The following is a 71,928-nucleotide window of genomic DNA, read 5'->3' as shown; positions in this document are numbered from 1 at the left end:
TACGTTGACTTATGTTATTCATACAATACCTACTCACAAATAAACATCAAAAACAAAGCCGGCTGCAATGAATTTCTGTGCAAAACAGCTTTTACTACAAACACTTCCACACAAGAACATTGTAATCACACAAGAACATTTTGATAGAAAGCAAAAAATATTTAAAGTAGATAAAATTAGAATAGATAAAATGGAAATGTCTACATACTATTACTACTGTAAACTTTGCAAATAGGACATCAGCCCCTTCAAGTCAATGAACAATAACAAAGTGGGCTGCAATGAATGTCTGTGACAGCTGACAATGACAGAGGCACGCAGGGTTTTTTTCCACTGGAGTACTCACGTGAAGGATGCGTGCACAACTAATAACTAATATCATCAAGCTATAAAGGGTTTGCCTGCGCTGGGTGCGCCTCTCCCCCTATAACTGTTCTGTCTCGCGGAGGAGCTCATTTGTGTGCATCTGTGTGAAACACGCATAGGAAAAAAGAACGACAGAAAGAACGGCTCCCCTCCAGCCGCAACTCGGCTCCCATCGTTCATGTTTATGAGTCGTTCAAAAGAATCGGTTCGTTCGCGAACGTCACAACTCTAGTAAATTTCATCAGGTGTGTGATTTCACATAGAGCAGCTGTTACTACACAGAACCGTTGTTAACTGAAAAGATGCGCAAATAAACGCTGAAAATGAACGTGGATTTGCGCATCTTCTCAGTTAACAATGGCTCTGTGCAGGCGCGGAGTTTGCGGGGGGGCAGGGGGAGCATTGCCCCCCCTGGTGGCTGAAACGGGAAAGTAACTGAAGTAGTTCAGCCCAGTGACACGAGATGGGCATGCAAGTGGAGATGTGTGAAATCAGTGAAAAGTCACTACTCTGCGATTATGGAGTGTTTGAGAGAAATTAGTGAAGAGGGAGAGAAGTGGTCATGTGTAGAGAATTGTGTGACTGTTCATTTTTCCCTCTTAAAATGTTTTATATGTTTCATGAAGTAGGCTACAACAAAATGCGAAATAACTTGTTTTTAATCACTCTCATTGCCACAATGTGTTTCAAAAGTGGAGAGTATTGTGTGACTGTTCATTTTTCCCCTCTCAAAATGTTTTAAATGTTTCATGAATTACAACAAAATGCGAAATAACTTGTTTTTTAATCACTCTCATTGCCACAGTGTGTTTTGAAAAAAGGAAAGAAAAATGTTAAAAATCTTTTCGTTTTGGTTGAAGATAATATTTTAACAGTGCAAAAGTGGTCCACATTTCATTGATTAATTGTGTTCGAACGAAGATGCGATGCGAAGTCAAGTGGCTGCTTATGCGAAGTAGCCTACCTGTTTACAAATATGATTGTATTGTTGTAGTGTTTTTTTTTGGGTTAAAAATAAATATGTGTTTATTTAGCATGTTTGTTTTGTCCATATGTGCTAGTGCTGAGTTCCCCAATTGATAGGCCATGCAAGTCCCAGCTGCTACAATGATTTTTTTTTTGCCCCCCCTGGCTCGAATGTCAAACTCCGCCTATGGCTCTGTGTAGTAACAGCTGCTCTATGTGAAATCACGCACCTGATGGAATTTACCGCTGATTAGAGAACCGGCTTTACTGACGAGATGCGCATAACGATCGGCCGATCGTGATCGACGCAGCCCTAGTTAAAATCTGATCATATCTATCAGTAAAAATATTTACCCTGTTTGCCTGTCATGTCTTGCCTTAATTCTTAAAGGATTAGTTCACCGAAAAATGAAAATTATGTCATTAATGACTCACCCTCATGTCGTTTCAAACCCGTAAGACCTCCGTTCATCTTCGGAACACAGTTTAAGATATTTTAGATTAAGTCCGAGCGCTTTCTGTCCCTCCATTGAAACTGTGTGTACGGTATAATGTCCAGAAAGGTAATAAAAACATTTTTTTGAATTCTTTGAAGCATTGAAAATACATTTTGGTCCAAAAATAGCAAAGACTACGACTTTATTTAGCATTGTCTTCTGCTTTGTTTTGAACTCGCTCACAACAGACACAGAAGAGAAGACAATGCTAAATAAAGAAATAGTTTTTGCTATTTTTGGACCAAATTTTTTTTTCGATGCTTCAAAAAATTCTAACTGACCCTCTGATGTCACATGGACTACTTTGAAGATGTTTTTCTTACCTTTCTGGACATGGACAGTATACCGTTCACACAGTTTCAATGGAGGGACAGAAAGCTCTCGGACTAAATCTAAAATATCTTAAACTGTGTTCGAAGATAAATGGAGGTCTTACGGGTTTGGAACGACATGAGGGTGAGTCATTAATACATAATTTTCATTTTTGGGTGAACCATCCCTTTAACCCCACTATTTGTAAGGGTAAGATTTATTACATATTGAATTCTTAAACCTGTTATGATCATTCTGGCACATCACATTTCTCAAAAAAACTAAAAATCATCCAGTAAAAATATCTGAACTTTAACTTGAAATGGCAGCAAAACAGCAGAATATATTGTTGATATATTCTAAATATATAATAATGAATAAATTTATTGGGTGCTATAAAGTATATGCTTAAAACAAGAAAAAATATTAAATTCAGTGGTGTAAGACAACTGCAAAATATTCTATAAAACCATTTTGCAGTGTATTAAAAGTCACACCAAGCATTGAGCCAGTTGTTCTTCCTGATATCCAGGTGCGGAGGAGAGTAACAGCTGATGAGGTGGATATTAAAGATCTCGAGGCGGCCGTGAGGGGAGAAGGTGTGGAGTCACCCAGGCAGGAAATTGCTCGTCTGCGACGACAGGTGGAACCGGAACACTATGACCTGGACCTCAACAAAGAGGTTAGAAGTCACATGGCAGCACAGCACAATGAACAACAGTTTTTGTTGTACATTGTCCAGTTGTTTAATAATGGCTGATGTGAAAGATATGCAAGGACATTTGTGTCATTGTTTCTCTAGTTTTCCAAGCCGGATAAAGTCCTGATCCCTGAGCGATACTTGGACATTGAGCCCAGTACACCACTCAGCCCAGAAGAGCTGCAGGAGAAACAGAAGAAAGTTGAAAGAATCAAGACACTGATTGCCAAATCAAAGTATGATGCACATCATGCCTTCATCCACTGCACACTGAGTACCCTTTATTTAGTTTTTGTTCTGTCCGTCCAAACCCTTTGTTGTTATGCAAGAAACCATACCATACTTACTGAACAACTTTGGGACTGTCAAACTTCTAAAATGAGGTTGAGCTGTCAAAATACAAGTATAAGAAAACACCATAAAAGTCCAAAAGTTTACGTTTGTGTTCTTTGGAAAACAGGTTTGGTTTGGAACAACACTCAATAAACCTTGGCAAAATTTGCTCTTAGGTGAAATCAATACATGAAGAAATGACTTTAAATACGTCTGAGGTTATATATTTTTTGTTTTATTGAATATTAATATCTTTCTTTCTCCAGCCTGCAAAATGTGGTGCCGGTGTTGGACGGGCCAGTGGAGGGAACCAGTAACCCAGATCAGCAGCTTCAGGAGCAGGAGAAACGCATTGAGATTTCCTGTGCTCTGGCTGCCGAGGCCTCCCGCCGTAGCCGGCTGCTCTCCGGTGAGGAAGCCTGCCGCCCTGAGGAGCCTGGGCGAGCTGTGACCCCAACTGTCTGACCACTGTCTGACCCTCATACCCTTTCAATGTCACATGCTCCTCAATGTCCTCAATGCACACTTCACCACACTTCAGTGCTGAGGTTGCACTTTAATTAGAGTTGTTTTTTGACTTAGTTGAACTGTTAGATTTGTTATTAAATGATTATATTAATCTTTTTATTACAATATGTTTAAGAATTCACAACACATTTATAAAGCTTTTAGATAACATCTTGATGTGTCACCTCGGTACTTAAGCACACTGTCTAGTTCCATCTAGATTCACTGGGGATCTGCTCTAGAGTGAGATTTTACTCCGTTTAATGACTTTGAATATATTCAGGTTTGTTATCACTAAATTTTAAACATCAGAACATATATAAATTGACAAAGGCAGAGAGGACAAACACCAGTATATATAGAGATTTTAAAAAGTACAGTATATATATTTTTTTATTCATCATGCCTTTGATCTCAGTTTCTAGATTAAGATTTATGGACAACCAAAATGCTAAATAAATAGATAAATAAATAAATCATGCAAATTTTAAAATCATGCATTGGACTTTCCTTCATATATTTCTTTCATTTCATTCCATATTTTTGATAGTCAAAAATCCAATTAGCAAGGATTAAATTTGCCTTGTGGCTCTGTGAGAGGACAGTATACAATATATAACTACCTGTCTGTCCCACACTTCTTATTTCATTTGCTTCATGGCATATTTTTTCTTTTTACATTTTTTCCCCCCATAATTTCACTGCATTGCAGCCCAGTGCATCCCCAGTCCCCCTGCCTCCCAAACCAGCCTGGTCCCTCCCCCTTCTGCTGACTACTCTGACTCCTCCCACACCATGAAGGTGTGAAGGTGAGTGCCGCCCACTGCACAACAATCCCCGCCTCTTCCTTTCTCTTCCTGTTCCTTACACAAATTCTCTTTCTGGTCCTGCTCATTACTGCCCTTGCTTTATTTTACTTATAGTAGGGCAAGAAATAAAATGACAGATCATTGATGCTTTTACAGCACCCTGTTTAAAAAAAATTATAATTCTTGATCTTAAATAACTGCATATTTGTGGCTATTCTACAAACAGCTCTTGGAAATGTGATGACTGGCTTTTATTCTGTGTAATTCTTAACAAAGAGACTAAACAGACAAACATAAACAGAACATCTGCTATCAGCTCATGGCAAAAAAATTCAGCAATGATCAAAACCATGTGACAAGAATTTTAAAAAGGCAATGCTGGTGTTAGAAACTACACATTTGGATCATGTTGATCATATCGTAGTGGACCTTCACAAACACTAAATTTCTCTTGTGGTTCATAAACAGTTCATTAAAGACTATTTCCACCTGCTACAGTATATTCACACAGAAACCAGATGCATCTATTTTGCCAATAACTGTTGTAAAATGTGTTCACCTTATTAACTGTGGAGTCAGAAGCATACTTGACATAAGTGTACAAACACAGTTGCAAATGTTTAGCAGTTCGCATTGCAAAAGTGCAACCATTTTTGTTTTTTTGTTCTTTTCCCCTGAGTTCTTGAGTTGAAAAGACTCACATAGGTAATAAAGTGTGCCATTAAGCCAGATAATATTATTCAGGTTGCTATTTTTATAAACATCTTAAGGTTAACTATATAGGCTATATTTTCTAGTTATTTCAAGCTCTGAAATATTTAAGCGGGTAGCAATTATGAATGCTTTGTGTTCTTAATACACCCTTTTGCCAGACTCATACTGATGTGGCCTTTCAGCACACCACTACCCAGAAGTCTGTGTGGCCATGTTCAGACCACATGACTGAGAGTGCCATCTGGGACAAAGTCATTCTTTTTTTTGTTCCTTCTCTATGACAGAAAAAATTTCCATATAAGAAAATAATTCGCACTCATGTGTAATAAAGCGTCACCTTGATGGTGGCACATTTTCCATTATCAATCGCAGTCTGATACATTAGGCATTTTCTTCACCCAGAAATTAACATGCTGTAATTAGTAACTCACCCCCCTTGACACTCTGACCTCGTATGACTTTCTTCTGTGGATTACAAAATGATCAATATAATCTGTCGGGTTCAATATTGTTTCAGACACATTCACTCACTTCATTTGGACTAAAAGAGTTGAAACCTTCTTTATATATATATATATATATATATATATATATATATATATATATATATATATATATATATTGTGTGTGTGTGTGTTATACAGAAAAAAGTAATTCATATAAGTTTGGAACGACATGTCATAAGTAAATGGTGAATTTTTTTAAGATTCTGTCATTAATTACTCCCCCTCATGTCATTCCAAACCTAAGACCTTCGTTCATCTTCAGAACACAGATTAAGATATTTTTATTAAATCTGAGAGCTTTCTGACCCTTCATAGTGTAGACAGTGACATTACTGACACGTTCAAGGCCCAGAAAGGAATTAAGGAAATTTGTTAAAATTGTCCATGTGACATCAGTAATTTTATGAAGCTACGAGAGTACTTTCTGAGCCCAAAGAAAACAAAAATAACTTTAACAATTTATTTTTATCCCTAGTAGCATGAAGCATGTGTGTGCTGCTGCTAACACAGGCGTTCTGACGCAGAACCCGGATGTGCTGTGCCTTGTTTACAAGAACGCGTGTCGAAGACTGACAAAATTGTTGAATTAAATTGTTACATTTGTTTTCTTTGCGCACAAAAAGTATCCTCGTAGCTTCATGAAATTAAGGTCTAACCACTAATGTCACATTATTTTATACTATTTTAGACTATTTTAGCAAAGTCCTTACTACCTTTGTGGGCCTTGAACGTGATTGTTTCAGTGCTGTCTATGCAGGGTCAGAAAGCTCTTGGATATCCTCAAAATTTGCTTAATTTGTATTCTGAGGTTTGGAATGACATGAGGGTAAGTAATTAATGACAGAATTTTCATTTTTGTGTGAACTATCCCTTTAAACATTTCTAGATGCATTCACATACTTGCATAGTGTGGACCTTATAATAATTTTTTGTGTGTTAAAAAAAAAAAGAAATATGACAGTCTGATGATACATTTGTTCTCCTCTTCTCTTTGTTCTTCTCCCGTTTTCCCAGTTCAAGCTCTCGCAGCTGTCAAATTTGACAATGAACCCTTCTGAGTGTCCAGCTGACAAAGAAAAGTTTGAAAAAAAACACTGAACATCAAGAACATATGTTTTCCTCCACCAAACATTGTATTTCTTCGATTATTTACACAACACCATGCAGAGAAATATTTCTAAATGTTTGGATGTTTGCAGAGGGCTGTTCACGAGCGAGGTTATCTCCCTCCACATCTCCCCGCAATCCTCATTCGGAGTGTGTAACCCACACCAGAACTATGTAATTCAATTTATCATCTGTTTTGACTTGGTTTTCGGAGGATGGCAGTCATATTACAAAAGCTACAAACTAGCCAGGAAGTGGACGATGTTAACAGATTCATATCTACTCTCGGTCACATTACTGACTGGAGTTTATACAACAGATCCATACTACAAATGCTAGGTACAGCTGCTCAGGGCGGATTCTGCAGACACAAGCACGTTTGTGACTGGAAAGAGCGTGACGGAGATCGAGATGCGACCAGAGGAAAATAGCCATGCTTGAGGAAGTTGAAGAAAAAAACAGATCAAGGACTACAGCAAAGTTGTCAAAGCTCAGTTTATCTGTAAGTCATCAGAAAGAAAGATTCGGAACCGCTGGTACGATAACTATCTGTGTTCAGAACACAAGCCGCAATCCACCCCTGAGGATTTACGAATGGAACTCAGTAGGAATCTGGAACAATCGATGAATCCGTTGTTGTCTTGATCCGAAGGATGTTGTTGATGCAAGACGACTTGGCATTGGGCACTTCCCCCTCCATCTTCTTTAAGGCCAGACTCACTGTGACTCCTCCTGGCCTCCTCTTTTCCCACAATCCTCTCCAGTTTCACGATAGGGCTTGAGAACCCTTTTCCCGTCAATGTTGCAGTCTCTCAAACCATTGTCAGGCCTTTAAAGTACCGTGTGTATCTACAAAGATTAAGAAAGCATATATATTGATATGACTATTACTCTAATCTTTGCATCAAAGCCATGTGGACTCATCATAGTGCTTTTACTGCTAGGACAGTAGTCACCAAATAATGGTACCTAAATACTTGTGAGCGTGTGTGTTAGATTAATATGACGAGAAAGCCGAAACCATTGGAAGTGTCCTTAGAGTTGTAAGTCTGCTTGTTGAAACAATGCGTGTTCATGCGAGGCCAGCAACTTGCATTACAGCCTGTATATACTGACGTTAAATTATGTAACCTGTTGCCCCAACAGAATATCAAAGCCCTTATTTGTGGATCGCTGTCCCATTTGGATATTCATTTGGCTGTTTCTTTTCTGCTGTGGCACAGTTTTTGTGTAAATATAGATTGACATGGAATTAAATGGAACAATATTTTGGATTATTTTTCTATCACTGGTAATTACCTCTGTAATCAAGCAGCTTGATTATAATGTATCGTAAAGTAAAGAACAATTTGCCAAACCATATAAATCTCCTGGTTTGTACTTTGAGGTGATCTTTCCCCTAAACCTCTAAAATGCCATGCAAGTTGTTAGCCCATACTGTGCTTTCTGCTTGTCTTTGAATTTTGTTTTAATTTTTAAAAAATTTTTTACGTGAAATTAGTCTGTTTTTGGTCTACTTCTTGACTAAACATTGTCCACAGCTTGTGTACGATCTGTTTTGTTAGAATCAGTTTGACGAAACTCATTTATTTCTTTAGTCGAGAAAAGTCACAGAAATCACGCTGTACCCCTGAATCAAGCTAAAACACCGTATGAGATCTGGAAAAATGAATAACGTTCCACAGAAGTAGATTAGCCATCATCACTTTTAAGCAAATACAGCCCAGACGGGAAAGACAGAGATCTATTTTTATCATTTTTCAGAAAGAGAAAAACATGATCAACGCAACGCATATTTTTCTATGTATAATGAGGTTTAATTGGTTACATTTGTAAAATGATTCAAGAGAGTTTTGATCTGATATATTATGGAGATACTGATCGAGGCTGATATATTTTTAATTTATTGACCGAAACTTTGCAGCATCCTTTTGAAGGCCTTGTTTAATAGTCATTTTTATGTGTTATTTTGTACATAATTCGACAAAATGGTCAAAGTTGCAGTTGGACAGTCAAAGCAGAGATGTCTAATATTTGATTAAAAAATTAATAAATAAATTAAAAAAAAAAATGTAGCATATAAAGTGGGATTAACTAGTAAATCAAAATAAGCACATTGGTCTGTGTAAATATTTTTAAATCAAAACACTGTACGTCTTCATATTTACTGTAACTAATGCTATTTTAAAGAAAAAAAATGGTATTGCTTGAGCTATGCAAATCAAACAGAATAATACTTAATGTGCTTGCTTTAGAAAGTACCCTCATGCAATAAAGTGAATGTATTTAAAACCTTATTTTGTAATTAAAACTCTTTCTGTGTTCGTATCACTTTTTTCAGTACAGTTTGTACATTAGTAATTGTATTCTGACACGGTGTTCTCTCACTTCAGGTGAATGTGCTGTGAATGATAAACAAGCAAAATATCTATAATGCAATTGTTATTTATGTGTTATTCGCAGGGTCCAAAAAGCAATCTTTTTCAGGCTTTAACAGAGGACAGCTTTTAGATATGAGACACACTTTACTCCTAAAACTGATGGTTTTCTTTTATATGTCATTGCAAATGTGCAAATCCCAGAGGTAGACAAGGTTACTCTGTATTAAGTTGCAACAGAAGCTCTTTTCAGCAGCTTGTGAGGTAAACTAAATTAATTACAGCAAAATTAGGCATGTTTATTAGAAAAGTTTGACGCCTTAATCTTGTTTTGGCAGTTGGAATAATCCGCTATCAAAAACCCATAGTGTTGAGCCAGAAGTCAGTCAGTTAAACATTCCAACACGTTTTCACAGAAATCCCAACTAGATATTTATGACCACAATTGTTATTTTGCCATTGTCTCTTCTAAAAAGAAATCAGGCTTTGTGATGAATATTTGCTTTATTTATTTTACATATGTATTTAATTTGGGGATGAGACTTTACTGGAAAGCGACTATAAATTCAATGTTTTTTGACAATAACAGCACAGGCACAAAGTGAAAGCCAAGAAAATGTGTCAGCGGTATGGAAAATGGTGCTAATAAATATCTAACACTGTATATTTGTGATACACACTCTAATTGAAAGTATTAAGACTTTATGTTGTGAAGAAGAGTTGGCTGTTTATTTAGACAGTTCACTTTGTTGCATTTGTTAAACACCGGATGGAATGATGAAGAATGGGAAAAGGTATTTGTGTCATGGAAAATAAAGAGATTGTTAGAGATTGTTTTAATGGATAGCTGGATAGGAATGGGTTTTGGTTGAGGTAAAAAAAAAAAAGTTGGTATTGGTAGTGAGCTACATCATATGCTCATTTAAGGTCTCTTCATCAAGTAAATACATTTGTGGACATAAATTGATTTCAGCTTTTGTATATTTATTACTACAATAATTACAGTATAATTACATAATTCCTTCAAGATTCTCTACTCTTGATGACAGAGACACAAGGTGGCAGCAGTTGTGTTTTCATGAAATAAAAGAGAGCAAATCTATGGTGTGTGATACAAAATGAACACAGGTTTGGTTTCAGCTACAGACTGATATAAAGCATTGCCATGGGAAAAAGTATATTAGAAAAATATTTGAACTCTGAATGCTGTGGAAGCATTGTGAAAGAAAGGGCATTGTGTGATATAAACATAGAAATGTAAGACATTAACTTAGGAATTGTGAGTTTACACCTCGTTATTGTGAGTTCATAACTGCCAATTCTACGAAGAAAAATACAAATACAAAATCTGAATTGTGAAATAAAAAGTCCCCAAAAATGAATGCAAGATTTAAAAGTCAGAAATACATTTAAGATTATAAGAGAGCGCGAGTGGCAGAACACTCAGTAAAAAGGAAGAATTGTGAGATGCAAGTTATAAACTTGCAATTACAATTACAATTGCAATATAAACTCTCAGTTATGAGAATTAGGTCTGAATTGTGAGACATAAACTTACAATTGTAAGAAAAAATATTGAAATTATATTTTTTATTATTATTTTTAATTCTGTGATGGGAACAATTTTTCTTAGAATGCTGCTCTTGACCAATCAGGACCAAGTATTCCAACAAACCATATACTAACTTTGTTTACAATTATTTGTCATGCTAATAATGCACATTACATTAAGGTGATTAAAGTGCAGGGGGATATTAACAAGCTGTGAAAGGGTGTTGTTTAGGGTGGCAAGCTGTGGCATGTGAGGTAAGGAAATGAGGGCAGAGGAGTGAGTGGACACATGCTTCTGTGCATGAGTGATTGAACTGTGATAGAGTCTAGATGAGATAAAGTATCATCAGGCAGAAAGTTCTCTCTCATCAGTCTAATAGGTTTGGTTAATGTTCACCCTACAGTAGGGTTCAAAAGTCAAGCATTTGTGTGCAAGACACAAACCAGTAAAAACCAAGAAATTAAAACTGGGAGATCTGAGACAACAGAGCGGAAACCATGATCACAATCACAGAGTTTCAAAGTGAGTGTCTTTCTTTCACTTGAATATTCGAGCACTGTATGAGTTACAGTTCTGTACAGTTATAACTCAACTAAGAGACACTGCTATGTTCATCTTCACATGTAATGTAAATTGTTACTGCTTAATTAAATTAAAATGATGTAAATCAGTACATGAAGACATTTTGGTTTGCAGTGATTAGAAGATTTTCAAAAGATGCTCTATTTAAAAAAAAAAATCAGCTTTATTGACTAACTGGGAATATAGCTGTAATCTATTTTGACTTGGATTCCAGAAATCGGTGTGGGTCTGTCAGGATTTGGCATGTTCTTTGTACTGTTTGGGATAATGCTGTACTTTGACTCGGTCCTGTTGGCATTTGGAAACGTAAGTGCTGTACTTACGTTACAGACATGACGCAAGAAACTATGTAGATCTTTGGTCATGAGAACGCTTTCTTAAAGGGATAGTTTATCAGAAACTGAAAATTCTGTCATCCTGTTCAGTCTTAAAGGAGCATTGCGTAGGTTCTGAAATTTCTAACCCTTACTGACACCAGTGGCCGTTAGAGGAACTGCAGCCAGTCTCATGCTCATTCTCAGTGCGCACGCTCTTTTTTTTTTTTACTTACGAGGAGTGTCCGTGGGTGTCTGAATTGTGCTGGAGGCTGGTCGCTTCTTTCCATCCGCAGAGTCCATTTGAAAACACTATTGCCGCTGCTTACTATAATGGCTGGCGTGCCGTACGGTTGTAAGCCCAAGTAGACGAGAACGCGCATGACGTCACATTTTGTGAATTTTCGCGCCAATTCGGGCCCGACTCCTCCACACACAATTGAGCCTAAAGGCTGATAGAGACAACCGTGGTGGACAGTCGAAGTGTCATTCTTTTTTTTACATCATGGTTGGCTCTTACATGTACAAATGAAAACTCTATCTTAAAGATTTTTTTAAGTAAAAACCTCCACATAGCTCCTTTAAGTCACTGTTATCAAATATTTTAAGTTTTGAGAGTAAGAGCAAAAGGCATTTTACATTGGAAAAAAAGTGTATTTTTTTGGGTGAACAATTCCAACATTATAGTTTGGGTCTGTCTGTTTGTGTGTGTGTGTGTGTGTGTGTGTTATGTTACAAGAATGTGTTACATTGATCAAAAGTGACAGTAAAGACATTTACGTTGTTAAAAACATATATAAGTAAATGCAGTTATTTGAACTTGAAATAAATATTTTGAAAATAATAATAATAATAACAACAGTTTCATCACCATATCAGTATTTTTATTTTTTTATAATCTTTCACAGTATTTGAGTTTTTACTAAAATGAATGCAGCCTTGGAGGGCATAAAAGTTGTTGTTTTTCCCCCGTTTTTTTTTTTTCTTCATTCATTAAAAAAATAAATACAAATTTTAAAAAATGTTCCTCTGCTATCAGATTCTGTTTCTGTCTGGTTTGGCCTTCATCATTGGCTTGAGGAGGACGGCCCACTTCTTTTTCCAGAGACAGAAGCTCAGAAGCTCCGCCTTCTTTTTAGGAGGCGTGGCTTTAGTTCTACTAAGATGGCCTCGTATTGGGATGCTAGTGGAGACCTATGGCTTTGTGCTTCTATTTAAGTAAGTAAATAGTTGAGTCATATCCTGTCCTAATGTGCGAGGCAGACGCCTCCAAGATGATACTTCAAACCAACCAAGATGCATTTTTCCTAACTAATTGTGGAACCTTTATTTTTCTATACATGCTTTTTTCTCTGCTTGAATAGACATTGTTTTTAAATAGTTTCTTTCCTAAATTAGCAAATAACAAAATTCTGTATTGTTTGTAGGTCATTCTTTCCAATGGCTTTTGGATTTCTCGCAACAGTCTTAAACATTCCTTTTTTAACTATGGTATGGAAAAAGCTGCTTTACAATTCTTGGATCAAAACTTGATTTAATCTAACTACCAATTAAATTTAAGTGCAACCTATGCAATTAAACAGTCAAGGAGTGGCTAAATACTCTCTGATGTTTATATTCTCTCTCTCTCAGATTTTAAACAAGTTATCTGGAAGTAGTTCCTCAATGGTGTAAGAGCAGATGCTGGAAATCTGGAGGTGCTTTTGCAGTGAACTGTGCACATTTTAGTTGTTGTTTTTTAAGTATATGATGGAGAGATGTCAGTTTATTTTATTTTTAATATTTTAGCCTATTTACACTAGTTATACTTTATAATATGTTGAATAAACTGACCAAACATGCCCAATGTTCTACTCAAGAATATTTTAGCATTCTTTTATTTAAATACATATCTAAAAAAAAATCTGAATTTGAAGTGCACAAGACAAATGCAAGTAGATTTCTCTTGACGTGAACACAAACAAAAAGTAAAATGTCCTGTGATCTCTAAAAGCTTGTTGATGTGCCCTCAGCCCATCAAGTTATGAATACATATTTTAGAGCTTGCAGTGCTTTTCCAATCATCTTATTTCTATTTGATCTGTCTGCTCCCCCCAACTTCAATGAACTACCCTCAAATAGAAAAAGATATATATATATATATATATATATATATATATATATGCATTCTCTTGTCATTAGGGTTTGGAGGGTGAAGAGGGTTTGAATCATATATTTACATTTGTACATTTGACAGATAATTTATCAAAGTGATTTACAGTGCATTGACGTAAAAACCAAGAGGATCTGAATCTGATCCAAGTCCTCTAGAGTTTTTTATTTATTTATTTTTTTTCATGCAATATGCACATTTTGATTCTGCAAATTTCAGCTGAATTGTTGAGTGGTTCTTTATTACCTTGTATGTTGCTATCTTATTATTGTTACATAGAACGGTAGTATTTTGGTTACAAAGTACAAAAAAAATTTTTTGTTATATTTTACTCTAAAATATTTTCTTATATTATAAATACATTATAAATTCATTTTTTCTAAATTAAATAACCATTTTATTATAAAATATTTGTATTATAATATTATTATTCAATTTTATATTTTTGAACAGCATAGCATAGGAGCAGTTGTGAAAGGCCGATTTCTGATGCTTTTGATAACTCTTTGAAGTGTGTATCTGTGTGTGTTATAGTTTGTGTCTATGTGTGTGCTTGAGCTAATGAACTGAGTTTGAAAAGATACACAAATGTCTTCAGAACGTGTGATCTCATTAAAAGTACCCATGATTTAAACACACACACACACACACACACACACACACACACACAAAACGTGTATTGGTTTCTAATTGCTAATTGTTTTCTTACAGAAACATATTTTTCCTATTCTTTGTGAAATCATGGAATAGTTCATAAGCTTTAGCAAAATGCTGTAATTATAACTGTGAAGACACATTTTTCTAGTAATGAATCAAAATGTTTTGTCAGACAACTGAACAAGAAGACTTTATTAGATAACATTTAAATGGTAAGGTGAAAATGTTATGTAATATGAATCATAATCTTTTTTTTTCGTGGCTGTGTGCTTCCGGTTCATACTTGCTGAAGGCAAACCTAACATGGTTTTAAAAAAAATAGTTCTCAGGCTTATTGACCTTTTAGCATGGTAAACTCTCGCACTTACAACCAAAATGAACTGTTCACCATTGAAATATACTGTATGATTTTACAGATTCTTCTGTGTTTTAAAATTGATTTAAAAAAATAGAGCTGGTTCGAAATTTCATATAACATTCAGAACGTGGCTTTCAAAAAAGTTGCTGTATCTTCAGTGTTATACCTTATTTAAGACTGGTGACGTTTAACCACAACTTTCCACCGACTGTAGATAATCACTGAGCATTTCCGTGGTTGTGCCTTTAAGGGGAGACTTGATCAGCACTTTGATAAAAATATTAAAGATCATTATAAGAAGGGATTCGAAAATCGAACTAATTTTTGTGAGTTTCTGAAGGCATCATGTGGATAATACGCCCTTTGTTTCTTATTACTCTTTGTATGTTTCTCTTCAGTGTGCTGGCAGGTAATTATTTACATTTTTTACAGGTTTAATTACATTTTTTACTTCAAAATACATTATGATGATTGTTCATATCCAGAAATGTAGACTATATTTTTTATATAAAAACATATAATAATAATAATAATAATAATAATAATAATAAAATGTACGATTAAGGGTTTAAAATAATATTCTTAAAGAAAATGTGCATTGTGTAAAATACAAAATTAATTTTTGCTTATTTAAAAACTGTTATATATACTGTATAAAACAACAGTTAACCAATTTTTTTGTAAATTTAAATAAAATAAAACCAAGAAATTAGAGATTAATTTATTGAGGCAAATGGATGTATGAATCAAAAAAGCATCAAGATTGGAAACACATGTGACAGAGAATGATATACTATGAACAAATACTGTACAATATATTGATGTAAATAATGCTTGAAATGAATTTGACATGAAATTTGTAACTACATACACAGTTTTCGGAAATTAATATGGAATATTGAAACTAAATATAGAAAAAAGCACACATTTGTATAGATGATCACCTGTATCAGTTTGTTTTAATGCAAATTAAAAGTTTTTTTTTTTTTCAGATAACAACAATAAAAATCCAGGAAGCACACCTTGGTAAATCTATAATTCTCTATTTTCTCTATAAGGTTTTGTTTTTTATTTTTATTACTGAAATATCACTTGAATCTATCATATCTAATTCTGTATGTGAACTATGCAACAAGTATTTAGTGGATTCACAATATAACACATTTAAAATCTTTCATTTAGCCTTCGAGTTATAGTACTTGTATTTTCTTCCATGAGAAGTGATCGAGTTGGTTGTAATGCCTTAAAACTCTTCTTCTCCCCACTACGTAATTTAATCTTGTGATGATTCCAGATATCAACATTTATTTCTGCATTGTTTTAGTGAATATCTTCAACCGCTGATGTACGGCATCATTTGTTTCCTCGCTGTCATAATTCTCATTCTCCTGATACTTCTGTTTAAAATGTTCATCGCGATGCAAAGTGGTGAGTGCACCACAGTGCTATGTTTAATTGCTTATTTATTCCTTATTATCAAACTAAATGACAAGTGCTTGTTAGTATTATGATGAAGTCTCTTTTTTTATTCATAAGATGTAGCTTTGGTATATGTGTGATTATTATAATTTGTTGTTGTTGTTTGAACTCAGCCATTAAAAGAGTCACTATCCACACAACCAGCGATACGAGAGAATCAACTGCTTTGTGTCAGAACAATGAATTATGTGTCTCCCCTATTTCAGGCGATGGTAAAAAACACACATTTTGCTATAAGTCATACTCTTCGTCCACTGAGGTTTTCACACTAAATTCTTCCCTTGTCAACAATTAGGTGCAGCTAATTCATCCTCTACTAGTTCTGGGACTCCTGACGGCTCGGTAAGTCATTTGAAAACCATTGACTTCTTCCTCACGCATCTGAAAGCCATCATTATGTATTCCAGATGACTTACGCACCATTTAAAGAATGTTACAATTCTTCATTGCCATTTTTTGTTTCATAAGGGGTTTTGTTTTTGTGTGTTTTTGGATGAAAGCTGTCAGATCTTTCCACTACCTCTCAACGGTACACAAGCCTTGAAGACCGTCGAAAGACTTCTGACTACATAAATGTTTCAGAAACTACTTCCCTTGGACTTAAAATGGTTAAAGCCTATGGGAATGTTAGTGAGTCCCAACAGAAAAGGGTGAAAAGAGAAGGCCAGATGAACGGTGATGACGGTACGACAAGTTTGAGCAGTGATGATTCTGGTCTAAATTACTCCAAGGTTGTCTTTACTAAGACAGAGAAGTAAATGTAATTAATAGCTTCATAAAAATGGGCTTAAAAGGATCAGTCTCTCAGAAATGAAAATTATATCATCATTTACTCAACCTCACTTTGTTTCCTCCTTCTGTGGAACAAAAAAATATATATTTGGAAGAATGCTTTCACCCATACAATTAAAAAGTCACTGGGGTTTAAAATAACATTTCATTTACATAGACAAAGATATATACAAATCTTATTTTAAGTCAGTCTTGCAAGTTTGGAACAACATGGGGGTCAGTAAATAATCAGGTGAATTTTCCATTTAATTTTCTTTAAGGTTCAATTAAAAATACTGATTTAGTTGATTTTATATGAAAACGTAAAAAAAAAAAAAAAGGGTTCCCATGAACAGAAGTAATGGGATGCATTTTTATTTTTCCAATGCATTTTTGGGTGTGCATTTTAGTGCATTTTTCAGATCATAAAACAACACCACATCCTGACAGGAAGGAACCAGACATGCATCTGTGAAAGTCTTACAGCAATAAATAACTACTCTAAATGTGCAGTCATCAAATGCTGTACTGTGATAACAAACATGCCCCTTTTCAACATCGACACTTTATGCTTTTCCACCACCAAGCATCCCTTTTCTTTTAGGGCCTGAGGGAAACCATTAAAAACTCACATGATGTAATGCAAAATCTCTCAGGAACATTGTTATAAAAGGATCATTTTAAAATATAACTTATCCCAGATGTGTCCCAGTACCATAACGTTTAATATTTGATATTTACAGGTTTAATATGTTAGATTTATGTCACATCAAAATGGCGATATTATGGTAAATCCCATCAACTTGCATTGCCAGTGTCCCACCACTTGGTGGTATCAACAGCTCTGCATGTGTTACTGGTGATGTAGTAAACATTATGAAAAGTCTTTTAGAATGTGAACTTTGTGTAAAGATCCGGTTTCATTTGTTGCACATTTCTACATGAGCCAATTCCAAGAGCACACTGAAACAAATTCTGTGTTAACTGTTGGTAGTTGAGGAGATTCCCCCCTTCTATGTAAAGCACTTTGAGTGCCCAGAAAAGTGCTACATAAATGTAAGGAATTGTTATATCATTTTAAGGCCAATCCTAACCACACATTGCAATATCTGATCACCACAGACTCTGAAAATAACCCAAAGGGACTATAAAAGTCACCGTCTTTATTCAGATAAGACACAGATGTTTAAATAATTAAAGGAGACATCCAAGTTCCAAGAAACACTTCTATTTTGAGTTAGCATTTGAATTGAATTCATTACAAATTAGTTGTGTTTTGCGGCGCTCCTTTCAGGTACTGCACAGAGACTGCTTTAAATTCAACTTCCAGAATGGAATAATTGTAGTTCAGTTAACTTAAAGTGCATGTTTTTGCAAATCTTGTGTCATAGAAGCTTTGCAACAAACATGCCGCCTGCCTGTGGTTCTGTTTGAGATTGAATTACAGTTCATTTCATAACAGATGCTGAAGTTGAAGAGTGTTCCATCTTTAGTGGCAGGGCAAAAAAAGAAATGCTTTTGCATTGCTCACATCCGACTAATAATGGCCTTTGATCTGTCTGGTTCTGTTTAAATACTCAGCTGCGAGCACATCACGCTGTTAGTCCAAGATAGATAGTTCTTAATGAATTCAGAATGAAACCAACCCTTTTTCTTTATATAAAAAAGTGTCATTGTCACATAATCAAACATATAATTTAAAAAGTGTTATTTCGCAGGCAGTAAAAAGAAATTGACTATTGCACAATGCAAGGCAATGATACAGGGAGGATTCCAGTCATTTTTTGGCACATCCACAGGGGTTTGGCCTGTGAAATTTGGTGGTTTGGTTAAACAACAGCATTCTGTTTTCAGGAATCCCCACTTAAAATCTATTCTCCTAAACCGTATCATAAAAATGTTAATTCAAAATTCTGACATTTAAACTCATGCTTTGCACAAAGAAGTGTACTTAGTGGTAATCTATCCATTGCTAATAAGCCAGTGTAATCGAATTAGGTTGTAAAACTTAAATAACTAATGACAGAAAGGGAAAAACAAAGAACAGTGGTTGTAAGCTGTCATTAAAATGTCTTAATAGCTCTGTTTGATGTTGAAGTCTTTAGTATGTAAACAGTATCACAATCACTTCATGATCAAAAAAAAAAAAAAAAAAAACCTGGAATGTGTTTAATTTCTTGTGTGCAATGAACATTTAACCACTGAAACCGTACACCAATAAATTGCTCTTGCCTTATTACCACACTGTTTAAGACCTTTTATGGTGGATTTCAGTTTAAACACTGCTTACTCATTTTTATAGTAATGGGAATAAAAAGGAACTGATGTCAAACTGATATCTAACTGACATACACGCTATTGGTCACGTAAAAACTTCAAATAGCAAGTGAGTGTCCTTTACAGTTTTTATTCCCAGCATGACACATCATTTAAATGCCTTTATGCCTAAAAGTAACCCAAAAATTAAAGTTTGTCTTCACTTACTCAACCTCACATTGTTCAAAAGCCATATGACTTTGTTTTTTCTGCGAAGCACAAAAGGAAATCTTGTCTCAGTTGCTTTTTTTCACAAAATTAGGCCACATGTGGATGAAAAAGCACCATGAAACCATTATTTAACAGGTCCTTACAATGGTATATGATTTGGAAACACAAGGGTGTGTAAATAACAACAGTATTTTTCTTTTCTTTTTTTCCCAAACTAATTCTTTGCACATACTTCTGCCCTGACATTTATTATTTTATTAAAGTCACATGTTAGAGGATAGAGAAGCAGCATGTGACACGAAAGCAATAAAATAACACACATCTGAGTCAAGACAGGGATGTGAAATGAAAAAAAAAAATTAACCTGAAATAAACTAACCAACTAACACAAGATTGTTTTATTGTAAATGGATAGTTTTAATGATATTGTTTATTTTGACTGTGCTCCGGTGTTCCACAAAGCACCCATCTGTTTCACTCATTTGTTTATTGGTACTGAACAAAATACATTGTTATTAGATTCCTTTTAACAATATGAGCCAAGCAAAACATTAGATTAGTTATTTGCTTCTGACATAAAGACAACACTAGAATGCGGCTACATTCCACCTGCCCTGTATATACTGTAGGCTATATATTCATTTATTTATTTACACTCCATATATATTTCTGTTTGAATACGAGTACAATCTTAAACTGGCATGAAAGAAAAAGAACTCTCTTCTCTTTTTTTAAGAATTATTGTTATTTTTTCCATTCAACATTACATGGTAATTTTGCCAAGTTAAAATGTACAAAGAGAAGATGAATGTGTCAAATCTAGTTTGTGTAAGAATGCTTAAAATATTTTCATATTTTCCTATGGACCATCTGCCAGATCAAGTCTTTCCTGTTCTAGTTTTTAAAAATGTATTATAATTCCATATACATAATGAGAAAAAGCAACCTGCTGATATTTTGTCTCCCAAATTATCGTTTGTTTGGAATAAATAATGAACTCTAACACATATTGGAAACATTAAAGAATGTTGATTTTTCTGTTTGAACAAGATCACTTGGGACACCCTGCTGAAAAGACCACCAGAGATAGTAACAAGCATATGTTTCGGCTTCTGGGCACAGCATGTTTCTCTCCAGACCAGCACTGACCTATGTCATTCTAAGCGGGTCTTCTCAGCAGAGCGAGAATGACTTGTGAGACACTTACTTTTTGCTGTCTGTAAAACAGGACAGTTACGAGCAGAAGTCCACCACACGCTAATGAAATAATGAGCACAGTGCCAAAAGAAATTATTGTACTGCTGGATTGTTCTGTGGCAGGGTTCTCCTGTGTTTCTCGGTCTGGATGGGTTTGGTCCTTCATTGCCTGCCTATCCTCCTGGGATCTGCTGTCTTTGAACACCAAAGGCATCTTTGGTGAATCATCACAGAATTAAAAACACATGACTGACGCGACCTTGAATGCATTCTTCTACTTGAGAAACACTTTTGATGTCTGCCACACTTAAATACAATATAAATCTTAGATGGAAAGCATTTAATAGAGTGTTATTTAAAAACTGACAAAGGCAGAGAGTAATATATCTAAAATTAAAAAGAAAATGGAAACCGTAAATAATAAATGACAAAACATTAATAAAAAATAAAATCTGAGTTCCTCACCTTTTCTGAGCTTCGCCTTATGGATGGTTCTCATGAAATTCCTTGGCACCCTCACAGGACTTTGGGTGTGTGTTTGGAAATTTTCAGGAGGGCTGTGGAAATGACCTGGCTGTTCAACAAGGGCACTCAGGCCGTCTGATGAATGCGCAGCTGCTTTCAAAGAAGACAGAACTGTGGCTGTGACTGGTGCAATGTGTTTACTCAGTTGAAGCATTTGGAAAGGCTTGTTTTTTATCTCTGTGCTCTTTATATCTTTGTATGCTGGTTGAGATGTTGTAGTAACTGAGTTCTGTGATAATTTTACATAGGAACTGGAAGGTCCTTTTTGGCTTTTGGAATCTAAAGACCTTTTGGCAAGTGAAAGCGGCGTGCTCTTCTCCACATCGCCTTGCGTGTTATCGCTTGTGCTTTTTTGATAGGGGCCAGAGGTGGTTGTCTCAACACTTGAGTCAGTTCTGTTTGGAAATACTTCCTGAAAATGAGTAAATGAAGGGAAAAGATCTGCTGATGGCACATGGTCTGTTTCTGAATTCGAAGCTCCTTCATGAAAAGCTGGAGTGCTACGAAAGAGGGAGTTGGATGAATGTCCTTGTGTTGATCTCCATGTGGCAGGTGTTCCTAGATTTAGTGTTTGGTGTTTGGTTACAGGGACAGCAGATATGGATTGTTTAGTTCTTTCATTACCAGCCTTCAAGGTTTCCACAAGTGAAAAGGATGTTCTTTGTGGGGATTGAGTAGATTCCGGGTAAATATTCCAGTGGCTTGTGGATGCAGATGACTTAGTTGATCTAACACTCACAGCTGGACAAATACAGGGGCAATCGGAGACACCTAGAGGAAATGTAATGGACATTTTGATACACAACTAAAGCAAGATAAGCTGGTACTTTGCTAATGAGGTTCAGTTTGAGAGCCTTTTTCGTCTGTGTTGTGTGTTCCAGATCATCTTACTGATTTTGTGTTTGAATTTGATCAAAAACACTGATTCATAAAAAAAAAAAAGGAATTGTTTTTGAATCATTTCTGGATCACTTACTGACCACTAACCACTGATTAATTCAAGAATGAAACACCACTATGGTGTGTTGCTCGGAGGTGCTCAATGATTCTACAGTACAGTACTACAGTACAGCTTCATTACAAACGTTTTCACAAGTTGTGCAAAAAAAGTAACTGGCAATATTGTGTCTAAAATGTCAGTTACTCTGGTTTAAAGGGGTTATTCACTGCTAGCAAGATGGGATTTTAATAAAACTTGTCTATCTGCAATAAAAATGCATTTTTTTTCTTTAGAAATTAGAGAAAATGGCCTATAGATATTACATTTTGCTAGAACATTGTTCAGTTTTACTACCAACATTGGTTACAATGCAAAACTAGTTAAAACTGGCAAACTTGTTCTTTAAATTCTTGTTAACTGTTGCATAAAAGCTTTCGCAGTGAGAACGAATTAGTCATTTCAGATGATTGCTGGACTTGTGCTACCTGCTGTTTGGCTGAGAGGTTCAGTGGTGGATTCTGGGTAATCTTCTGTGTACTCCTCCACACAGTTCCAGTCCACAGGCTTGTTGCTCTGAATCATCAGACCCATATAGATGCGAATCACTTCCTCAACTTTCTCCAAAGCAGCCCTGGGCACAGTCATGTGGGTTCTTGTGAACCTCTTTGGGCTATCCTGTTGGGTATAAACAATTATTATTATTTTTTTTTTTTTTTGAAGAATTAGGCTGAATCCTAACAACTAGGAAGGCTTATGGGAGGCTACAAGAGTCATTGTAAAGTTATTTTAATGCAAATATTTTCATTCAAGCAGACCATTTAATAACATATCCATTGCCTTTTGAGGTTAAGTCAATTTATAATAATATAATTTTGGGAAACTTTCCAGGATATATAAAAGTAGCTATGTGATATACACTTGTTTTCCCTGTGTGCATCCTGCCAAAGACAACAAACTGTCTGACTTTGTTTTAAAAATAGAGTAGACAAAGACATATGATGCACCATGGCATTTATCTCTGATTTAATTAGGACTGCAACTGGAAAGGTTTCCTCTGGAATTTTTTTAAAGAAATACTGTAGCAGAAAACATCTCTGTGGCTGATACAGAATACATTATAAGCATGTGGTACAATTAACTTCATGTTGGCAGAGGTTGACTTAAACTAATAGCAACTCTGAAATCCTTTTTCCAAAAATTGGCAAGAATTAAACATTTAATCAAACATTTTAACAAAACAGTCCAGCACTAATGTAAGAAAATCTATTTTAGTAAAAACCATTGTTGCCAAAACCACTAGCTACTGTCCAAGACCTTTGGTTTCTTGCCTTTTTCCTCTTGAAACTTTATACATCTCAAATGTATGTACTAAGCAGCCAGATGTTTTGCTATTAAAACACATTAAATTAAAAATTAAAAATTAAATTTATGCATTTAGCAGAAGCTTTTTTTCCAAAGCGACTTACAGTGCATTCAGGCTATCAATTTTTACCTATCATGTGCTCCCAGGGAATCAAACCACCAACCTTGCGCTTGATACGGCAATGCTCTACCAATTGAGCTACAGGATCACTAACATATTAACATATGAAATGTACAAAAGTAAAAGACAAAAATCTTCTTCCATGATATTTATAATTAGTAGACAATTTTAGGCACCACTGCTCTCAAAGAGAATATAGTTGGACTTACCTCAATCTCCTCATTGATTGGAGGGATGCATCTCTGGGAGTAAATGTTGTAGATCAAGTTCTTCAGTGAATTAGTATAACGGTAATTGTCCGAGTCCTTAGCATATCTGAACTGGGTGTTGAGTAGCTCCAGTATGTGTGGGAACGCTGCTTTAACATAACACACAACACTCTGGAACACACAAACATATGACAACCACAATGAACATTTGATATTATCACACACACTGAAGTTTCTTTTAGACTACATTTTGTGACTTTTTAATCCCATTGTAATACTGGCTTTCCAATTGACAGTGCTTGCAAATTTCATGCTTCATATCAAACCTGCCCTTTCATAGAGCTTGCACTTCATTTGAATGCTGATGGGGTGTCTCAATTCTCTACAGAAGGGTACATGTACACATGGCCAGCAGGACTTTTTCTTTCTTACAAATGTACAAGTCATTCACTAAAATAAATGGTCCTTTCATTGTCTTAAATTGTCTTTACCTAACAGCAGTTGCTCTATGGATCCTCTGCAGTAAATGGGTGCCATGAATGAGAGTCCAAACAGCTGGTTAAAACATCACAATAATCCAATCCATCAGTTCGTCTTGAGAAGTGAAAAGTTGCTTGTTTGTTAGAAACAAATCCACCATGATTTTTTTTCTACTTCCGATCAAACTACCAATCCATAATCCATAATAACAATTCCTCTAGCTATGGATGGGCTCGTATGTCAGCCAAGTTTAAAAAAAACAACGTCTTGATGGAATTGTTTCTTACTTCTTTTTTATTATTTTTTTAATCAGCTGTTTGTTCTCTCATTCTTATGGCACATATTTACTGCAGAGGATCCATTAGATGTAAAGCTACATTTCTTCAAATTTGTTCACAAGAAGAAAGAAACTCATCTTTATCTTGGGTGGCCTGAGGTTGAATGTCTTTTCAGTAAATTGTTATTTGTGGATAAATTGTGGATTTGTGGGTGTTTTTTGACTGACATTTCATGCAAAGGATTTCCCGTCTAGTATTTAAGTCGAGTGGAACTATTATCCATACAAACATTTAGTAGTTTCACACAAATAGCAGGGAAAGTCCCCTCAGAGATAAGTGATTTGGTCAAGCACACAATTACAGTAGAATTATTGCTTGCTTGCCTAGCCTGAAATCTTTAAATTGTCACTTCATCTGTTACCACCACTCTCACAGAGAGATTCAAGATGCATTCTTCAAATATAAGGGACATCTGGCGTATATATGAACAACTCTTGCTGAATTGCAGGGATCCCAAAACACAGCTGTGTCCAGAGGAGTCTTCAAGCTGTGATCTTTCAAACTCTTAACTTGACTGATGACCTTGTAAATTTCCAAAAGCACGTTTCGACAGTTTCGCTGTTTTTGTTCTGCCAGTGGTCTCCTTTGGTAAACGTTTCCTCTTCACACTTCACACGCATCGTGCTGAGAGTTTGAAAGCCTTTAAAAACAGACTCTCTTTGACCTCAACAATCAGTAAAAACTACTTAATTTGATTACGCACTAATTCCTAGTGCTAAAGAATGTGATTAACTTCAAACTTATGTTAAAACACCGGCAATGTAAATAAGGCATGACATTTTCACACTAATAAGAGGTGATACTTTTACGTGTTATTTTAAGGGTTTGTGTCATCCAAAAAATGAAACCGCAATAAAAAAGGTTTTAAATAATTGCCAGCTTCTTTATAAAAGTACTGAGAGGCTTAAAAAAATATTGGCCAAGTTTAAAAAACCTGAGCCTCTTTGCCTTAACAGTAAAATTAACCAGACTCGTTGTAATAAACTATTACGTTAAAGTTATTATAAGTGTGCAGCCATCTCACACCTCCACCAAAAATTCCCTTGGCCATGTTAAGAATCTGGGGCCCTGAACAATGCATTCAAAACTATTTGGAGCTCTGGACCAGTGAGCAAGTAGACTTTTCTGAGACAGTCCAGTGAGACCCTGTCTGGCTTATCCAGTCCCAGTTAGCTTTCAGTGCTGGAGAGACTTTACGCAAAATAATTTTTATACAGAACTAACCCACTAAATAATATAACAACAGACACAATATACACATGATGTCAACACTATAATCATGACATGACTCAGCATGTGTGCAGTTTATCAGATCAAACTTAGTAAATATGAGTAAAAATATCACTTATAATAAAATGTCCAAACAAGCAGCCTTTGCTGAAGCAATGAAACCAACCGTAATGACCCACAGGACCCACATTAGACCGAGAACAAACAGCTGCAGCGACCACAGCCACCAAATGCCAAAACAAACCCCAACACATACACGAAAAAAAAAATGCATAAATAAAATAAATTGACTAATTAGATACACTGCTGTTCAAAAGTTTGAGGTGTGGGTAAGATTTTTGAAAGAAGCCTCTAAAAATCATACTAATGTGCAGATTTTCTGCTTAAGAAACATTTCTTATTATTATCAATGTTGAAAACCGTTTTTTTTTTTTTTGTGGAAAAATAAGTTAAGACAAACAGAATTTAAATGAAATAATAATATATGTCTTTATGAATAAATTCTTACTGAATAAAAAGAAGAAGAAAGAAAACGTATTTACCCCAAACCTTTGACCTTTGGTAGTGTATATAACTGTATTTATTAAAGAACATCTGAAAAGGAATACAGAAAGAAGGGATGAAGGAACAAAACAAAACAAAGAAGCAACCACAGTTACTTGTTAACCAAAAAATGGCAAACTTCATGCATTCATACTAGTAGGTGGCTGTTTAAAATGCAAAACCAATGGGATTAAGTGGCTAGTGAAAAACCAAATGCAATTGGAAATGTCAGCCAAATTCATTTTAAACCTACACTTGCAATCTTCCCTATACACTTTGAAAGTATGTAAGAAGAAGAAAAAAATGGTGATCACCAAGAGACAACACATGATTCATGAGTTCTGACCCACTGGGACTGTACAGTCACACAGGGCAAAAGTCTCTTTTTAATAGACCCTCAAAGCTGTTTATTTATTTTTCTAAGGAGGTTGTTGTAGTAATCCCAAATCCCTCATACTGCAGCTGAGCTGCTGAGAGACCACATAATAGTGACCTCCAGGATCATTTCTCTAAAGAACTGAGCTTCTGCTTGTGCAAACTGTTCAGTCATGTTCCAAAAATTCATGGAGTTCTAGTGCAACTGCATCGGCTGTCATGAAAAACAGGGTCACAAGGTAACAATATATGCACCTATTTAAGCTATTTATATGCATGTATGTATATATAGTTATAATGACTGTTGAATTGCTTAAATATCTTAAATTTGCATCAATAGTTTTGCTGCCTCTCTGTTGTAAAACATGATATTATGAAACATCTGTTTCAGATCAATAACCGCTTTAGTGGCTTGGTAGGAGGATCTGTTATACCAGAATGTCAACAACCATATCAGAGTCTTTCATATTCTGTTCATAACTGTAGAAAAACCCATAGGAAAGCTGGTAATGCATACATGAAAAAAGTGAAAATGTGCATACTTTACCAGGTTCTGTTGCTCAGTGAAGATGTAGGTAATTGAACAACCATTTTGCAATTGGTTCTTCATCTGCAAAGAATTCCATGTGAAAAATCAGTGTTTGCCATATGTTAAGCTCATATAGCAACATCAGAATCAGTTATAAATAGGGAGTTTAAAAGAGACCAGGCTTTCGTGCAATTTTTTCCTATTTGATGGCATTTAGACTATCAGCTCTATTTAGTTTGCTGCCATTCATTTAGAAAGATTGAATGCCAAAATACTTCTGAATTCAGTATTAAATTTCACTAGTAGCACTCAAACTATCCAAACCATTTATGCGTGTGTAAACATTACAGACAGCTGTGGGATTTTATAACAATGCGTAATACTTTTCTGTGTAATTTTATAATACAAGTACATTTTGTTCAGTCAACAAGCAGCGTATCTTACCAGACGTCTTAAATTCAAGAGGTGGTCCTGGGTGACAGAGTGCTTACATGGGCCTGGCACACCAGCATACACCAAGTGAAAGCCCAGGATAAGGAAGAAGCACAGATGCCTTACCTACAAGCACCAAACGATTGTGAGTTTTAATTACCATAGATAGACCAAGTAGATTTTTATTAGAGCTGGGCAACCATTAATTGTGATTAATCACATTCAAAACAAAAGTATTTCTTTGTATAATATATGTGTGTGTGTACCGTGTATATTTTTGAGGTCATGTCAAGACATTTACTTGGATCCCATTCAAAGCGGAAACTTAGATATTATCTAAGTTTCTGCTTTGAGTGTGGAGCCAAACAGCAACCTTCCGGTCTCTCTTAAACTGCAGTTCATCGACTGGCCACTAGAGACAGTCTCCAAAAGGGAGTCAATCCCATAGACCCCCCATGTTAGAGTGCCCAACTTTACTGCAGGAAAAAAATGTTTACAACCTGGTAGTGGTTTTGGTCTATATAGCTAATTTAGCTAACTCTGAGGGGGTGCATTAAAAAAAAAACTCATCAGTTTAAATTATATCAAGACTTGGGGTTCTGCATATGGCCACTTTAGTGACAGGTTTAAGCAACCAGGCAACTCAGCTCAACCCACATCCCACCTCTTTGCCCATTTCTGATTTTTCAGGAGTAATGTGCTGCCAAGATGGTGACGGCTCTGGCCGCTTTGGGATTAAAAAAATGCTCTTCAGAAACCTACGGGTGAAATCACAGACATCCATGTTTTATACAGTCTATGATGGAGCCATAGACTATTGAGGAGCACCCAGAAGTATAAAGGGGCACCTATAATGCAAATGTGAAGAAGCCAGTTTTTTATTTATTTTTTATTCAGGAGCCAATTGTTTGTTCAGCATGTGTGAGACATGATTAAGAGCTTGACCTAATGTTTTAGGATGTATGTGACTTAGTGTCGTAGGTTTCTAACTGCTTATTTGTTATGTGTCTGGGAGAGGAGCATGTGCGTTCAGTGTTCAAGGGTGCTGAATGCACTCATTGTGGAAATTTTTTATTGAAAAAGCTCAGTGTATCATCCCTTGTGCCTGTCCCTATTTTCAAGGGATGTGAGACAGCAACTAGCAAAATTATAACAAACAGCATGATGTCATAATTTTTTTCCAGCTTACATGTTGCTTTGAACATATCCAAAGCTACTTAATATTATATCAACAACAGTGACAATCTCCTTGGAGCAACCTGGTGTTGAAAGGGGGAAGATGTTGAGGGGAAAGGAATGTAACCTCAGTAACTCCCCAATGCCTAAATCACTCCAACCTGGGTTTAACCTGAAAACCTTATGTTTATAATTCATATTCATTGCATTTTTTGATCCTCTGAACTATGCAACACAACAAGGACTTCATGTAATGTTACAATATTATATACTACGATTAATAAAGCCATAATGTGGTCATAAGTACTGCCTTACCTCTCAGATCACAAAAGCTAATTTCATAAATCTCTGGTGTGAACACACACTGAAACTATAAAACTGTTTATGATGTTGGCAAGATCAGTAAAACAAGAAATGGATGACTAGATCGTTGCTCAAAAAGTTATCGAAGCTTGTCTCCACAGGAGAGCTAAATGGATGCATAGTTGTGTGTATAGCAGATGTGATGCTTCACATCAACCTCTTAAAGTTTGATAAAAGCAAGACAGAATGTTAAAGAAAGTGACATGACATTCAGCCAAGTATGGTGACCCATACTCAGAATTCATGCTCTGCATTTAACACATCCAAAGTGCACACACAGAGCAGTGAACACACACACACACACACACACACTGTGAACACACACCCAGAGCACTGGGCAGCCATTTATGCTGCAGCACCCAGGGAGCAGTTGGGGGTTCAATGCCTTGCTCAAGGGCACCTAAGTCATGGTATTGAGGGTGGAGAGAGCACTGTACATGCACTCCCCCACCTACAATTCCTGCCAGCCCGAGACTCAAACTCACAACCTTTCGATTGCAAGTCCAACTCTCTAACCATTAGGCCACGACTTCCCTTAACAACATTTGGACAAAACCTCACAAGCTGCTTCAGCTCTGGCCTTTCAGAGACAGATAAAAAAGTGCATAACAAGGCTCATTTAAGACAAGTAACTGCAAACAGTTTGTCTCTGATTAAATTCAACTGGCTTTATAGATGTCAGGATGACAAGCAAATTTAGCAAAAATCACCAAAGAAATTTACAATGAACTTCAGTCAATCTGTCGCCATTTGATGCTTGTCAGATATGTAGATACTTTTATGGGTTTTATTATTATAGTTTTTTTTTTTTAAGATTTTTGGGGAACAGTACATTTTACAAAAAAATTATTATTAATAATAATAATATAATATTGCATTTTTCTAATGTAATGTTTATTCAGTGTGTTACTTGCTATCATAATATCTACATCCATAATAAACGAATATCCACTAGGTGTTGAAAATGAGTATATGAATACTGTACTGTACTAGTGTATATATATATATATATATATAAATATTTGTTTTTCTTCAGGGTATTGAAAATAAATAAACATCCTATTAAACATATCATTCAAATTTAAAGTCCACATTTAGAAATGTTATTAAACAAAACAAAATAATTTAATGCCATACACTATTTATTTATTTATTTATTTATTTATTAATTAATTTATTTATTTATTTATTTATCAATCAAAGCAATAAAACAGCTTTGATAACAAAACTGTAAAAACAAAACAAAAAACAACTGAAATAGTTTTTTCTGCCATGTATCTGGAAGTCATGGATTCTATTTTCTTTTTATTCTAAGAAGAATAAAGACCCCATAAAGTGAAATTTTCCACTACTTGATCTTATGTTCCTTATTACCTGATGTACTTTATGTGTGAGACCAAAAAAATAAAAAAGGGAATAACTCAGTAATCGACAATATAGCCAGATTAACTAACAGCGTTTTTTTTTTTTTTTTTTTCAGCAGAGAACAGCCAACTGAAGCAATGAAATTTCACAGTCCACAGTTTTCTTCTGCATGTTCCATGTTGCCCACAGTTTTGGTTTGGCTTTCTTACACTGAAATAGTTTGATGGTCATAAATCAAGAAATCTATGGGAAAAGGTTCAACAAGAAAGGAAAACAGTGTTCTCAAGTTTCACAAGAGGGAGATCAAATTAAGGCTCTTCAGAGATCATATCTGACATTAAACAAACCTCATTCTACACATCAATCTAACGTTTTCTATTAATCACGCAGAAGCAGAAATTTAAACGGGATTTAAAAAGAAAATTGATGGAACTTCAATTTTCAAAATGACACAAACATTCACTTCAGCACTTTCCTTAAACAACAAGCCTAAAAGGAGAGCAGCAGACTTACCTTGGCTTTGTGGGCTTTTATGTGTGTGTTCATCTGGCTGACCTGAGCAAATAGAAAGCAATGAAGTCCACATGTAGATTCATTGGATTAGTCTTTTTGTTTTGCGTTTGATCCTAATGAAGATAGTGTCTGCTTCTTCAAAGATCTCTGTGGGCTTCAAGCGTCGACATATTGATGGCTCTTGAAACGTGAAACAGTTGAGGCGTACCACCTTGAGAGGGTGAATGTTTCTGCTTGAGGTCTATGGTGGACCAATAAAGTAAGTTGTGGTAAAGACCTCCTCCTTCTCTTCTCCCACAGTTGAGCTTATAAAAAAAAGACCTCTCTCACTTTTTCTTCACTCAGATCATTCCAACATCCTTTCATTTTATTGATGAAGGAAGTTTTAGCTCCCTCCAAAACAAAATAAGAACTATCAAAAGTTTGAGCATAAGTTTAAAATCCAGTGGGGATGCCAAGTCATCTGCACATTCTACAAGTTGTAATGATTTTAAATGCTATGTTTCCATACATTTCTTGTGAAATATGTATTTGAAGGTATGATTCAGCCCCTAGAAAAATCATAATTTACTCCTCTTCAGATCCTATACGACTTGCTTTTGTTTGTGATGTCTCAACTTGTGCAATGAGTTTTCTAAAGGCATTCAACAGATTTGCAGATTTGAGTTTCGTTGAGGAACAGGCTGAAACTCTTTCCCTCCACAATCTTTATAAGGCTCATTCACGTTCATATATGATATTCAGTATGCAGTTTGACGTCAAAGATACCAAATAGCATTGCCTCCCATGCATCTTATGACAGCTGAATGCTTTACAAGCCTTTTAGGTCTTTAGGTCTTAGCCTACTGCACTGAAAACTCTAATAAGTTGACTGAACTAAATTGATTGAGTAAACTTGTTGCCTCAATTTATTTGAGTAATGGAGTCTCCCAAAACTTACATATTTAATTTTATTTAACTTGACGGTTTTGTAGACTGTACCTAAATCACTCAGAGGTTTAAATGTTGATACTTGATTAATTTGAAGTCACCATTGTGGTGGAAAATGTTTGGTTTAGTTGGGATCTTGGTCCAGTTGCTGCTGGGTTGGTGTATTTTAAAATGCTGTTTTTGTGGTGAAAAAGACAGATTTAAATGAGCTCTGGTGTTATCAGATGTTTTTTGTTGCTGTGAATCAAGTATCAACATTTAAACCTCTGTTAATTCTCAATAAGAGCTTCTCTAGATGTCTGACAGAAATAAAGTCACAGAACCTTGTAAGGAGGATCTGTGGACGTCTATATCGGACGTACAGAAGACATAAAAAACATTTAAAAAAAGACGTCATAAAAACATTCTGTCTCCTCAGTGGACGTCTTTTCAACGTCTGCAAAGACATAAAAAGATGTCCACTGTACGTAACTTTGCCCAATGGATTAGGTTGATGTTAAAATACGCAAACATAGTAATTTTTTGTTAAGTTTACTCAAAAAGCGCTTGCGATAAGTTGCCTTATTTTTTTAAGTTGACACAACTTTTTTTTTACAGTGCAGTATAGGGTTTACTGTATTTTCATAAATATTGTGACATTTTGTCAAAAGGTCAAAGTTTAAATATGCTGTTATTTGTTTTACTTCAGTGTGCAAAAAGTGTACGGTCAATAATAAGAACATCATTTTCAGTTAAATTTACATGTTGAGTTAACTTAAATATATAAGTACACTTTAAATTAATACCAAGTTAAGTGAACATAATCGTTTAAGTACATTAAATAAGCACCAAGTTTGGTGAACTGAGTGATTTTGTGGGAAGTCGTGGCCTAATGGTTAGAGAGTCGGACTCCCAATCGAAAGGTTGTGAGTTCGAGTCCCGGGCTGGCAGGAATTGTGGGTGGGGGGAGTGCATGTACAGTTCTCTCTCCACCCTCAATACCACGACTTAGGTGCCCTTGAGCAAGGCATCGAACCCCCAACTGCTCCCCGGGCGCCGCAGCATAAATGGCTGCCCACTGCTCCGGGTGTGTGCTCACAGTGTGTGTGTGTGTGTGTTCACTGCTCTGTGTGTGTGCATTTCGGATGGGTTAAATGCAGAGCACAAATTCTGAGTATGGGTCACCATACTTGGCTGAATGTCACTTCACTTCTTCACTTCTTTAAGTACAATCTACAAAACCGTCAAGTTAAATAAACTTAAATATGTAAGTTTTGGGAGACTCCATTACTCAATTAAACTGAGGCAACGAGTTTACTCAATCAATTTAGTTCAGTCAACTTATTAGGGTTTTCTACAAAACCGTCAAGTTAAATAAACTTAAATATGTAAGTTTTGGGAGAATCCATTACTCAATTAAACTGAGGCAACGAGTTTACTCAATCAATTTAGTTCATTCAACTTATTAGGGTTTTCAGTGTATGGGTCTAACGAGTTAAGCAGTAACGTAAGCTGCCATGTTCTTTCTCTCAAAGGAAAACGATTGGGCCACTTCATCAAATACTATAAGTTGTCGTTTCAATAATCATACCATATCAAAATCACATACCACAAGGATAACATATTTCACTAGTAGAAATCATGCAAAACAACTTTATATCTACATAATTTTACTCAGCGAACATAATACACGAAGAAAAACTTCGAAATGTAGTTCAGCAACCAAACAGACCAAAAGGACGAATTGTGTAATCCACCAATCAGTGCTTTTGTTCTCTTGTTGCTAGGCAGAATTCCTCCCATGACCAATCACATTAAAGGAAGAACAGAGTGACGTTGAGTTTTTCCAAAGGATTACTCATGATTTTGAGCTCCCAACACTTGAAATCTTAAGTTTATGCATTTTGAAGGTAAATTAGTTAAATTAACTCATATTTTTAAGTGACAGGGCCAAAACACAAAATTTTAAGTAATGTTTAGTCAACATTACTTGATTTTTTAAGTCAAGACAACATTAGGGTTTACAGTGTGTCTTCACTCACACTTTTACAATGTTGAAACAGCATTCTCCCCATTTGTGCAAGACTGTAAGTAAAACTCTTTTAGACTATTCCTTCACATATTTGTTCCAGATATTTAAAAAAGCCTGATGTTTATACATTACAAAACAAATTGAATTATCATCGAAAAATAGAAACTCACATAAATCCTGAACATGTGCAGTTAATACACACTATGTCATTAGCCATTAACCTGAATGGTACAGAGAGGAAGGATGACCTTTGACTTGTTTTCTAGAGATACTTCCTCCAGACGAAAGTACATCAAATATCCAAGAGCTTACTCTAATTAAATTGCTTCTAAACTTCACTCGTATCTGCCAGAAATTCGTGTCATTGGTCTCTTAAAATAAGTTGATTCATTCCAATTATAAATCAATTAGGTGTTCAATGACACATTGTTCTGTTCAGACATCCAGTCTGAAGCACACAAATCCATGAAGGATGATAAAATGTGTGATTAAATAACAGACTGAGATGCTGGTACAAATTAAGATTGGAACAGTTAATATTTTCATGTTTTTGATTTAATATTTCACTGCCTGTCATTAAGCTCTGGATTATGAAAATATCATTATATTAGTCATTACAGCCATAAAGAAAAAAAAACCAAACAATACAAAGCCTTAATTTTCAACCTCATATAAACTTGTTTTTGTATGCCAAATATGACTAACACAAGCTAACTATTCTTGTGTAAGCAATTCAGAACTGAATTTGTCATTTTTTATGGGATTTAACCAGTAAACTATGATCACAACTTTCCAGTGAACTATAAGATTTTTTTTAAATGATCCATTCCCCCACTACTTACTACAGTGATAAAATAAATAAAAATAAATTATCAAGGATAGATTGACCATACAAAACATATTCAGCATGATATATTTAACCCTATATTACATTAAAATGTCTTAGGAAGATTAGGATTAAGATGGACTTTTTTACTGAAAGGCTAACACAATGTTTATTACTACAGATAACATCTGTTGCATCTATCATGAGCTTGCATTTATCATGAGACTGCTTTCAATGCAGTCAATGAAGAATGATCAGTCACATTCTATGGCAGAGTTAAATATGCATAACTCCCCCATGAATATCTTCACACCACAGTAACTATATGCACATGGGTCACATATGTGCCGTCTCTTTCAAGATAGGGAGAGCGAAATCCATTACAGGCCTAAAGCATATGAAGCATGTGTGCTGTCGGTAGATCACTGTTCTGTTCTTCCTAAAAAAACTGGATCAGCTACCCCCCTTTTTTTGCTTCGCTTTTTGGTGACTCGGGTTATTTCACATATGCAAGTAGCAGCTCTAATCAGACAGTGTAAAGCACATGCTTTAAACCAGAGTTACATAACACTAACCAAATCTAAATGCATTTTTGTGGTCAAGCATTGAGAAACTAATCAAACTTTTCAATGCTTGTGCATTAATATGTCACAGTTGTTAACATGTTTGTTTTGAGATATTTAGATTACTTTTTATGTGATCAATTTCTGATTCTACGAACAGCAAACATCTTAAACTATGCACTTAATTACATGTGGGTTTAAATGTTTTCAATCTGCATTGTTTGTAACTGTCCAACATTCTAAGTTAAGTTCACTCAAACTCATTTAGGGAACAGCAAACATTACTGAATTTGGTTTTGTATATCACAACATACATGCAGCTATTGGATCAGTTCTGTGAGATGAACAGCACTGTGAAATGCATTTGGCAGCAAATATCTCAGGAACCTCAGTCCTCTTTTATACACTAGCTCGTTGTTCTTTTGCCGTTGGAAGTTTGAACAAGTTCAGGATTTTACTCCATTAAACTGCAGATGTTTCACGTGGCCTTCAAAATAACATCTAACTTTTAAAGCTTTCAGTTGTTTCTTTCCCTCTCTCTTGCTCTTCCAACCTTATACCATCTGATATTCTTTTTGCTTATTAAATTAAAATTTCTGAAGCAGAGGCACACCGTGTCACATGACTTCACAATATTGGATGATTCAGAAACTGTACTGTAGCAAACTGATGTCCTTTGGAACTGTTGTGGCTTTATAATTGTTCCAGCAGTTTCTACTGATCATGGAAATTTGTCAACCAAATTAATCTGTTTTAAGAGATTTACTTAAATTCCACACTGACCAATATGGGCCCACGGTTGTGGTGGTGACTGCCCAGATTAATGGTTTGGGCTGCTAGCAGCAAATTTTACCCTCCCCTCTCTGCAGCCCTGGGCATTTGCGACTCTATGTCCTAAAATATTTTCTTTAACCCCAAACCCTGCATTGTATGTAGTAGCAGCAACCACGTGTGGCCCAGTCTAGCAGCATTCATTGGTCTCATGAGAGTGGGGCCAGCCCATAAACATATTGTTTTTATCTGGCTTTTATTATGAAGTTTTGTCTATGGGTCATAATTTCAAATTTAATTATTGTATTTATTTATTTAATTTTTTACATCTGAGCTGCATCCAATTTGGTCACAAGTTCATATAGTGAATGGCACATAATGAACTACAGTGTATGCACAGGAAAAGTGAGCAACTGTGACACTGTGTGCCAGAATTAACTTTATTTTACACCTTATAACATAATAATAATAATAATAATAATAATAACTTTATTTAAACAAACATTTTTAGATTTTTGTTATTAAATATATATTATAATGAAAATAAGTTAATAAACTGTTCACTTGTGTTGTTTGAGTTAGTTGGATATATATACGCTCTGGTTTCCTTAATCAGTAGATAGGTCTTGCTTTTACTAGAGTAATGATTGGTATTTTCAGTTTTATTTTTTTTATTTTTGGTTCACAGCTCTTGGTCTTGAGACTTAATGGTGTATTTAGATCATTTCCACATTTGTGTGTGAGATCCCGTCACTGGTAGGTACAATCAGGACTATGGACGTTGTACCTGTGAAGCAGGTATTCCATTAAAACTTTATGCCTTTTACGCATGAAGCCTTTATGACGCAAAGTGTAGGGGGTTTGTGTCGCACCCCACCCTTTTCTCTGGGGCTCTGTGAATTTGGCATCACTCATAAATATTTTTTCCTGGGCCCCATGAATTCAAGCAAGCTTACACTGCAACCTGGCAACAGCTACATCTGCTACATCTGGTCATCTATCTTCCCCGTCACTTTCTTCAAAAGTTCCACCCCTAGTCTAAAGATTTCTCAGCCTTTTCCTCACACCTGGATGTACTTGAAAGCAGAAACTCAACCACAGAGTTACCATATATCTCTCCATTAGAAGGTTCTTTTCAAGATTTTCAAGAAAACCCTTCTTTTTTTTCTTAAGAATGTGTGTGAGGCCTTGCATGACAGATATGCTTCATCATCTTTGGTCATTCTGACCTAGAGAACACATTCTTAACATGAATGAAAAAAATAATTCTCTGTTAATTCTCTGTTTTCTAATTATATAATTATGTTTCTACTCCAAACCGCTGTGAAGATATAATCATTTAAATGGCTGCCATAAGAGAAGAAAATGGTCTCTAATGATTCCAAACTTTTTTTTAATTACAAAACTGGGAGATTTACAGAACAATAAACTAAATAATTAAAGCATCACCAACAGGTTAAATAAAAACAGAATGTATTTTGATATGATATTTAATGATATACTCATTGTTTTTTTTTTTTTTTGGTTTTTTTTTTTTTTTTGCAATATACTCTTCTCTAAAGTGTTTCCCCCCCCCTAGCAAACTAACTCACTATGGACACTCAATGACTTTTTCTGAGGTACAGTTCTGTTGCAGTATATGCAAGATGTTAATAATTGTAACAAAATAGGAGGATCATAAAATAATTAATTTTTTATTATTATTTTATTATTATTTCCGAAGTCATTTGGAAATGATTAAGTAACCAAGACTGTCCTTGCAAAACGGATTATGCACTGACTGCATCTGTAGGGGTGAATAGAATATCATTGAAGTTTTAGGTTTCAGAGGATCCCAGTCTCCTTCCCACTGTGCGAGGATGAAACAAAATCGTCTGAGAATGATCTTTTTTATAATGTCCCTCTGTGTGAGACAACAAGAATGGAATTTAGAATTGATTTACCTGAACACAGGGAGACAAACATCATACTTTTCAAGCAGTACAATATTTTCTGCTAAGAGAACTGAGATTTATGCATGAGAAAGGAAAGAGTTTTGGGATTACTGTAGTCCTTTGTACATTCTTCAAGATTATACCAATTTAGTTTTGTTGACTATGTGAGGAATAATTGATGACCAATGTTTAATTTAATGTGACCATGATCCAGGTATGCATTACATTTTTTTATAATTTCAATGCCCCAGAGCCAATTATCTTGTATACACCACATGTACATGTGTGTTTCACAAGACATTTTCATTCCTAAAATATTTTGTAGAACTGCTTCCCCACATCGCTATGCTTTGCTTAAAAACAGCCCAATTTTATTGTGTTCAAAATTCAGTGCCTAAATATTGCGACATGAAATAACATAAATACAAACACACACACACACAAAATGGGTAAAATACTAAAGTAGGATGCAATTCATGAAATTATTTTACCATGGACATGTGAATGTCATTTAAGACCACCAAAAGCTTGGATACACAATGGATAACAATCTGCGTTCACGATATGTGGTTGTTCATTCGCTGGGGAATATGTTTGGATCAGTTCCGAGCATAATAACGGTGTGACCATTCCACCGACTGTCAGCAATAATATCAAACACTGAGCTGACAGAACCATTAAATCTTCAAGGAGCTGAATTGCTGTGGCCATTAGCGCCGTGCACACACTGAAAGATGCGACCGCATACATCTACTCCTGCTGATTCATCAACGATTATGTAAATAAAGCTTATAACTTGATCATCAGCTGAAAAACAATCGGACAGTGGGGCACCAGCCTAGTTCACAAGCTTAACACAATGCTAAATGATAAGCTTGCCAGCCTTGCGTGCTCTTATTTTATGCTATCAGTGTTTATTATAATATTTTTATCATTTAACCCTTTAACTGTCACCCCATCCCGTATACAGGACGCCTACATTTACTTCACTATATTACAATGAAATCTAATCTAATCTTGACTAACTATATATCGTTGGAAAGGTCTAAGACTCCCAAATATATATTTTACCAATGTTTTTGTAAAAAAATTATGTAGCAAAAGTAATTTATGACAAAAGTGCACCCTCAAAAATCTCCTGTTATAATGTAGATTTTTTTTTTACCTTTGTTTAAAAAAAGACTTCTTCGTTGCCTTTTTCTCTATCACATTTTAGAAATCATCAGAAATTATATATCAACTGAAAACTTAAAATCTCAAACTCCATCCTTTAAAACCCATTTTAAAATCAGACACTGCATTACCATGTAAATAGTACATCAATATCATGTTACAAAATGTTTTCATTCATGAATTATAAAAATGTAAGTTTGAATCGTGCACTATAAAGTCTATGTTCAAAAATGTGAGTGACAGTTAAGGGTTAATGAACAAAAAGGGTCATTACAAATGGCTATCTCTAGAGTCTAAATGAATGAGATTCTGCAGAACGAAATGGTACGACACCTGTCCCTAATTTGGAAGAACATGCGGTCAACAAATGTGGAGCTTCAGTTATGCAAAATGAATCAACATCCTTGGAACAGATGTCAACCAGTCAAAAATATTCTAGTATAAACAGGCCACAGGATATGTAGCTAATATATGTTTAATTGACAAAAAACATGAGACTGTTTAAAGTTTATTCCTGTCTATTAATTCTTAAATATGCTGGGCTATTTATAACTTAACATCTACAGATAACATTTGTGGTATACCGCATTGCTTTGGAGTAAGCTACCAAATAAAATAATTTCAACTCATTCCTCATTTTGTAAAAATGTATCAAAAACATGTTTACAGTGATGCACTTCCAGTTCCACCATATTTAATTATAGAATATTGAATAGGTTGCGCGATTATTGTCTTTAAAAAATTTCCATGTTTTTCGTGCTAATGCGGTGGTGACGTGTTCATGTGGTGTTGCAACAATGCACCTAAAAGCTATCAAAGATAACAGAAGAGCACATTGTCTCACGTGCACACTGTAGACTAAAAAAAAGACTTGCATGGCATAAAATGGTTATTTACTTGGGACGATGTCAAATAAGAGTGCTGTGAGGAACACAAACACCCCCGACTGGGTTTGAGGTGTGCTGAATTCGTATTCAGAAAGGAAAAGAAATAGCGTGTGAACCACTAAAGGGACATGGTTAGCCGGTTGCTAATGGTAGCCTGTTACATTACAGTATATAACATTTCACTAACCACATAAACAGAGTAAGGAGAGATGACTGATATGATGGCGAACGATTTGCAGATCCTGAGAACCACTGGCAAACATCTGATCTTATAAAATGTGGTAAGTACTGCTAAGTGCTGCGCTGAATGTGATTTCAAATCTTGAAAGTGAAAGTAAAAAACAAGCGCGCATTCAAAATCGATTTCAGTGCTCACGTAACAGCTCCCTGATGCCCGCAGTTTATATTCAGTGTAATTACCACACTGCGACAGAAGATATTGAAGTATATTTTTCCTCCCATCTCATATCCATTCCCTTTAGGGATACATTTTTTTATTTTATTTTATTTTTTTATTATAATCGAATAATACCCAGCACTTTTTGAATTTTTGCTTGGAATGCCCATCCCTAATACAGAGATGGTGAAAGCAACAATATCCATTTTAAAGAAGTTAAGAAACACTTCTCAAGAAGTGTTAGATAAGCTGAGGTAAATGTATCCTCCATGTCTCAGAAGCAGTGTGTTTTGGAAGCAACTCAACAATAGCACAGTAGTCAGCAGGTTTGCTGTGGCTCTCAGCAGCATTTCATGAGAAGATCTCAAAACAATCACACACACACACACACACACAGGTTACAGAGTCACTGTATTAGTAGAGACATCTCACAATGCTTCATACAGAAGGGATGATATTTGGAAAACCTCCTCTAAACCATTGTTTTGTGATGATTTGGTTTATTTATATCATTCCAGATATTGAGTTGCACATGAAGCTTCTAAAGTTTGCAAAAATATATTTATTTAAAGTCATTTTTATTAATTTAAATAAACCTAAAATAAAATAGAAATTTTAGATGAAATAGAAAAAAATAAATAACCTTGACAGCTAAATGAAATAAGTTTAAGTAGGCCTACTAAAATGACAAAACTAAAACTCAAATAAAAATATATTAAATAGCCCCCCACCAAAAAAAAAAAAACACAAAACTACTATAACTAACTGTATACTAACTGTATCTAAAATTAAAATTTAAAAAGCTAATTCGAATTATGAAATATGAATAAAAGTATAATATAAAAGTATAAAATAGCACTGCCGAAATGTCTTCACAAGTTGGTTCCATATGTCTGTGAGAACAAATGTGAATAAATATGAGGACATCTATGTCTATGATTCAAAAAGTTGTCATCTTACCACCTGCAACCAATCAAATTCTTCTGTCAAGAAATAAACAACAGTCTTGTGACTGCAAAACAGATGAAATGCCCTGTCAGTAGACTATTGCAGCATCTCACATTATTTATCATGTTCTGCAATTGTGATGCATCACTAAAACAGTCAAAGTGAGATATCTATCCACTTTGGTCAATAATGTAAAGCCAACCCTATATGTATAGTGTACCGTTATTGCAGATTGGTTGTAATATTACAATTCATGAATCATCTGCATACCCTCTGGCTATTTTAGAGAAAAAAAACAAAATAAAAAACAAATAAACCATTCTTAAGCTATATGTGTATGAAAATCAAGTGTATTTTGGTGACCCAAACTCAGAATTCATGCTCTACATTTAACCCATTCAAAGTGCACACACACAGCAGTGAACACACACCCGGAGCAGAGGGCAGCCATTTATGCTGCAGCACCCAGGCAGCAGTTGGGGGTTCAGTGCCTTGCTCAAGGGCACCTCAGTCATGGTATTGCTAGCCCAAGACTCAAACCCACAACCCTAGGGTTAGCAGTCAAACTCTCTTACCACTAGGCCACGACTTCACAGCATTGTCATGCTGTTTAAAGAACAACAGACACCATGTTGTGTGCTCATAAAAATAAACATACACAAGTCAGTCAAGAAAAATGTGTAAGTACATACTACATTGTGTTTGCAAAGCCCTTAATGTGTTAACTGTATACTTTCATTTACTGTATACTTTCAACTGCATACTGTATACCTTCATTTTGAGGCTGTCGTGCTTAGAAACATCATTCTTTTTCTCTATTTTATTATGGATGCACAGACATTCAGCCCACAAGGTTCAAGAGCAGTTTGATTTTATCATTACTATCTGGTACACAAGAATATTAATGAAGGAGTGAGCAATTAGTCATGCTCTCAAAAACTCTGGTTATTTAATAATCCTACCTACCAGCCAACTGCACTTTGTCCCAGAGGTTGTTGTTACCAATAGAAGCCACGCTTCCACTTGCTTGGCTCAGATGATGGTATTTAAAAAATTTTTAAAAGAAATAATGTAATTTTAGCTTGGACCTTGTGAACAAAAACATGTTTTTGAATCTGTTGAGTGAATAAATCACTGCAAATAAATAATAAACTCTCACCTGGTGAAACCTAGAGAAACCATAATAAATCATAGAACAAATCTGAACGAAATCAAAAGAGTTATGAATCATAAACATCACCACTAGTATATGCTATTTATTTATTCATTAATTCATTTTTTGGTAGTTAACGAACAATTTAACCCTGTAATAACCAAATATATAAAAAAAATTAGCACATTTTTCTTTTGATCTCTCAGATAGTTTTAGGAGGAATCTGATGTAGAAATAAAAGATTTTTTTAAATTTTTTACATTTTAGTAAGTTTATAGGGAAGTTTATAGGCAACATTGGCCCTAGTTAGGAGCAGAATTTCTGTATTTGTACTCACTTTGCCTGAACAGATATACAGAGCATTTAAGCATTCATTTGCAGGGTTGATTGCTTAATTAGCCCCATAACAGTATATATCATGAGTAATAATCACACAACATTCATATTTATATTATGAAAACGCATTTATCAATAAAAACATTGAAAAAGAAATCATATTTCTAAAAAAAAAATTATTCTATCTTTTTCAATGTGGTTTGAATGAAGTCTGTGTTTACTTGCAGTGATAGTCACTGAGACAGTTCTTTTCATCTGAGAAGCACAGGTGAACATTTCACTTGTTTGTGTATCCATTATTGCAGTGTCTGCAGCGTCCTCTCTTTGTCTTTACTAGAAAATGTGCAATAATACCTTTGGCTACATCCTGTAGGGGGTGGTCCGATGACCTATTGGCTGGGGGTCTCACATCTGTTGAGGATGGTCTCTTCTGAGGATCCAAAGGGCTCCCTGATGTCACCTTCTGTGTGAATGTTTTCGTCTTCCAGAATCAGAAGAATCAGAATGAGCTTTATTGCCAGGTATGTTCACACATACGAGGAATTTGTTTTCGTGACAGAGCTCCGCAGTGCAACATAACAGCGACAGAACAAAAAACACAATAAGGAATAAAAAATACAAAAAAATACAAATAGGTGGGTAAGGATTGACAATATACAAATTGACAATGTATGGCAGGTATATTAAAAAGAGCATTTATGTATGTACATGTATATTATGTGGAAAAATTGTAACTGTACGCTAAGTATGTGTGTTTGGATAAATAAGTGTATGTGTATATAAATATAAATATAAGTAGTATAGTGTGTTCCATGTATGTACATGTATATTATGTGCAAAAGATTTACGTGTACGCTAAGTATGTGTGTTGGATAAAAAGTGTAGTGTATATAAATATAAATAGTGTAGTGTGTCCCACAGTTATTATCAGCTGTTCATAAGATGGATTGCCTGAGGGAAGAAACTGTTCCTGTGTCTGGTCGTTCTGGTGCTCAGTGCTCTGTAGCGTCGACCAGATGGCAACAGTTCAAAGAGGGAGTGTGCTGGATGTGAGGGGTCCAGAGTGATTTTAACAGCCCTTTTGCTCACTCTGGATAAGTACAGTTCTTGAATAGATGGGAGGGTTGTACCGATAATTCGCTCAGCAGTCCGGACTACCCTCTGTAGTCTTCTGAGGTCCGATTTAGAAGCTGAGCTGAACCAGACAGTTACTGAAGTGCAGAGGATGGATTCGATGATGGTGGAGTAGAACTGTTTCAGCAGATCCTGTGGCAGGTTAAACTTCCTCAGCTGGCGAAGGAAGTACAACCTCTGCTGGGCCTTTTTCACAATGGAGTCAATGTGAATGTCCCACTTCAGGTCCTGAGAGATAGTGGTGCCCAGGAACCTGAATGACTCCACTGCAGTCACAGTGCTGTTCATGATGGTGAGTGGGGGGAGTGCAGGGGGGTTTCTCCTGAAGTCCACGATCATCTCCACTGTTTTGAGCGTGTTAAGCTCCAGGTTGTTGAGACTGCACCGTCAGACTCGTCACCGTCCTGAATGAGGCCGATGAGTGTGGTGTCATCTGCAAACTTCAGGAGCTTGACAGAGGGGTCCTTAGATGTGCAGTCATTAGTGTACAGGGAGAAGAGCAGTGGGGAGAGAACACAGCCCTGGGGAGCTCCGGTGCTGATTGTACGGGTGCTGGATGTGTATTTTCCCAGCCTCACTAGCTGCTGCCTGTCTGTCAGGAAGCTGTTGATCCACTGACAGACGGAGGTGGGCACGGAGAGCTGAGTTAGTTTGGGCAGGAGGAGGTTTGGGATGATCGTGTTGAAGGCAGAGCTGAAGTCCACAAACAGGATCCTCACATAGGTCCCCGGTCTGTCTAGGTGTTGCAGAACATAATGCAGTCCGATGTTTACTGCATCGTCCACAGACCTGTTTGCTCTGTAGGCAAACTGAAGAGGATCCAGCAAGGGTCCAGTGATGTCCTTCAGGTGGGCCAGCACCAGTTTTTCAAATGACTTCATGACTACAGACGTTAGAGCCACAGGCCTGTAGTCATTTAGTCCTGTAATTTTGGATTTCTTTGGGATGGGGATGATGGTGGAGCGTTTGAAGCATGAAGGGACTTCGCACAGCTCCAGCGATCTGTTGAAGATCTTTGTGAAGATGGGGGCCAGCTGGTCAGCACAGGATTTCAGACAGGCTGGTGTAACACAATCTGGGCCTGGTGCTTTTTTCCTTTTCTGCTTCCTGAAGACCTGGCGCACCGCATCCTCGCTGATCTGTATTGCAGGTGTGGGGGAGAGGGGGGATGCAGGAGGTGTGAATGGTGAGAGCGCTTGATTGGAGAGGTGTTCAGGGTGGGTTGCAGGAGTTGTGAGTGGTGTGAACAGTTGTTTGGAGAGGCATTCAGGGTTGGTTGCAGGAGTTGTGAATGGTGAGAGCGGTTGATTGGAGAGGTGATCAGGATGGGTTGCAGGAGCTGTTAATGGTGTGAATGGTTGTGTGGAGAGGCATTCAGGGTTGGTTGCAGGAGCTGTGAATGGTGTGAACGTTTGTTTGGAGAGGCATTCAGGGTTGGTTGCAGGAGTTGTTATTGGTGTGAACGGTTGTGTGGAGAGGTGTTCAGGGCAGGTGATGGGTGTTCTTTCAAACCTGCAGTAAAACTCGTTCAGATCGTCTGCCAGTCGTTGATTTTCCACAGTGCTGGGGGGTGGTGTCTTGTAATTGGTGATCTTCTTTAGGCTTTTCCACACTGATGCGGAGTCGTTCGAAGTGAACTGAGTCCTTATTTTTTCAGAATAATTCCTCTTTGCCACTTTGATCTCCTTTTCCAGTGTGTATTTAGCCTGTTTATACAAGACATTGTCCCCCTTCACGTAAGCATCTTCTTTGGCCTGACGGAGCTGTCTGAGTTTTGCAGTGAACCACGGTTTGTCATTGTTGTAATTTAGTTGAGTCTTGGTAGGAATACACATATCCTCACAGAAACTGATATATGATGTTACGGTCTCTGTGAGTTCGTCCAGATCGGTGGCAGCAGCTTCAAAAACACTCCAATCAGTGAGGTCAAAACAAGGTTGTAAATCCTGCTCTGCTTCATTAGTCCATCTTTTTACAGTCCTTAATACAGGTTTAGCTGATTTTAGTTTCTGCCTGTAGGTCGGTATAAGATGAACCAGAAGGTGATCAGAACGTCCCAAAGCTGCTCGTGGAACAGAGTGAAATGCATCCTTTATTGTTGTGTAACAGTGATCCAATATATTACTGTCTCTTGTGGGACAAGTAACATGCTGTCTGTATTTTGGCAGTTCACGGGAGAGATTGGCTTTATTAAAGTCCCCAAGAATGATTAAAACAGAGTCTGGGTGTTGTTGTTCTGTCTCTGTGATCTGCTCAGCGAGTTTCTGTAAAGCTGAGCTCACGTGCGCTTGAGGAGGGATGTAAACACTAACCAGAATGAACGAATGAAACTCCCGCGGCGAATAGAACGGCTTGCAGTTAATGAAGAGCGTTTCGAGATTTGAGCAGCACGTCTTCTTTAACACAGTTACATCTGTACACCACCGTTCATTGATGTAAAAGCATGTCCCGCCGCCGCGCGATTTCCCCTTTGATTCTGCGTCGCGATCCGCTCTAAACAGCTGAAAGTCCGGCAGATGGAGCGCGCTGTCCGGTATGGTGTCATTCAGCCAAGTTTCCGTGAAACACAGAGCAGCAGATTGGGAGAAATCTTTATTTGTCTGAGAGAGCAGAAGCAGTTCGTCCGTTTTGTTGGGTAGAGAGCGGAGATTTGCCAGATGGATGCTAGGCAACGGCGTTCGAAATCCGCGTTTTCTGAGTCTCACGAGCGCTCCCGCTCGCTTTCCCCGCCTGCGCGTACTCTTGAAGCGTGTGATCAGGGCAGCCGCTCCGCCGACAAGAATGTCCAGCAAAACATCAGAATAGTCGAAAACCGGTGAAATATCGGGAGATGTGTGTTGCCGAATATCCAGCAATTCGTCCCTGGTGAAACTGATTGCAGGAATATAACTAAAGACAGGACAAACTAACAAAAACACAAAAACAACTGCAGAGCACGTCACGGAGGCAGCCATCCTGTATCGGCGCCACTCAGAGTAACTCTTGTGAAACTCTTCCCTGAAGATGGTCGCCCTCTCTTGGGTGTTGTGTTGTGTTGTGTTGTGTTGTGTGTTTTCACCAGGATGAGAGAGGTTACAAGTTGTGCCTGAAACTGTCTCCTCTTCAGTATCTCTTTCTTAGTCATCTTCAGAGCTTTACAGTCCCACTTGTAGAGGAGCCAAGCGTTAATCACAGCAAGGATGATGGTGTGCCAGAAGATGTAAATGTACCAGCGGTGGGATTCATGGGGAACTTGTACTTGGCAGCAAATGAGTCCAACAAATCCACACCTGCCATGTGTTTGTTGTACACTAGGTACCAACAATGTAAGGCCTCTCAACATCTATGATGGTTTTGGTGGCTTTGTCCCAGCGCTGAAACTTCTGCACAGGTTCTGGTCCAGCAAAGGATAACACAAGTGGGACCACTCTATTGTCATACCATTTGACAGTGCAGATGTTGTGGTTCCCCTCCCCTCCCTTTTTCAAGCTCTTCTCATCTTCAAGGTTGTAGTTGGGTAGGGGTACCTGCCTCGCTGTTCCCACATAATGGATTCCACGCTCACGGAGCTTGACTACCAATGGGACACCGGTGAAGTAGTGGTCTACATAGATCTTGTAGTTTTGACCCTCTGGAAGTGTGAAGGCGAGCTTCATCACAACATCACCTGACAGTCCAAGTTCAGAACTACAAAGATACAGGGAGTTTCAGATACTGCTCTAGACGATGGAGATTCAAATACCACTTACAATTTATTAAATATTACATATTTAACAGAAAAGAACATTTAGTACTTAGTTACAGTGAATCATCTAACAGTTTAAATTTCAATTTGTAAAGTGCAGTGCAGTGACTTTATGTAATGTGTAATGAGCACAGGCTATTTTGACTACTATTCTGGCCCAGCGTTGTAGAATTACAACAAAGACTTAACAAGCTCTAAATCAAATTTGATTAATGTTTTCCAAAATCACTAAATATGTATGTGTTCTAGAGACTGTAATAAACACACAAAAAATATTTAAGGAATTTTACTTGACAAATTCAGTCTTGCAAAAAAGTGGAGATTTGAGTTCATGGCCAGATGACCGAACCTATAAACACTTCTTCTATCCAATAGTATTGTGAGAACAAACAATAGAACCAATTAACTATGTAAATGTGGTCTTGAGAAAAAAGAAAATAGGAAAAATAATTGCAGGCCTTTTTTTTAATTGTTAAAAGTGATGTTGTAATTCTGCAACAGTGGGCTTCACAGGGTTAAAGACAAGTTTTTTTCCCAGGTGTAATGGGGTGAGGAGTATTTAAGTTCATATGTCTATTTGGTCATGTTTTTCTGTTCCATGTCATTTTCCCAGGTGTGTCTTGTTCAATAATCTTGTTTTCCCATTAGTACTACTCAGTAGAAACAGCTATAGTTTGCTTTGTAATGTCTTTCTGGCTATTATTTCATCTGAAAAAAAATACAAATTCATTTATTCTCCCTCGTGTCATTCCAAACCATTCTTTATTATGTGGAACACAAAAGAAAATTTTTGAAAGAATATTTCAATTGCCAGCTGTCCAAAACAACACATGGACTTTCATTCTATGAAGGAACAAAAAAATAAAGAAAAAAATGCAGCATTATACACTAAATACTGAAATAGTTCTCACAGCAGCTAAATGCTGCTTTATAAAGTCAAGGCCATTTTTCCAACAGTGGCCATATCATTCTTGTTCTTAGAAAGAATCCTATTGAGCTTTCTGTAGTTTTATACATCCTCCATGGCTTGACTAATGTTATTCAGGTGGCTTATGGAAACTATTTCCTGAAATGCTGTGTAATGTGATAAACAGCTTAGCACTCTTGCTCCCCCAGCAGGTGGATAAATTACATTTTAAAATATATTAAATTAGAAAATAGTTGAAATCTTTAAATACTTTAAATGACATTAATATTTCACAGTTATACAATTTTTATTATTTATCAGATCAAGTCTTGTTAAACAAAATACATTTCTTTCAAAAACAAATAATTGCGAAAATACACCCGGGAAAAGTTTTATCCTCTGCTCCTCAGTGCTTCCTCCTGAGCTCCTTCCTCGTCATATTTAGCAAAGGAATGTCTGATATCTGAAACAGTTGCTAATTGCGAAATGACGCAAGATCTCTAAAAAAAAAAGGAATGAAGAAGGCGTGTCTGTTTGAGTCTCGTCAGGCAGACGCCAGTAAAACATCAGACGATGTCAAAGGTCGTCCACTAGGTTTGCTATTGGACATCAGTCCGAGTCAAATCACAAACAGCTGACCTCACCGACCTGCTTAATACAGCATGAAATAACATTAAGCTCATTAGTTTAAATCAGACTTTAAAGGGTATTCAGTCAAATCAAGTCAAACAATTAGGACACAGATTTTTCTTCTCAGTTTTCACAATTATATTAAGAGGTCTAAAAAGTGTAGGACTGAATAGACTGGAAACCACAAGGGTGAACTGACCTCTCCCAAAACAATTCAAGATGTTTCCAGAAATTTGAAATTGTCTTCTGGAACACCAAAACATTATAAAACATAGTGCCAAAAACAGGAATCCTTACATCTCCCTAGGACGCATGTCTGAAACCACACGATGATAACAACCTGCCGGTAGGAAGTGGTAAATTACTAAACCAGACCGAGTCTTGAGACTACACTATTAATAGGGGTAGAATTAGTGACAGCTGAGAAAACTGACCTGGCCATCCCCCAGCTGAGCTCCCACTTCTCCCCCTCACCTAACCTGCTTGTGTCCTCAATCCTGGGTGAGTTATTCATTGCTTAAATCTCAGGAGAACACAGGGCCAGCTTCCATACCACTGCTCCTCTAAGATCCGCTCTTGGGCCATGGCTGTTCACAGACAAACATCAAAGGTAGGTTTATTTCCCCTTCCTGCTGCGTGAAGACTTCTTGGTAACTGGTCTCATTCTTAATATTTTAGAACAGAGTTACGTGAATAATTAAATGGGCCCAGGAGAGCTCTGAAAACTGATGTGTCAGGCTGGAGCTGTTAGGGGTTTATGGGAAGGCAAGGTCGGTGTCATCCCCTGATCGCACAGCATTGACGACCATGTAGATGTGTATTATGTACTCCATCTGTGTTGATTCAGTATGGAGGATGACGCGTGATTTGGATTTATTATGTTATATTTGGTACAGTAGGTTATTTGGATTATTTTGCAATGTGACTCCAGGGGATTCATTGATAAAGATATATGTGCAGAAAACCCATGCAAGCTAGCACATCCTTGTCAGCGACTAAAGCAAACAGCTTTATTTACAAAACTCTTCTGGTTAGGCCATGTTCCATATCCAAATACAGCCGTCTGATAGATTAATTTTGCAAACCACACAACCACTTCATGTTTTCAAATGCATGGAGGGTCTAAAGTGTATGCACTTGCATGCTGTCATTATGTATGCTGTTTGTGGTTATTATGAATTTACCAGTCTAGGCAGCAAGAAATAATGTCCTTAAAGGTTAAACATACACTGGTTTGACAGGCACACAGGGATGTAGACAAAGAGCTCCTGCAAACCGTCATAAAATCCCTGGGAGAAAAAAGAGGACATTGCCAAAATCACAAAATGAAAGCTCATTTTTCAGACAATAACAAATAAGATGTACTAAGTACATCTACACAGATCATTCACTTTGTCTACTATAGATGGCACTGTACCTTGTTTGGACCCTGATGGGCTTCAGTCTAAGTGCCCCTCCAATTACTTCGGGCCCTGGACCATATGACCTGGAGAATTATGATGACTCAAACACATGGAATCTAAACACATATGGAGAGACCTATGTTTATGATGACCTGGATGAGGAGGTAAGGGGAGGTTTCTAGAGTTTTGTCAGTTTGTCAATTCTGTCGTCATTTACTCATCATCATGCTGTTCCAAACCTCTATGACTTTCTTTCTTCCACGGAGCTCAAAAGAAAAAATCTTAGTTAGGTGGAACATCAAACTGTATTTTACTACATAATCAGAGTGAAGGACGATAAGTGCTATTTCTCTCCAAAATCTCTCTCTCTCTCACACAAACAACACCATAAAAGTAAATAAGAAAAAGAAAAGTAAGCAAAAAGTAACATATATATTCCAAGAAGGTATCAGTATTGCTGTTATTTGATATTTTGCTATTGATGATTAACTTTTGAAGTCACTGAACTTCATTTCCATTGCTGCTCTGAGAGTTTAATTCATTTTAACTTTAAGAAAGTATGTCATAGATATATGATTTTATGTTTTCATTTATACAACATATACTGTATGTTGTGCGGCAGAAGAAGGCTGGGAACCAGCTTTTAAACCCAATGACTTTGGTTGTATGGACATTTCTCAAAAAATATCATCTTGTGTGCTCCATATAAGTAAGAAAGTAAGCAATAAACAATAACAATCCCTTTCAGAAAGAGTCACTATGAACATGTTTATGAATCTTGTTATGTTCCGTGAATTCATTTTGTCTGACCTCTGTTTCTTCTCACTGACTGAGGTTGGGACGCTGGCTCCTCCCCCAGCAGTCACTCAGCCACCTGCTATAGTTCCTCCAAAGGACTATGTGGAGGAAGTGACACTGCCGCCCCGTCCGACAAAGTCAGTTTTCCCTTCCTCTCTAGACTTCCATGGTCCAGGCCTGTTTGGGCCTGACACAGGCTTAGGTAAATGGATAATTGGTTTGAAAGAGATAAAAATGTGTTTTCTATCGCGAATCTTCGCCATCTAGTGGTGTAAAACCGTTATAATACATTCCTCTCTCCCTCTCTACTGCAGGCATGCCCTCCTGCCTGCTGTGTGTGTGTATCAGTGGCAGTGTGTACTGTGATGACTCAGATCTGACTCAGATTCCCCCTCTCCCTAAAGAAACCACACACTTCTACGCTCGCTTCAACAAGATCACAGAGGTCAGGGCCACAGACTTCATCAATCTCAGTAAGACTCGAAGAGACTTCTTTCTTACAAATACAAATGTAGTTTTTCGAACACATGCTGTATTACACAGTTTACATCAGGAATAAAATCCATAGATAGTTAGCTAATTAATAATCTAGATTTAAGACTTAATTGTGTTATGAATACATGGAATTACAGAAAACCACACTTAATGGTGTTTTCAGATCAGCTAAAAAGGATCGACCTGAGTGGAAACCAGATAAGTATAGTGAATGAGGATGCTTTTCGGTCAACTCTTCAGCTTCAGGATCTCATATTGGCTGATAACAACATCCAGGCCCTTCCAGAACTCCCAGCTACCCTCAAACACATCGATGTTCGCAATAACCAGATGAGGAGTACAGGCATGCATGCAGAGGCCTTTATGGTATGTACACAACCATTCAAAAGTTTGGGGTTGGTAAGAATTTTTTAGAAACCATTCTAATATGCTGATTTGGTGCTCAAGAAACCTTTCTTATTGTTAACAATGTTTAACATTTTTGTAGAAATTGTGATACATTTTTAGAATTATTTGAGGGATATAACGTTTGAACATTTATGTAAAATATGAATTATAGATGTATTTTCTGTCACTTTTGATCAATTTAATGCATCCTTGCTGAATAAAAGTAAAAAAAAAAAAAAAAAACTTTTGAACTTTTTGAATTTTCATTCTGCTTTAAGAGCACAAATAAAACATACAAATAAGAGTTTTAATAACTCTTTTCAAACTTGTTTTCCAGTAAAAAAATATCTAACAATTCTTAAAATAAGATGAATTTACTTGAGAAGCAACACTGCATAAAATATATTAGCTATAAGAATGCATCTACACTCTCTAAAAAAATCTATCACTTTTTATAATTTTTAAAAATTAACACCTTCATACCTTATGTATCCATAAAAAGGGTCTATCTACCTTAAATGTATATATAGTGTATATGTTACCTTACTGCCCTAGTGACAGCTTTTGTATTTTTTTCTGAGAGTGTACGAGACAATATTGTCTGTAGATTTAAATAAATCTGCAGATTTATTATTTATTTATTTTATTCAGGTTTACACACACACACACACAAACAAACAAAACTGCCAATGTAGTAAATCATAATTCACTTATATTGAAGACACATTCTCTAAAAACAAACTATGCCATTATGTCTTTTTTATTTATTTCATTTTTATCCTTACCAAATAATTGTGTTTCCACTGACAAATTACAGACAGCACATGGAACTTGATAATCTTATCTTGTTTGTGTTCATTTCCTCTCCTGAGTAGAAGATGAAGGAACTTCAGTTCCTGTACCTGTCAAATAACAAGTTAGACTACATTCCCGTACCCCTGCCTGAGAGCCTGCGAGTGCTCCACCTGCAGGTAAAAACAACTGCTGCTACTCTCACAACTCTAAATCCTCAGATTTAATACTGCTTCTCTCTCTATTCCTCCAGAACAACAATATACAGAGCATAGGCCAAGATACTTTCTGCAACACCCACGACATAAACTACATACGGAAAGCCCTGGAGGACATTAGGCTTGACGGCAACCCTGTGGATATCAATCTTTATGCCCATGCTTATGTCTGCTTACCACGACTACCTATAGGAACTCCAGTCTAGGACAGCGTCCCCCTATTTTCCGCAGTTTGTGTGTGTATGTGTGTATTTTCTGAACTTGATAACTCATAACAAATACTTTAAAATGTCACCATATCAATATCTAGGCAATCAATATCTATCTTTGAAATTCCAGGTTAGTTCTTATTTAGCCAGTCATGCTAGGTAGGCATTTAGTGACTTTGCACTCATTACAATCCAAGTACAAAATGGCTCTGTTTCAAAATCCAGTGAGCTACCATAGACCTAATCCTAAATGTAAAGGCAAAGTAAGTGACCAATTTGAAACCTTCAGAGGCTCCAATACTGCAAAAACAGGAGATGCAACTCACAGTTGATTTTAACAGTGTTTGCAGTTAGCAAGTTGCTAAGCTAATACATTGTTAGTCAGATAACCATATAAATAAGAAGCACACAAAAATATGTAGTAAAATAGTTCATTCATTAGTCATAAATGTGCAACAGGCAATATAATATAATTTTGCGGAAATGTCACCACAGGCACATTTTTGTAACATTCTCAAACATTTTTATAAATTACAATTTTGTGATGCAACCACCATTTGGGAGGCTCTCTCTCTCTCTCTAGGGGCGTTGCAGTGTATTCTAGGATTTCCTTCTGTATGAAGGATATATGCAATGCTGCCTTACAATTTGTTCATAAGTAGGCAGCATAATCCTGCTAGCTACCTTTTGGAACACGTTTCATGTTGTGAGCATGCCTTTGATGCCTTAAAATGTCTTTGTAGGCGGATCACTAGGTTTTGGAACAGAGACATTGATTAGTCATGACAAAGGAAGCCAGAGCAACAGTAGCCTATAGTTTACAACTACAACAGATTTTCAATTTTTACCACAATGTGGCGCCATTCTCCAGTATTTTCCATCTGCGGTAACAAATTTCTGCATTTCTATAGACACTCAGCTCCATCTTCAGGTGTTTTTGTCATTTAATCTTAGACTCATGCTAATGGTCTTTGCCAATGCACTGTTCTTTATTAATGATGCTGCATGTTTGCTTGATTTGCTCTATCTCTCTTTCCCATTCAACAGTTTTCAGGACGTATGTACATGTGACAACTCAGCTGCATCTATTTTTAAATCAATTCGTTCATGTACCACTGCAGGTGGTTTCTGAGGTTACTTAGCAACTATCAAATATTTATAGTTTAACATTTACCCATGAGCACAATGTAAAGATACTCCTAGATTTGCACTGGATCTTAAGCACCTGTAAAGACATCACAAATGTAATCCCATGAGAATGAACAGGTTTTCACACACCAAAATGTGTGAGCTCATTCTTTCAGCTTTGAAGCTATGCCAGAAGCGCGATGTCCAATTGGACAAAGTGCCACACAGGTCTTCACTGCAAGCATCCCACACAGATCCATTTAATGCCACATTTTGAATGAAGCCCAGATATCTGTCCAAACAATAAATTAAACAGAACAGCAGAAAATTGCGGTTTGGCTCTCTTTCATGGAACTGAAATCAACTGCGTTAGTTTTCAAATGGTTTGTTTCCTTATATGTACACATGACATTTAAATATATATATATATATATATATATATATATATATATATATATATATATATATATATATCAAACAAAAACAAACAAAACCGTTCTTAAAATCAAACAGTAATTTAGGTAATATTCCAGGTTCAATGCAAGTAAAAAACAACAACCTTGTCCTGCATTTCAAAATAAATAAATACATAAATAAGTAAATACTTTTGCAATGTATTTACAAAATGAGGGCAAAACTATTTTAAAATACTGTTTAAGAAAAAAAAAACTAAATGTAAACTGCATGTATTTAATTGATTTTTAGTGTAAAACAACCACTTGACACTTTCTCTGTGAAGTATCCAATTTTACAAACTTGTTGGCATGACAGTATGACATCTAAAATCCTTAAACATTCATAAATTTGGCGAGAACAAAATTACAGCTCAAATATCGCTAAAGTTTTAGAAGATAAATTAATTCTAAGCTTCACATTTTCGCCCCAAATATTGGCTTCCATTTAAAATGTCTCACTGTAATCTTGATTTTTGAGTAAGAGTTATTGTGATCTTCATTATACCACAAATGTTGTAGACTGAGTTTAACTTGAACTGAACCCAATATTTTCCTTTAAAATTACCATGAATAGGCCCAACATAAAATATACAGTTAAAAATTGCTCACCAAAAAAAACAAACATGGAACAATACAAGGGTGCATAAATAGTGACAGAATTTTCATTTTCGGGTAAACTGTCCCTTTAAATTAAGAGAATTTTGTACATGCATAAAAAACAGCATAGGTGGGACAACTGTATTTTCGATAAATTATTGTAATAGTGTTCATTTTTTTAAGATTGCAGTGTTCAGGCCCCATTATTTCCTTATGATAAACTTGACAGGACTATTTTCATAGCTTTATAGCATGCACTTGTCATTTTGTACATGATTTGAGTAGGAAGGCATGTTATGCAACCTGTTCATGTTGACATCTGTATAACTTGGGTAGCTTCTACAAAGTGAGAGATCAATTTGTTCCCAAATACTGATTTGTAGCATTTGACATCAAAAACAAAAGATATGGAAACCATTTCCAATGCATTCAGATCCCCTGCTATTCATAACCCTGTCAGAACAAGCCCATGACCCATTTTTGGTTTAAAGCCCACTAGTTGAAAGCCACTGGTCTGCGGTCCATCAATGAGCGGAAGAGATAGCGAGCGAGGCTAAGCACTGCTAATCTCCCAGTACGGTACAATTTCTCCTCCTCCTCCTCTCCTTTTTTTTGGGCTCCATTCTCCTCACCCGAATGATCCTCCCATTATTATTTGCTTTCACGGGGGCTTAAATCATCCCTCCTCTCCTCTGTCACATATAACTCTTTTTTAACCTCTTCCAGGCAGCCATTGCCAGTGACTCACTTGATGAATAAAGACGAGAGAAAACTCAATCCCTTTCCCTGCGGCTGCAGGAGCGTTTATGGTGAGGGAGGGAAGGGGTGTTTGAAGCCCAAACACTACCAGCGACTAATTGGTACATGAAAAGCAGGAGTGTCTGAGATGAGAAAGCAAAGAAATAAAGTGCTTTTGTAAACAATGATTTTGAAAACACATCATGTTGCTGTGACAAGGGCTAAGCGTGCACCTGCTTTAATGTCACAGATTCTACATCGCCGCCTCTCTGTTTCTCTCCCGCTCTGTGCTGGATCCATGAAGGTGACCTTGCATTCTGCCTGAACTCATCCATTGATCTCATCACTGAAAGGACCTGCGGGCTTCCCTCCCACAAAATTCAGGGGAGGGAGGGGCCACAGATAGGTGCATATGCTTGTGGGGGTGTATTTCAGCAGTCCATGTGTGTGTGTTTGTGTAGGTAGTAGGTGAGAAGAGGGGCTAAGGGAAAAGGAATGTTTAAAACATGCATCCATCGTCCTTTCAGCCACCCAGAGCCATCAAATAATTGAGTCGAGCCCCCACCTGAACAAGACACACACACACACACATACAAACGCTCTCTCCAGCCTCCCACATGAAGACAAACTCACTTATTGCTGTGATATCTGAATTTCTGAGGGAAGTAGTTTGCATTCTATTGAGCAGGGTCACTCCCTGCAGCAAATATAAGGGAGAGTGGGGTAAGATGTGTCACACAAAACAAAACTTGCCCAATTGCAACTCAAGATTAGCCCAGTAGTGTTTTTTTTGGGGTGGGGGGTAAAGATTGTGTTCCGAGGGGGGTTTTCTGGGGGGAGTAGATTTTTGGCAGGGTTTCCAGCTGGTAAAATTGGCTTTCCATGGGCTAAATAGCATGATTTTGGGGTCGCTTCAACATTACATGAAAAACAACCCACGGCAACAGTGTTATAGAAGCCCAACTCCACAGGAAAACCACAGACTTGGCAACACTGTGTGCCATTTATTTTAAACTACTACATCAGTTATATTATTGGATGTTTACTTAACATTAATTTGCTTCACAATAAATGTTTAATATTGAATATACTTGAATAAAGTAAATTTCCCCAAAGCACAGCAATCATTTTGGTAGAAGTTTGTAATAATTGCTGACTAATACTGAGCCAAATAATTAGCAAGTTTTTATATACTTTGAACATTCACCAACACTTTTTAGTACTGAAAAAAAAAATGCTTTATGTAAAATACACTTTACCTGCCAAGTAGACCATTTTTGAAATTGAAAAATTTAAATGTCTGGTGTAAGTTATGTTAAGAGATAAGCCAACCTCTAATGTAAAAAACTTTTTACATTTTAATTAAAAGTATGCACATAAGTGTGTGGTTTAACAGTTACTAATGTAAATTGCCAATTAATAGTTTTTGTAATATTAATTAGGCTATCTAATTCACATTATTTGCATTTTCATAAACCAAAAGGTTAATATCCAGTATACTTGAGTATATTGGATATACTCTACTCTATACTGTACTGTACTGTACTGTACTATACTATACTACACTATACTATACTACATGTAGTATTTGTACTATACTATATTCCACTTGAGTATATTGGAAACTCAGCATCATGTATAAACAATTTTTTTTGACTTGAATAAATTAGCTTTTACATAAAATTTACTTTACCTGTCAAGTAGAAAATGTGCTTTGACATGCAAATTGATATTTTTTACATAACAATTCTGAATGCTTTTCTTGTTTGCATCTCTAAACCCAGCTAACAATTTTGGGTGCCAGAATGTTCTGGAAATGTTAATAAATATAAACCTAATAAGAATATTCCTAGAATGTTAGGAATTAGTTCCCAAAGGAATATTCAAACAAGATACAATATATGTTAGAGATACAATATACATACAATAATGTTAGAGAAACGTTCTGAGTTTGCTGGGTATGAAAAGTCTTTCTAAAATATAATGCACAGTTTGTTAGATTAAGGGGGTGGCATATTTTACCCTATTCTCCCCACTTCTGAATGATTAAATCAGAGATACACATGCCAGCCCTTAAACTCAAAATCAAAATGTCTGAATAATAGACAGCTGGGTCCTAATCAGCGTTAAGACAAAAGAGAGGAGAAACCATTGAAACTTCAAAGCATAGTTTCTACTGCAGAGTACAGTGACGTTTGAGCTGGAGCAGGATGGAGGGAGGAGGAGGGAAAATGAAACAGATGAAAACTAAAAGTATAAGAAATATTAACGTGAAGGAGCAAGTATGATGTGAACAGAGAGAAATAGCTGTATGGCAGGAACACTGGAGGGCTGGAGTGGGTGTGCAATCGATAACTGAATGTTCTGCTGACAGAAAGAAAGAAAGAAAGAAAGAAAGAACAGTGAATTAAAGCAGACATACTCTAGCAGTAGTTGACTTTAATGTGACACGGAGATTGAGAAGGAAATACATTCTGAGGCCATTTTCTTTACACCACTCTGTGTTTTATGAGAACACTTCGGTATATGAAAACACTCATCATTTGTACCAGTGTCACTGTACATCCATTATGAATATGAGCCAAAATGTGTAGACATCTGATTCTGGCCGCATAAATTCAAAATAGTGTAATGCCTCCTTACTCAGCATGCCCCTGAAAATAAAATGCTGCCCAATACCTTGCCAAACACAAACAGTGTCAAATTTCCCTGACAAAAAAGGGTCAAGTCTGGGATGACAAATACAAATAGAATTTGTGTGGAGACAGCTGTCTCAAAAGCATGGAAACTTATGAATGTCCACTGGATCCTGCAACTCGCTCTTCCTTTTGTGGTAGAGGTATGCAGTGAGCAGAGGCCAACCTTTGAAAAGATACTCACTCCCCCAGAGAGTAACAGGACGGGAAGAGAAGAGAAGTTGAGGGGGATAGAGTGGGCCAGATCCAAAAGCATGCTGTCCCTTCACCCTTTCATAGCCAAGTATGGCAGCTAGCCATCCTCCTCCTTCTCCGAGGAGACATCTGTTTTCAAAGCCACTGATTGTCGTATAGAGTAAGCATGTTGCCTGACCATTTAAGGGAAGGTTTTATCCAGCCACAAGAAGAGCTGCTTATTATTTTACTTTAAAGCATCTTTAAAGTGAACTGCATGAGCAAGAATATTTCAGTATTAATTAGACATTGGTCATATACCAATTGGGTAAAAGAGATAAACTGATTTATATTGCTGGACTAGCTCTGTCCATCCATCCATCCATCCATCTTCTACCGCTTATCCGGGGCCGGGTCGCGGGGGCAGCAGTCTAAGCAGAGAACCCCAGACTTCCCTCTCCCTAGACACTTCCTCCAGCTCTTCTGGGGGGACACCGAGGCGTTCCCAGGCCAGGCGGGAGACATAGTCTCTCCAGCGTGTCCTAGGTCTCCCCCGGGGTCTCCTCCCAGTGGGACGCGCCCGGAACACCTTCCCGGGAAGGCGTCCAGGAGGCATCCGGAACAGATGCCCGAGCCACCTCAGCTGACCCCTCTCGATGTGGAGGAGCAGCGGCTCTACTCTGAGCTCCTCCCGGGTGACTGAGCTTCTCACCCTATCTCTAAGGGATCGCCCAGCCACCCTGCGGAGAAAGCACATTTCGGCCGCCTGTATCCGGGATCTTGTCCTTTCGGTCATGACCCAAAGCTCATGACCATAGGTGAGAGTAGGAACGTAGATTGACCGGTAAATTGAGAGCTTCGCCTTGCGGCTCAGCTCTTTCTTCACCACGACAGACCGGTACATCGACCGCATTACTGCAGAAGCTGCACCGATCCGTCTGTCAATCTCCCGTTCCATCCTTCCCTCACTCGTGAACAAGACCCCAAGATACTTAAACTCCTCCACTTGAGGCAGGAACTCTCCACCAACCTGAAGTGGGCAAGCCACCCTTTTCCGACTGAGGACCATAGCCTCGGATTTGGAGGTGCTGATTCTCATCCCAGCCGCTTCACACTCGGCTGCAAACCATCCCAGTGCATGCTGAAGGTCCTGGCTTGATGAGGCCAACACGACAACATCATCCGCAAAGAGCAGAGACGAAATCGTGTTGTCACCAAACCTGACCCCCTCCGGCCCCTGGCTGCGCCTAGAAATTCTGTCCATAAAAATCATGAACAGAACCGGCGACAAAAGGGCAGCCCTGCTGGAGTCCAACACGCACCGGGAACAAGTCTGACTTACGGCTGGCAATACGAACCAAGCTCCTGCTCCGGTCGTACAGGGACCGGATAGCCTTTAGCAAAGGGCCCCGGACCCCATACTCCCAGAGCACCCTCCACAGGCCGCCGTGAGGGACACAGTCGAATGCCTTCTCCAAATCCACAAAGCACATGTGGACTGGTTGGGCAAACTCCCATGAACCCTCCAGCACCTTGTAGAGGGTATAGAGCTGGTCCAGTGTTCCGCACCCTGGACGAAAACCACACTGTTCCTCCTGAATCCGAGGTTCTACTATCGGCCGGATTCTCCTCTCCAGTACCCTGGCATAGACTTTCCCAGGGAGGCTGAAAAGTGTGATCCCCCTGTAGTTGGAACACACCCTCCGGTCCCCCTTCTTAAAAAGAGGGACCACCACCCCGGTCTGCCATCCCAGAGGCACCGTCCCCGACTGCCACGCGATGCTGCAGAGGCGTGTCAGCCAAGACAGCCCCACAACATCCAGAGACTTGAGGTACTCAGGGCGGATCTCATCCACCCCCGGTGCCTTGCCACCGAGGAGTTTCTTGACTACCTCGGTGACTTCAGCTTGGGTATTGACGAGTCCACATCTGAGCCCTCAGCCTCTGCTTCCTCAATGGAAGACGTGACAGCGGGATTGAGGAGATCCTCGAAGTATTCCTTCCACTGTCCAACGACATCCCCAGTTGAGGTCAACAGCTCCCCACCTCTACTGTAAACAGCGTTGGTAGGGCACTGCTTCCCTCTCCTGAGGCGCCGGACGGTTTGCCAGAATCTCTTCGAGGCAATCACGCCCCTCCAGGTGTCACTGTCATTGCCCACGTGGGCGTTGAAGTCCCCCAGTAAAACGATGGAGTCCCCAGTCGGAGCACTTTCCAGCACCCCTCCCAGAGACTCCAAGAAGGCTGGGTACTCTGCACTGCCGTTCGGCCCGTAGGCACAAACGACAGTGAGAGACCTATCCCCGACCCGAAGGCGCAGGGAAGCGACCCTCTCGTTCACCGGGGTAAACTCCAACACATGGCAGCTGAGCTGGGGGGCTATAAGCAAACCCACACCAGCCCGCCGCCTCTCACCATGGGCAACTCCAGAGTGGTGAAGAGTCCATCCTCTCTCGAGGAGTGTGGTTCCAGAGCCCAAGCTGTGCGTAGAGGTGAGCCCGACTATCGCTAGTCAAAACCTCTCTACCTCACGCACAATCTCGGGCTCCTTCCCCGCCAGTGAGGTGACATTCCACGTCCCTAGAGCTAGTTTCCGTGTCCAGGGATCGGGCTGTCGAGGCCCCCGCCTTCGACTGCCACCCGATTGTCTAAGCACCGGCCCCTTACGGTCCCTCCTGTAGGTGGTGAGCCCACGGGAAGGCGGCCCCACGTCGCTCCTTCGGGCTGAGCCCGGCCGGACCCCGTGGGGGGAGGCCCAGCCACCAGGCGCTCGCATACGAGCCCCAACCCCGGGCCTGGCTCCAGGGTGGGGCCCCGGCTGCGCCATACCGGGCGACGTCACGGTCCTTTGATTTATTCTTCTCATAAGGGGGTTCTGAACCGCTCTTAGTCTGACCCGTCGCCTAGGACCTGTTTGCCTTGGGAGACCCTACCAGGGGCATATAGCCCCAGACAACATAGCTCCTAGGGTCATTCGGGTACTCAAACCCCTCCACCACGTTAAGGTGGCAGTTCAAGGAGGGGCAATACCCACTGTACTGTATGTATATACCATTCTATATATAGTCAATTTTTAATTAATTAAATTTCATTATTAGATTATTATTATTATTTTTATTGTAGCGGTCTTAAAATTATAATGAAATATATATAACTTGTGATTTTTGTATATAATTATAAAAGTTCCAGTCCTTGATTTTGATCGGTCAACAGCTGTGTTTTATTCATGATACTTAGATACAAAATAGCTTCAAGACTGTTCTAATATGTATTTCAGCTAAATTAACTTTTTATTATTTATGTAATGAATTATGAGTGAGCTCTGCTGGCGTTATTTTGCATCATTCACCTTTAAAGGGTTCATTAATTACTCACCCTCATGTCCTTCCAAACCCGTAAGACCTCCATTCATCTTAGCAACACAAATGAAGATATTTTTGATGCATTCTGAGAGCTGTCTGACTCTCCCATAGCAGCAATGTCCAGAAACATAGCAAGGAGATCAGCAAAATAATCCATGCCAAGTCAAGTCTGCTTTATTGTCAATTCTTCCACATGTACAGCACATACATACAGAGGATTGAAATTGCGTTACTCTCAGACCCTTGGTGCATACAGATAACACTACAGTATAGCATAAAAATACAGATAGATACAGATTAAATATAAAATACAGCTATACAAATAAATGCATGTTTATTACGCTTGATTTGAATGAAAACAGCTGCAGCGTGCAGATGACACAGAAAAGCATAAGCTGTTTGTGCTCGATAGTAGGTTGAATATAAATTTTTACATAAATGTAATAGCCAAGCCCCTTCAAACAGTATTGCATATAAAATTTATTTGGACTCAGTAGAAAATATGAGCGTTACATATTATTTCCAGAAGCCTTTCAATAAATCTTGAACATCGATTTGATGTGTCCAGAAACACAATAAATCATATTGTATTTTGACATAAACCATAAATCTGCCCAGGTGATCCATCTATGCATGCAATCAACATTTCTTTGAACGCACAATGTGGTCCAATCATCATCAGATCCACATGATGACAAGAAGGTTTACAGCAAGCTGTTTGTCTGCCACCTCCCACCACCTCTCCCTCCTTTAATGTGAGTTTCTCAGAGAATGACATGATCCTCTTTAAACTGGCGTACCTTCAGAAAGGAAAGGTTTATCATTTCATCGACTCCAGCCAGAGATGTTATCCAGTCTGTGGCTGGAACAAAAAGATCAATGTGATACTATTGGGAAACGTCTCTCTCTCTTACTCCATCTCTCTCTTTCGTTTCTTAATCATTTAAAAAGGAGAACAAAATGTAATTCTGTTAATTGGACATTATTGACAAGTTTCCTAATCAAAAGAGCATTAAGCATTGGACACACTACAGTATATAAGAATTTGTTAGCAGAGCTGTATAACACATCAGCCAATTTAGACACGGTGCTAATTTATTTGATAGTGTTGATTAATGCAAATGGATTCCGAATGATTGACACAATTACATTTATGCATTTAACAGACACTTTTATGCATTCAAGGTATAATCCAATTTAGGAAACAAACTATGATTTTGACATGTTTAGTGCCACATTTTATAAGAAACCTATATAAGCTACAAAATTTTTTTTGCTCCAGAAACCAAAGCAGAACTGGTGTGCCTCCGAGCAAAAGCAGCAGCAGATTTAAGTTTCTAAAGGAATTAGTGGCTTGGATGGAATCTGTTGAGTGAATGATTCAATGTCTCTCTCGATTGAAGCAATCAATTCCTTGAATCATTCCTTTAACCGATTCCTTCAATGAAACTCCATTGCCACCATCTTTTGCCATACCAATGATACATGCTTTTCGCATTCCACTGCTCTTGTTATAAATATTAAAAAAAATAAAAAAAAAATATGTGAACGATTGTTAGGGTTACGTCTCACATTTTTTGTAACTTCCCATGCATGACAGGGAGTTCTAGAATTGTGCTGCCCTTAAAAGTAGGTCTCTACTAGCCTTGCATTTTTTTCATTCCACTGCCCTTCGCCTCGTTCTATATGAAAGATTATATGGCGCTTTTCCACTGCATGGTACGGTACGGTTCGGTATGGCACGGCACGCTTTGGCGCTTTTCCACTGCATGGTACGGTACGGCTCGATTCGGTACGGCTCAGTTATGGCGCATTTCCACTGCATGGTACGGTACGGCTCGCTTCGGCTCGCTTTAAAGGGTGCCACCTCTGTTGAGGTTCCAAGCATACCGTACCGATACTAAAATGTGACGTGAAAACACTGCAGATCACTGATTGGTCAGACAGCATCGTCACTACCAGCGTCATTGTATTTGCGACATGAGACACTAAAACCCGCTAGATTTAAATAGCCAGACAACAGCCTTGTGTCTTTTGCTAGTAGCTCATATTAAAAGTAGTAACATGTTTTAAAAATAAAAACTAATTTCGAATAGCCTTATAGATTGTGTGCCAGTCAGCCAATCAAATTCGGGGATCACAACTAACTGTTGCATAGTAAAAATAATACAGATGTTGTGCTTGTCACCTACTGAATAGCTAAAGGGGTGGCTTGAAGCTTGATGCATCTGTGTGTAGACCTTCATAAACCACAAGACGATAAGCTTGCTCTGTGCAGCAATAACTTCTCAAGAATGTGGTCTGTGTTGGCCAGAGGCTGACAGACTGTTTGACAGTTATTGAGCACCAGAAGATGCTGCTTAAAGCATTGTGTGTATGAACATCCATGGCATGTACACACTGTCTGATGTCAAAATGGTTTCCCAGCAAGAGCATGACTGAGCAGGTGAGAGATTGTGATCAAAACCGATTTCTTTAGTGCCAGTTTTTATCTCTATGAACCCCGTCAGGTTTTTTCATAAACTTTCACCTGCTGCTCAACAGAGACAACAAGAAGAGACACTGACACTTACAAATATATTCATGCTTGCTAATTGCATAATTATATAGAATCCTTCATCTAGTGAAAAACACAACACAGTTAAATTCTTAATTTGTTCCTTTCATGCAGAATCTCATCCACCTGAGATGCGGCGTCTCATAGGATCGCAAAAAGACTTAAAGCATTTTCTTTTATCAAGGGTAGTCAAACATAAAACATGCACATCTCAATTTTATCTCTGCAGAATATTATAGTATTCAATATGAATCCTTTGTGAGCTTTAAAGACTTTAATCTCTTAGTAGTCAGCATCACCAGGAGCTTCTTTTTACTGTGAGATACATTTAATTGAATTCATCAATCCTTCAGCATGGCCAATGAGGAGATGGTCACTGAATAAAACACTGCAGATGGAGGGCTGCTAGCTGCTAAAGCGGTTAGCTGGTGTGGTGACAGAACTGATTCCACAGATATGACTTCTGGAGGGCTGCCTAGGAGAGAGTGTAGAGGACAGGCAGACAGAGACGATCAGTTAATATATGTTTCAGTCGCACTTTCAGCACACTGTGGAAAAAAAAAAGTGGAAAATGCTTGTGGGTTTTTAATAATGGGTGTGCCTGCTCTAGGTTTCATCCATAAATTGCATGAGTTTAACATGAGTGTCTAATAATGACGGTAGAAGCATAATTGTAAGTGTTAAATGATGCATTTTTTGCAATTCTGTGTTTCATGATTCATGATTAAACATGTATTTTAAAATTTTAGCGATGTACTCCATCCATGCAGGTTACAAAACACAAATTGTGTCGTCACTGCATTAAAGCCGTAAACATATAATGTAATAGTGGAAAGAATGAAACCTGAATTTAAATGTTTACAATTCAATTAATAATTATTTGCATAGCACTTTTAACATTAAATATGGTTCCCAAAGCACAATTATTAATTAAATAGATTCCACACTGTATAAATGATTTTTAATAAATAGGTTTAGTTAACACCCCCAAATATATATATATATATATATATATATATATAGTAATTCAATAAAACAAGTTTCGAAATACATCTATTGATAGAGTGTATACCTTGAATGCACTGTAAATCACTTTGGACAAAAACATCTGCCATATGTCATTTGTTATAATTCATTAATTTTTATTTCAGTGCCATTTTAATCATGTAGATGTTTTTATATTAGCAGGTCTAAACAAATTCTTATGAACACACAACGAGACACTGTACCGCCCTCTTCACCATAATCATTAATGTGACGGTGCCATTGGTTTATTAGCAAGGCAGTGGCTGGCCTGTAATCCAAAAATTACAGTCAGTGGACCTGACAAGGCCATCCCTCAGCCTCTTAACAGATCTGACCCATCCATTCAACTTCCCCTGCTTCCCAGTCTGCATTCCCCTGAGCCTAAAACCACATAAAAGTCTTGAAGATTCTCCACCCAATGTCCTTGGGGCTTCTGAGGTGAAGAGAAATCGCTTAATGATCCACCAAGTCAAGTTAAAGGAATGGGTGACTTTGAGTTCCATTGACTTTGGAATTGGATTCTAGCCTGGAAAATAACCATGCATTTCATGCTAATGGAAATCTTCATGCAAAATACACTAGTGATCATGCTGAACATCAGGAAAACAGTCCCCTGAATGCACTCAGTCTCTCTTCTTACCTCTACAGTTTCAGCTACTATATTCTTTTGAGAGGCATATACACCTGTCAGCTCAAGATAGATAAAATTGCAAACCTGATAGTTCCTGGTTTTCTGACCCACCATTCCCCTGGCATTTAAGCTTGAAGTCTTCCAGTAACTGTTCTAAGGTTGCTTACATCATCTCACTGACAGTACTGCAGTAAATTGAGTACTTTCTGGACCTTTCGTCCAGAGCTGTTTTGTGAAGCAAACATGAAAGTCTTTCCCAATTATGATTAGCTAACTACAAGTAGTGGCATCAGCTCAGCTGTTTCTAAAATAGTGAAGAAAAAAAAATAAAAAATATATATATATATATTAAAGATTTTATGTATTTATATATTGCTTGTCATATTTATTATTATGATTTAAAATATTTCATTATATGTATTTGTTTTTGACAATTTAAGTGATATTTAACACACACACACACACAAATATTTTTAAAAAATCTGTTATTTACTCACCCTCATGTCAATAAACCGGAATGGCTTGTAACACAAAAGGAGAAATTTAGCTAAATCAAAAAATAATTTCTGAATTATCCCTTTCATGCATTTACTGATGTAAACCAACTGATTTTGAATTACAAAATATCAGACCATTCCTGTCATGCAAATCAGTCATCAGCAACATTTTCCCCTTACCCCACCCCACCCCACTCTACTCCTAACCTCAACTACTGGGCAACAGGGGTCAGTAGTGAGCAGGCGTGAGAGCACAGTGTTCATCAACATTCTAACAGGGTGTTTTGTAAATAAGCAATCCGCTGAGAGTGGAACACTGGCTGCCGGGGCTGTCTGGCCACGTCCCCCTGGAGTTAAACTGACATGGTGTCTGGAAAGCTGTCACACATGAGGCCCTTCCTACAGGCCTGACTCCTAACTGCTGAGTGAGACAAAGAGATACAAAGTGACAAAGTAGCCTGTTAGGTTCCAGTCAGCTCTCTCTCTCTCTTCGTACTGCAGCAGTTACGTCTAATGAATACATTAACATGACATACACAGCACTGCGCCACATGTGCAAGTCCTTCTTTTTCATAAGCTTTATATGGATTAGTGCTCTAAAATGACTTGGGAGTAATAGTTATTAACATTGACGTCATTTTATATGCAGATTTGGTTAGGATTGGGAACTATATTGAGGTATTGTCTGGATGTGGCTGGTATGGAAGATCATGTAGGCTTTTTTAAATGTGTGTGTTTATGCGTTTTATTATACAATTATAATATGTATGTCATTAAAAGATTGTATTAATCTAAGAACTAAGTTTCTACTAGCTTCAAGTAAAGGAATAGTTCACACAAAAATTACAATTCTGTCATTAATTACTCACTCTTGTGTCATTGCAAACCTGTAATGCCTTTGTTTATCTATAGAGCACAAATTAACTTTCTGACCCTGAATAGGCAGCAATGCAACAATCATATTCAAGGCCCAGAAAGTTAGCAAGGACATCATTAAAAATAGTCCATCTGGCATCAGTGGTTCAACCTTTCATTTTTATGGAGCTACAAAAATACCTTTTGTGTGTAAAGAAAAAATAATAATGTCTTTTCAAAATAATATCTCAACAAATATTTTGACAGCATAGTGAGACTGCCTCGTTTATGTCATTTGCATTGCTTCATGCAGGATTTCTTTGGTGTGAATTGCTCAAAACCATATTCTGAATGTTGGAATTTTCTGTGCAGCAGCATCATGGGTAAGTATTTTTGTTTGTTTGTTTGTTTGCCACTAGTTAAAAGTTTAAGTTAATTCGAATAATTAAAATAATGCAAGCAGACAGCTTCAACGAAAGCATACAATCAATTAGCAACATCATAGTTCATAGTACAGTAGGTCTGACTTTAAGCTTTATAAATTAATGTTAAAAATCAATTTCCCTACAAAAATAATTAATTGAGTTTTTACAAACCCGACTGTTGCACTTCATATAAACCAGTAGGTAATTTAATAGGTAGACATATTCCATTTAGATGTAATTAAATTGACAAAGCATCACTATAAAAACTGCTTTGTGAGGTAAAAATACAATTCCTTAAGTGGTAACAGTTTAAAACGGTTTGATTTTAATCAGTTAATGTATTTAATAAGTCTAAATCATTACATTACACATACAAAATTCATTTTTATAGGTCAGATCAGGAAAAAATAGTTAAAACTTTAAAACTCAGGGAAGACCTTTTCTCTCTCATGAGTGCTTCAATCTAATAATAATCTAAATATGTTCTCTAGTCCAGTTGCGCACATACTGTACCTTATAATGCCTACAAATGGATTTCTTCTCTCTCTCTCTCTCTCTCTCTCTCTCTCTCTCGCACACACACACTCTCAAACCCTTCACCATGCACACATAGCTATCAATGGGAAATCATTGACAGCACTCTAGCCAATCCGGTGGCTAGGGAAACCCTAGTAGTGAATAAAAGCCTAATGGAGTGGACTCTTTAAAACGCAAAGCATCGTCATTTAGGGAAAAATTAGCAATTTCATACTGGTGTTTGAGTTGTGTGCCTTTCAGACTCATCCTATGGTGCTGATAATCTATTTGTATGTGGCACTGTGCCCATATCCAACAAAGCGTGTGAAATGTGTTAGTGCTGATGAACTCTGGGTATGTTGATTAAAACCACTCAATACTCACCTTCATCTTTCCCTCTCCTCCCATTTCATAGGTCTTATTTATTACAGACACATCACAAATGCCTTCTCTACTCATACCTTTCCCCCAGTACATTGGTTCCTGCTTGATCTCATTATAGCGGCAGCGTTCATTCATTGATCTGCTCTCTGGGCTGGTTACGCAAAGGTCAGAGTGGAGACTGTATGGACAGGCCCTTTACTGACCTGTGTTCTCTATCTACAGCTGTTCTCGCTTTCAGAAAAGTGCTAAGATACACTGGCAAAGAATCTCCACAAATAATGTAGATAATATATCACATATTGTCAAACAGTAACTGAAAGATGTGATGTTACTGTTAACTTCTTAATGTATTATCCTGTGTTTGCTGAAATGGCTCAGTTTGATCCGTTTTGCACTTTAAATGTTTTACAACAGTTTGACCTTTCTAAAATGGCAAGTAGTTAAATAGTTGATGTTGTGCCTTTGAATGGAAAAATGTAGGGTGAAAAGCTGTGAGAGGTAAATTGTAACAGGGTCATTCAGTCATGAAAATAATGTAAATGTTCAAAAAACACTGTCTAAAGGATAGTATTATTTAGCTTACATGAAAGAATTTGCCTTTCAGAAATTGGGGTTCAGTAATATTCTCTTATGCTCATCAAAGCTGCATTTATTTGATCAAAAATACATAAAAAAAAAAAAAAAAATCTTGTAGTTTAAAATAATTGTTTTGTATTTTTAATATAATTTAAAATGTTATTTATTTTACTGTAATTTAAAGCTGCATTTTCAGCAGCCGTTACTCTTCAGTGTCACATCCTTCAAAAATCATTCAAATATGCTGATTTAAGATCAATGTTTGAAACTACTTTTTTTCAGGATTCATTGATGAATAAAAAGTAAAAAATATCAGCTTTTATTCAAAATAGACTCTTTTCTAACAACATAAGTCTCCACTATCACTTTTCTTTTCAGAATCAGAATCAGAATCAGAATGAGCTTTATTGCCAGGTATGTTCACACATACGAGGAATTTGTTTTCGTGACAGAGCTCCGCAGTGCAACATAACAGCGACAGAACAAAAAACACAATAAGGAATAAAAAATACAAAAAAATACAAATAGGTGGGTAAGGATTGACAATATACAAATTGACAATGTATGGCAGGTATATTAAAAAGAGCATTTATGTATGTACATGTATATTATGTGGAAAAATTGTAACTGTACGCTAAGTATGTGTGTTTGGATAAATAAGTGTATGTGTATATAAATATAAGTAGTATAGTGTGTTCCATGTATGTACATGTATATTATGTGCAAAAGATTTACGTGTACGCTAAGTATGTGTGTTGGATAAAAAGTGTAGTGTATATAAATATAAATAGTGTAGTGTGTCCCACAGTTATTATCAGCTGTTCATAAGATGGATTGCCTGAGGGAAGAAACTGTTCCTGTGTCTGGTCGTTCTGGTGCTCAGTGCTCTGTAGCGTCGACCAGATGGCAACAGTTCAAAGAGGGAGTGTGCTGGATGTGAGGGGTCCAGAGTGATTTTAACAGCCCTTTTGCTCACTCTGGATAAGTACAGTTCTTGAATAGATGGGAGGGTTGTACCGATAATTCGCTCAGCAGTCCGGACTACCCTCTGTAGTCTTCTGAGGTCCGATTTAGAAGCTGAGCTGAACCAGACAGTTACTGAAGTGCAGAGGATGGATTCGATGATGGTGGAGTAGAACTGTTTCAGCAGATCCTGTGGCAGGTTAAACTTCCTCAGCTGGCGAAGGAAGTACAACCTCTGCTGGGCCTTTTTCACAATGGAGTCAATGTGAATGTCCCACTTCAGGTCCTGAGAGATAGTGGTGCCCAGGAACCTGAATGACTCCACTGCAGTCACAGTGCTGTTCATGATGGTGAGTGGGGGGAGTGCAGGGGGGTTTCTCCTGAAGTCCACGATCATCTCCACTGTTTTGAGCGTGTTAAGCTCCAGGTTGTTGAGACTGCACCAGACAGCCAGCTCTTTAACCTCCTGTCTGTAAG

The 71,928-nt window shown here is 37.3% G+C and overlaps 5 protein-coding genes across 14 annotated transcripts in view; 4 read left to right on the top strand and 1 right to left on the bottom strand.

Annotated features, from left to right (window-relative positions):
• Nucleotides 1-9,114, top strand: part of LOC132126530 (pleckstrin homology domain-containing family A member 6-like) — a 97,444-nt gene extending 88,330 nt beyond the window's left edge. For 8 of the 9 annotated variants that reach the window (XM_059537812.1, XM_059537807.1, XM_059537811.1 and 5 more), the window contains 5 exons: nt 2,674-2,823; nt 2,944-3,077; nt 3,441-3,583; nt 4,394-4,490; nt 6,725-9,114. In XM_059537812.1, coding sequence (XP_059393795.1) covers nt 2,674-2,823; nt 2,944-3,077; nt 3,441-3,583; nt 4,394-4,488 — 522 coding nt within the window. In that variant the 3' untranslated portion in view covers nt 4,489-4,490; nt 6,725-9,114. The remainder of the gene's footprint in view (nt 1-2,673; nt 2,824-2,943; nt 3,078-3,440; nt 3,584-4,393; nt 4,491-6,724) is intronic. The other variant, XM_059537809.1, reaches the window with a different exon arrangement.
• A 1,758-nt stretch (nt 9,115-10,872) lies between these two features.
• LOC132126518 (vesicle transport protein GOT1A-like) lies at nt 10,873-13,729 on the top strand. The gene is made up of 5 exons (XM_059537794.1): nt 10,873-11,269; nt 11,544-11,635; nt 12,683-12,861; nt 13,071-13,134; nt 13,276-13,729. The coding sequence occupies exons 1-5, from the start codon at nt 11,245-11,247 to the stop codon at nt 13,315-13,317; spliced, it is 402 nt and encodes a 133-aa protein (XP_059393777.1). The 5' UTR covers nt 10,873-11,244; the 3' UTR covers nt 13,318-13,729.
• A 956-nt stretch (nt 13,730-14,685) lies between these two features.
• LOC132126368 (uncharacterized) lies at nt 14,686-17,687 on the top strand. Its single transcript, XM_059537584.1, has 6 exons — nt 14,686-15,219; nt 15,803-15,836; nt 16,135-16,238; nt 16,403-16,501; nt 16,585-16,631; nt 16,790-17,687. Exons 1-6 carry the CDS (start codon nt 15,156-15,158, stop codon nt 17,045-17,047), a joined length of 606 nt encoding a protein of 201 aa, XP_059393567.1. The 5' UTR covers nt 14,686-15,155; the 3' UTR covers nt 17,048-17,687.
• Nucleotides 17,688-19,137: 1,450 nt separating this feature from the next.
• LOC132126522 (uncharacterized) lies at nt 19,138-31,555 on the bottom strand. Of its 2 annotated transcripts, none has more exons than XM_059537798.1 (7): nt 31,246-31,554; nt 27,841-27,954; nt 27,415-27,477; nt 23,902-24,072; nt 22,695-22,884; nt 21,210-22,040; nt 19,138-20,939 (listed from the first exon to the last, which is right to left on the bottom strand). In XM_059537798.1, the coding sequence occupies exons 1-7, from the start codon at nt 31,276-31,278 to the stop codon at nt 20,707-20,709; spliced, it is 1,635 nt and encodes a 544-aa protein (XP_059393781.1). In that variant the 5' UTR covers nt 31,279-31,554; the 3' UTR covers nt 19,138-20,706. The 2 variants fall into 2 exon arrangements, with proteins under 2 accessions (XP_059393781.1, XP_059393782.1); XM_059537799.1 differs by having other exon boundaries at nt 20,768-20,958; nt 31,246-31,555.
• An 18,477-nt stretch (nt 31,556-50,032) lies between these two features.
• On the top strand, nt 50,033-55,327 carry LOC132126616 (epiphycan-like). Its single transcript, XM_059537985.1, has 7 exons — nt 50,033-50,179; nt 50,975-51,136; nt 51,807-51,972; nt 52,085-52,243; nt 52,429-52,631; nt 53,528-53,623; nt 53,698-55,327. Exons 1-7 carry the CDS (start codon nt 50,153-50,155, stop codon nt 53,866-53,868), a joined length of 984 nt encoding a protein of 327 aa, XP_059393968.1. The 5' UTR covers nt 50,033-50,152; the 3' UTR covers nt 53,869-55,327.
• The last annotated feature ends 16,601 nt before the right edge of the window (nt 55,328-71,928 follow it).

Source organism: Carassius carassius, chromosome 44, assembly GCF_963082965.1.
Source record: "Carassius carassius chromosome 44, fCarCar2.1, whole genome shotgun sequence".
NCBI lineage: Eukaryota > Metazoa > Chordata > Actinopteri > Cypriniformes > Cyprinidae > Carassius > Carassius carassius.
Note: the sequence above shows the minus strand (reverse complement) of the source record. Positions and strands in the feature narration are given on the sequence as shown.

What these genes read in the sequence shown, in the direction of transcription:
- LOC132126368 (XM_059537584.1), top strand. Translation starts at nt 15,156, where the DNA reads ATGTGGATAATACGCCCTTTGTTTCTTATTACTCTTTGTATGTTTCTC. An exon ending in CTCCCCTATTTCAGGCGATG is followed by an intron (nt 16,502 to 16,584) that starts GTAAAAAACACA and finishes GTCAACAATTAG; the next exon opens with GTGCAGCTAATTCATCCTCT. An exon ending in CTGGGACTCCTGACGGCTCG is followed by an intron (nt 16,632 to 16,789) that starts GTAAGTCATTTG and finishes TTTGGATGAAAG; the next exon opens with CTGTCAGATCTTTCCACTAC.
- LOC132126616 (XM_059537985.1), top strand. Translation starts at nt 50,153, where the DNA reads ATGGCTGTTCACAGACAAACATCAAAG. An exon ending in TGGGCCTGACACAGGCTTAG is followed by an intron (nt 51,973 to 52,084) that starts GTAAATGGATAA and finishes TCTCTACTGCAG; the next exon opens with GCATGCCCTCCTGCCTGCTG. An exon ending in TGCGAGTGCTCCACCTGCAG is followed by an intron (nt 53,624 to 53,697) that starts GTAAAAACAACT and finishes CTATTCCTCCAG; the next exon opens with AACAACAATATACAGAGCAT.
- LOC132126518 (XM_059537794.1), top strand. Translation starts at nt 11,245, where the DNA reads ATGATCACAATCACAGAGTTTCAAA. An exon ending in CACAATCACAGAGTTTCAAA is followed by an intron (nt 11,270 to 11,543) that starts GTGAGTGTCTTT and finishes CTTGGATTCCAG; the next exon opens with AAATCGGTGTGGGTCTGTCA. An exon ending in TCCTGTTGGCATTTGGAAAC is followed by an intron (nt 11,636 to 12,682) that starts GTAAGTGCTGTA and finishes CTCTGCTATCAG; the next exon opens with ATTCTGTTTCTGTCTGGTTT.
- LOC132126522 (XM_059537798.1), bottom strand. Translation starts at nt 31,278, where the DNA reads ATGAACACACACATAAAAGCCCACAAAGCCAAG. An exon ending in TAAAAGCCCACAAAGCCAAG is followed by an intron (nt 27,955 to 31,245) that starts GTAAGTCTGCTG and finishes TGGTGCTTGTAG; the next exon opens with GTAAGGCATCTGTGCTTCTT. An exon ending in TAAGGCGAAGCTCAGAAAAG is followed by an intron (nt 20,940 to 21,209) that starts GTGAGGAACTCA and finishes TGGTGTTCAAAG; the next exon opens with ACAGCAGATCCCAGGAGGAT.